This window comes from Manis javanica, chromosome 4 (assembly GCF_040802235.1).
Source record: "Manis javanica isolate MJ-LG chromosome 4, MJ_LKY, whole genome shotgun sequence".
NCBI classification, from domain to species: domain Eukaryota; kingdom Metazoa; phylum Chordata; class Mammalia; order Pholidota; family Manidae; genus Manis; species Manis javanica.
The window spans coordinates 96,640,370-96,712,458 of NC_133159.1; the positions used below are offsets into that span (position 1 = coordinate 96,640,370).

General features: G+C 41.3%; 1 protein-coding gene across 6 annotated transcripts; it reads left to right on the plus strand.

Annotated features, from left to right (window-relative positions):
* The first annotated feature begins 8,130 nt into the window (after nt 1-8,130).
* LOC108401080 (monocarboxylate transporter 1-like) lies at nt 8,131-52,192 on the plus strand. 6 transcript variants are annotated; one of them, XM_073234408.1, is made up of 6 exons: nt 8,167-8,272; nt 42,837-42,917; nt 43,394-43,406; nt 43,972-44,115; nt 46,495-47,364; nt 49,699-52,192. In XM_073234408.1, the coding sequence occupies exons 2-6, from the start codon at nt 42,855-42,857 to the stop codon at nt 49,935-49,937; spliced, it is 1,329 nt and encodes a 442-aa protein (XP_073090509.1). In that variant the 5' UTR covers nt 8,167-8,272; nt 42,837-42,854; the 3' UTR covers nt 49,938-52,192. The 6 variants fall into 6 exon arrangements, with proteins under 6 accessions (XP_036861298.1, XP_036861301.1, XP_073090509.1 ...); XM_037005403.2 differs by lacking the exon at nt 43,394-43,406 and having other exon boundaries at nt 8,131-8,272; nt 42,657-42,917; XM_073234409.1 differs by lacking the exon at nt 43,394-43,406.
* The last annotated feature ends 19,897 nt before the right edge of the window (nt 52,193-72,089 follow it).

Sequence of the window (72,089 nt, forward strand, 5' to 3'; positions counted from 1 at the left end):
ATTCTTAGGAAAAAACATAGGCAAAAATCTCTTGGATATAAACATGAGTGACTTCTTCATGAAATCTCCCCTGGCAAGGGAAACAAAAGCAAAAATGAACAAGTGGGACTATATCAAGCTGAAAAGCTTCTGTACAGCAAAGGACACCATCAATGGAACAAAAAGGCATCCTACAGTATGGGAGAATATATTCATAAATGACAGATCCGATAAAGGGTTGACATCCAATATATATATAAAGAACTCATGCACCTCAACAAACAAAAAGCAAAAAATCCAATTAAAAAATGGGCAGAGGAGCTGAACAGACTCTTCTCCAAAGAAGAAATTCAGATGGCCAACAGACACATGAAAAGATGCTCCACATCACTAATCATTAGGGAAATGCAAATTAAAACCACAATGGGATATCACCTCACACCAGTAAGGATCGCCACCATCCAAAAGACAAACAACAACAAGTGTTGGCAAGGTTGTGGAGAAAGGGGAACCCTCCTACACTGCTGGTGGGAATGTGAATTAGTTCAACCATTGTGGAAAGCAGTATGGAGGTTTCTCAAAATGCTCAAAATAGAAATACCATTTGACCCAGGAATTCCACTTCTAGGAATGTACCCTAAGAATGCAGCAGCCCAGTTTGAAAAAGACATATGCACTCCTATGTTTATCGCAGCACTATTTACAATAGCCAAGAAATGGAAGCAACCTAAGTGTCCATCAGTAGATGAATGGCTAAAGAAGAAGTGGTACATATACACAATGGAATATTATTCAGCCATAAGAAGAAAACAAATCCTACCATTTGCAACAACATGGATGAAGCTAGAGGGTATTATGCTCAGTGAAATAAGCCATGCAGAGATAGACAAGTACCAAATGATTTCACTCATATGTGGAGTATATGAACAAAGAAAAACTGAAGGAACAAAAGAGTAGCAGAATCACAGAACCCCAGAATGGACTAACAGTTACCAAAGGGAAAGGGACTGGGTAGGATTGGTGAGAAGGGAGGGATAAGGGCAGGGAAAAAGAAAGGGGGCATTACAATTAGCATGTATAATGTAGGGGTGGTGCATGGGGAGGGCTGCACAACCCAGAGAAGACAAGAAGTGATTCTACAGCATCTTACTATGCTGATGGACAATGACTGTAATGTGGTTTGTGGGGGGGACTTGGTGAAGGGGGGAGCCTAGTAAACATAATGTTCTTTGTGTAATTGTAGATTAATGATAACAAAATAAAAATAATTAATTAAAAAATTTAAAAAAAGGAATGAAGTACTGATACAAGTCATAAAATGGATGAACCTTGGAAACTTTATGCTAAGTGAAAGAAGCCAGCACAAAAGGCCACATATTGTATGACTCCATTTATATGAAATATTCAGAATAGGCAAATCTATAGAGACAGAAAGCACATGAGTGGATGACAGAGGGAATGAATGAACAGGGGACAGGGGACTGAATATTCTGGTTTCTTTTTAGGGAGATGGAAATGTTCTGCAATTAGACAGTGGTAATGCTTGTACAACATAGTAGTGAATGTGCTAGGAACCACCTAAGTGTCCACTTTAAAATGGTGAATTTTATGTTATAAGGATTATATCTCAATAAAATGAAATGAACTTTCACTATTGGTGAAATAGATTAAAAGCACCTTCCTATTTCTTACCTAACAGCAATGTTGAAAGAATAGTAAAATGATGGAAGGGAAGTGTGGTAGCTGAATCTGTCAGTGAAAACAGAAACTTATTTTTCTTATTTTCCAGATAAAACATTTGAGTGATGTATTCAACATAAGTAATCAATTTGCAATTCTGTATTTACAAAATTCCTCTCACTTTTCTTTAATGGTGTTTCTCACCCTTACACCTAATTTCTGAAGTTAAAACTTGCCTGAAATCTTCATAGGTTTGCAAACAGCTATAAGGTTATCTATGGCAGCTTACTTTGCACTATCTCCAACTGCTGTCAACCTTTAAAACAGAAGTGAGAAGTAATGGACATTTGTAGATAAGGTGCAGAGCAGCCACTAGAGGGCACTGTGTCCCCCCTGAAGTGCAGTAAAGATTTCTGTGCACAAATACTTTTTCTCTTAAAGATTATGCTTCATACGGTGAACCACAGAAGGCTATTTATACACCGGATCAAATCATTCATTAGCTGGGTGGCCTTAGGAGAGCCTTTTAGCCTCTTGGGGTTTCAGATTCCACATCTAAAATGTGCGGATTTGGCTATGGGATTTCCAAGATACAGGCTCTACATTTCCTACCATGTACTGCCTTAAAACCAGAATGGCATCTGAGGAAAGAGTAAGAATTGTACCTGCTTTATTTTACTTCTTTCTCCAGGTCACTTAAACCAGTTCCTCTTCCTACCTTCCCTATTTCTATTTTACCAGCCAACCAACTTAGAGATAGAGACACTTTTGACCTTTTCTTCTTAAGCACCCTTTATTGATAACTTATATAACGCAATATATAAACACTCTCAGAACAGTTACCAAGTTTTATTAATTATTTTACATTTTGATTTTCCACAACAAACAAGGCTTGTGGTATTATCTCCAACGTACCTGGTGATGAAATTGAGGCCTGGCAGAGTTCAGTGAAGTTTCCATAGTAATACTGCTAGTGAGTTACAGGACTTGGCCTTCCGACTCCACAGCCTGTATTCTTCATAACCATATTCCCTGTCAGTGGGAAGACACAGGTTTTGTGGCGACTGGAGTATCCACTTTCATGCTGGCAGGATCAGTTCTCTATATTGCTGTCACAAATTACCACAAACTTAGTTGCTTAAAACAACACATTTATTCTCTTTTAGTTCTGTAGGTCAGAAGTCCAATACAGGCCTTACTAGGCTAAAATCAAGGTATCGGGAGGGCTGTGCTCCCTTCTGGAGGCTCTCCAGGGGCATGTCCCCTTGCCTTTCCCGCCCCCTCCAGGCCATCCGCACTCTTTGGCTGGTGTCCTTTCCTCCTGCAAGGCCACCAGCAGCCTGTCAAATCCTCCTCACACTTTGTCACTCTGACCTCTCTGCCTCCCTCTTCCTCTCTGAAGGACTCTAATTACATTGGGCCCGACAATCTAGGTAATCTCCGTTTTAAGATCAGCTGACTAACTAATTCAATCCCAGCTGCAACCTTAATTCCCCTTTGTCAAGTAATATAACATATTCCCAGTTCCAAGGATTAGGACATGGACATGGTGGGGAGGGGGGAAAGTGCTTATTCCAACTACCACATTGGTTCTCTTTAAGAATATAAAGTTATAATTACAAAATTAGATATGGTCATATGAACACATACAGTAAACTTCATTAAATTCATAGGAAATATTTCTCCATATTCATTTACTTGAGCTAAATTCATATAACATAGAATTAAACATTGTGAAGCATACATTTCAGTGGTGCTGTTGTATACCTGCTATCTATACAGTTCCAAATCATTTTGATTTTCCCAAAAGCAAACTCCACATCCATTAAGCAGGCACTCCCTTTTCCCTTACTCCCCAGCCCCTGGCAACCACTAAACTTTTTGTCTCACTGAATGTACCTATTGTGGATATTTCATAAAATGGATTCATATAATTTGCAACCCTCTGTGTCTGGCTTCTTTCATTTAACATAGTATTTTCAAGGCTCATCCACGTTGTAGCATGTGTCTGCACTCTATTCTTTTATACATCCAAATAATATTCTATTGTAGGCTATACCCATTTGTTCATTCATGTGTTCAGTGATGCATGTTGACCTGTTGCCAACTTTCAGCTATAGTGAATTGTGCTGCTATGAATATTTTTGATTGAATACTGTTTTCAATTTCAGGGGTATACACTGAGAAGTAGAATTGCTAGGTCATCTAGTAATTTATATTTAACTTTTTGACAAGCTGTCAAATGTTTTCCATGTTGGCTATACCACTGTGTAACCCCAGCAATGTACAAGGTTTCAAGAAATTCCTCTACATTCTTGATAATACTTATTTTCATTTAAAAAATATTAGTATAGTCATCCCAGTGGGTGTGAAGTGACATCTTGTGGTTTTGATTGCATTTTCTAATGACTAGTATCATTAGAGTTCAGTATCTTGTCATATGTTTGTTGGCCATTTATGTATCTTCTTTGGAAAATACTTAAGTCCTTTGCTCATTTGTTAACTGGGTTGTCTTTTTGTTGTGGGTTGTAAGCATTTTTTATATCCTAGATATTAAACCCTCATTTACAAATATTTCCTCTCACTCTGAAGGTTGCCCTTCAGTTTCTTGATAATATCCTTTGATGCACAGCAGCTTTCAGTTTTGATGAAATCCATTACCTGCTTTTCCTTTGTTGCTCCTCTTTTGATATCACTCATGTTTTACCCTAAGAGCTCTGTTTAGCTCTTACATTTAGGTTGTTGGTTAATCCTTTTTGAGTTAATTTTTGTATATGGTGTAACATAGAGTACAAATTCATTCTTTTACATATGGATATCTAGTCCCAGCACCATTGTTGAAGAGACTTTTCTTTTCCCACTGAATGATCTTGGCACCCTTTCTGAAAATCAACTGGCCATAGATTAAAGAGTTTATTTCTGGATTCTCAATTCTATTCTATTTGCCCATATATTTATCCTTAAAGCTGTACCACACTGTTTTGATCAGAGTAGCTTTGTGGTAAGTTTTGTAACAAGGAAGTGTGAGTCCTCCATATTTGTTCTTTTTCAATATTGTTTTGACTATTTGGGATTTTGTGCAATTCCATGTGAATGTGAAGATCATCTTTGCCACTTATGCACAAGGGGCTGTTGGAGTTAGTAGGGGTTGCTTTGAATCTGTAGATCATGCTGGATAGTTCTGCCATCTTAACAATAGTAAGTCTTCTAATCCATGGACATGGATGTCTTTCTCTTTATTTAGGTCTTCTTTAAGTTCCTTCAGTAACATTTTATAGTATTCAGTATGTAAGTGTATAATTTTGTGTAGTAAGGAATTTGGCCTCATCTAAAGGAGGTCTGGCTGGTGTCCAAGCTCCTGGGAGGTGACTCCTAACCCTTGCAATTTCCCAAGTGAAAGGATTGTCTTTGTAACTCATAGTGGGTCCCTCAGACCAACCCTGATAGTTTATGCTAATGATGTGTCTCAAGACCAGCGCCTTTATGGTTTATGTTAATGAAATACCTCAGGGTGGGGCTGGCAATGCCAGACCAAACATGTGATTGGAGATTTAGGACTTTGTGTCATAAAACAGTTCAACTTTAGGAAGGAGGGGTGGGCTGGACATTTGATTTAAGGCACTTAAGCAATGATACATGCCAAGTAATGAAGACTCAATAAAATGCTGGCTGGACACCAGCGTTGAGTTACCTTTCATGGCGGATAAAACTCTGAGCATTGTGACACATCACAACTGGGAGGAGATAGCACTATCTAGGACTCCACAGGGAGGAGACAGCCAGAACATAGAGTTTGGACCTCCCAGTCTTCCGGATTGCACGCTATGCTACTCTTCCCTTACCTGACTTCAGTGTGTCTGTTGGGGCCAAGTGAAGGCCCTCCCCACCTCGCCCCCAAAAGATGCGCCACATTGGCAGGCACAGTATTTGGAGCTGAAAATAGTCAAGGCCCAAAAGACTCAGAAGAAACGTTGACCTTCCCCCTAACTGCATTAAGAGGATTTAGATGGAGGACCTGGTCCAGGCCCAGAACTACCACCACAGATAACTCCATCACAGTATATGAACAAGGCAAAGCAGACAAGGAGGAATTCAGCAAAGCCTGTTTGTTAAAATCCCTGTGTCCCATTGTTTCTGTGGGGCCCCACAAACACTTCTTTACCAAGCATTCACTTTTCATATTCTTACAAATTGCTTTCCTTCCCTTTGAAGCTGCAGAGCCCTACCCTTCTCCCTTAGTTAAGGATGCCATATATACATAATTTTGCCTGTCTTTGGAATCTCATGTCTGTGTGGATTCCCCATATACCCATAATTAAATTTGGTTTTCTCCTGTTAATCTGTCTCATACCAATTTGATTCTTAGATCAGCTGGAGGAACCTTGAAAAGTAGAGGAAAATTTTTCCTTCTTAACATATTTCTTCCGTCTTATAAACATGACTGAGTGTAATAGCTTTCAGTGAGTTCTGTGAGTCTGTCTAGCAAGTTATTGAGCCTGAGGGTGGTTGTGGGAACCCCTAGATTTGTGTCCAGATGGGACCCTGAACTTGCACTTGGTTTCCTAAAGTAAGGGCAGTTTTGTGGGCTCTGTTTCTTCAGATTATACAGTTGCCTAAACTGTTTGCCACCTCTGTAGGTCTATGCCTAGGTATTTTATTCTTGTGGCTGCTGTTGTAAATGGACCCATTCTCTTACTTTCCATTTCTATTTATTTGTTTTAAACCAATACTTATTCAGCACTTGGTATATGCTATGCTGTGAGCCAAAGCTTCATAAACACTAAATTTATTTGCATAACAACCTGAAGTAGGTACTTTGCTTTTTGGAAACTTGGCGGTCTGATTCCCAAGTTCGTATTGTGAGCCCATCACACTGCTGCCTTATAAGCCTCCTTTCAGAAGGTTCCTGGGGATCACCTTATTCTGTTCTTTCCACTCCGCTTTAAAGTCACCCCTGAACCAGAGTCTTCCACTGGGTCTCCCTGACCCAGCCAGCTACCATCCACCCCAAATGCTGCTGCCACCCTACCGATCCCAAAGCACCGCTGTGCAGAGTGCTGCTTGCCCACTGAGCTGGAGTCCCTTCCTTCCCTAAATCTATCAAAGGGAAAAAGCAGTTATTGCTCATAAGGAGTACTTCACCATGGATTCTACCCTCTCTACTGACACGTTGAACTGTTACTAAAAACTTTGCTATTAAACAGGCAGAATGGGTGAAGGGGATGCACATGGGATCTTTCATAACCTGATTTCTCAATTCCCACTTCACCCCCAATCTCAGGTTCTTCATCTGCAAAACAGAAATTGAAGTCCTGCCTCACAGGGTTGTAGTGAGAATTAAGTGTGTGTGTGTGTGTGTGTTGGGGGTGGGTGTGGGGTGCAGTAAATGGTGGGACAGGGTCCTGGCATGCAGCAAATGCTCAACAAACGTTAGCACATTTGTCTCCTTGAGGAATTTGTAATTTCTTGGAAGACAGGGTCTTGACTTATAATTTTTGGTATTTCTTAAAAGCCTAGATTATTTAATGATTTCAACAGATACACTTCAGTAGCTGGACTTGCTCAAGAATCTACAACAGCTGTAAATACAAAATCAGGCTCTGGAGTCTGACTTCAGATGTTCGCCCTTGCTAGCTCCGTAGCCTCTGGAAAACTGCTCAACCTCTCTGAGCCTCAGGTCCTTAGTTGTAAAGTTCATAGTACCTACTTCAAAATGTTAATACTATCCACCTCACAGGGTCCTGGGGATTCAAGTGAAGTGCTTAGCATATAATCAATCTGCCCGCCCCACCCCCGGAAAATTTATCTATAATCACGACCTTTCCCAAATGTTCAGGGTCCATAAAAATCTGGCCTCTGCGTTCTCATTTCTTCGTTTCCAACAAACACACCCTCCCCCTTGGGAACAGTCTGGGCACTAGGACCTGCTCTTCCTTCCCGACTTCTGTGTTTAATAATATGTACCATTCATCAAAGAGCCCAGGTAAGTTCCCTAATTTCGCTTATCAACATTAGTTAAGCACCTGTGAGGTCGATTCTGTTACTGGTGCCACTTAGAGAACAGGAAACAGGCCCTGAAGGTTTGAGTGCCTTCCCCGAGGTCACTGAACTCAAGTGGCGGGGCCACAGCGCGCGCTCCTAACCGCCGGCCCCGGGGCCCCTTCCCCTCTGCCCGGGCCCGAGGCGCGCCCGCGTCCGTTCAAACCCTGCCCAGTGCCTCCTCTTCCAGTCGCTTCCCGACTCCTCCGCGCGCCCATCGCCCCGACACCTGAGTCCGGCCCGTGGGGGCGCGTCCGCCGCGCTCAGCGGCTTCTCCGTTTTCTCCGCCAGAGGCCGAGGCGAGGCCGTCGCCGGGGTCCCGCGCGCGGGGCCTGCAGGGAGGCGGGAAACGTGGGGCGCCGGCAGAGGGCGCCCGGAGCTGCGCGCGGGCCGGACCGCACGGAGGGGCGGGGGCGACCGCCTGCCGGGCCGGGCGGGGTATAAAGCCGCGGCGCCCCCCGCGCGGAGCGCTGTCCGCAGAGCAGCCACGGCGTGGGGGCCGCCACGCGCCCAGGGGAGCTGCGCCCGCGCCGCCGCGTCCCGGACACGCAGGGGCCGCGCGCCGCGCATAACGGTTAGTGGGGTAACGGCCGGCGGGGTGCGGGGCGGCTTCCCTGGCGGGTGGGAAGGGGCCCCGGGGGAGCGGAGGCCTTGGTGTCCGCGGGGCGGAGGTGCCCGGTACGGTCACCGCAGAGCCGGGAGCGGCCGGGGACGGCGGCTCGGGCAGGTGTGCTGACCGCCGGCTGCAGCAGAGGCATGAGGTCGCGGTGACCCGAGGAAAATCGCTTCATCTCCATCCGCCGTGCTTTTGATTTGGAAGAAGAATGACCTGGGCTGTAGTCAGAGGATTGATTAACCTCAAGCCCTGGGCCAGACTGTGCAGGGACGAGCGGTGCTTCTGGAGGGAGGGTATTTTGTCTTGAGTTGTGCTGTGCCGTCTGTAACCTTCCAGTCTCTAAAGTCTTATCTGTTCCTCTTCTTAAATTTATCCTGACAAACTGAATGCTCCCCGATCCTTGGTTCTCCGTGACTTTGCTCTGTCTGTTGAAATTCCTTTTGTTCCTCAAATCCTGGTTTTTCGTGTTCCCTATTGTGTTCTCTGTCTTCCCCCCTCCCTCTCTCTTCCTCGCTTTCTTTCTGTATTATGTGAACCTTTACTATAGTTAGGCTGTTGTTGCCTACTTTCTCTCCTAATGTAAGTTTCGTTAAGTTCCCTCTGGCGAGTTTCCTCGTTAAGGTAGTGACTATCTTTGCAGTCCCGGTAACACAGTTAAATGGAACAGTGTAATTTGGGCAACTGTGGGGGTAATTACCCTGACCTGTGGAGTACTGTTTTCTGGTGGATCCATTCACCTCAGTTGCTTTATTTCAGTTAGCCCCAAACTGTGTCTGAAGAAACCCACTCTAAAGTGCAGGCCTTGGTCATACCAATTCCAGTACCCCCTGGATGGTGATGTCTCAGATTTGGGGTGCTGGCTCTGCATATGCACCTGTTTGCCTCCCTCTGTGATTGCACCATGCTGATGTCTCTAGTTTTTTTTGTAGAAGGCAGGAAATGAAGGACAGCAGATTAACAGTTTACTTTTTGTTTTTTTTTGGAAAGTGAAATAGATTGTTGAAATTACAGGAAGTATGAAAGAAGTGATTTTCATCCAAAAATACATTTTAGGATTTATGTTATTAGCATTTAAAAACTCAAGTATAACCTATAATTACGTTTTGAGTAAAAAAATTTCTTTTTTGATACTTCTTTAGTATCCAAAAATTCCCTTTAAAACCACTTTGCAAGGAACCATTTATGTGTGCTTACTGTAAGTAATAATAATGCTAGACAAACAATACTGAATTTATTAGTCTTGTGGATTAACTGGTCCTCTACAAAATCAAAATAACTTTATTCCTTCATTGAAGTAATGGGCTCAGGCGTTAGCGGTTATAATGATATTCAGACCCATTCATGGACTATTAAACAATTGTTTATACAGGAAAGAACAAGGAGACAAATTTAAGGGTCTCAAAACTAGGGACGAAAACTTCCAGAATGATGAATAAAACTTTGAAGTAAAATATTAATTTGTGGTCTTTAGTCATCAAAATTTGATATATTTTCTATGTAATACTATTACAACTACAATGATAATTATGTGAGGAGTTCAACTCATACATTTTTATTTTCAAGAAAAGGAAAAACACCTTGCTCTGCTGAATTCCTCTTTGTGACTGATTTTCTCAAGCTGGCTTCAAAACAACTGGGTGTGAAGTGGATGCCAGTGGAAGTATTGCAGCATTTCTATTCAGTAGGAGTAATGAAGATGACCATGACCCTGCCTCCGTATTTATTCTTTTAAGGAGACAGTACATTTCTGCTTTAAACCCTGGGATAAAATCAGTCCTATATTAATAAATTTAAATAGTATATTTGGGTTTTCATTTGGAAAGTCCACTTTGGATTGCTGCAGAAAACAATTTTTATAGATAACATTCTAGATCATAATCTGAAATTCCCCCAAGCAAAACTTTTATGTATAGTGTATGTAAAGGACCTTGAAGGACAGTGTCTTAACATCCCTTTCTTCACTATTCAGATTCTTATGTCCCTTTTAAAATGTGGAATGTGGGCCTACATTTAGAAATCATGCCAAAGTAAGACATTTAAATGAAAGACAGGTATTTGTTTATATGGCAGAACTGTGTGAAATTCATGTCAGGGGTTTGAATTTTTTTTATCCGTATTTTTTCTTTTGGATGCTCATACTTTATTCACTTTCTTTTTCTATCTGAATCTATTTGACACTTGAAGTTTTAAATAAAATTTTGACACTGTGAAATAAAGTTTTTAATACAAGACTGTGTTACTATTAGGACTGATGAGACAATTCCCAGTGACCAAAATATTGTAACTTACTAAAAACAAAGTGTGAGAAATTGTAACTGGAACTAAGCTCGAAGTTTAATCATATGCAGCGTGTATTATACCAGCTATTCCAAATGAACCTTAATGTATCAAATAGCTCTATAATATCAACAGCTCTATCCTGTATGTAAATTTAAGTGTAGATATTCTGAGATGAATTAACCATGATTTTTGACTCTTCATTCAGGGGAAAATCTTGTAAAATTCATATTCTGGAGCATTTATATTTAATTTAATCTTAGAACTCAGATTGTATCCTTGGAACTGAGATGTTCCAGCTTCTATAATTCAAATGGAAATTTTAGAAAACTTTGATGGAAATATTTTTATTATGCTATTGTTGGGGAGGAGCACACTTCCTCTATCCCCTGGTCTAAGAATCAAATAGACATGAGACAGTAACAGGAAAAAAACCCAAAATTTTGAACATAGAGGAAAGCCATAGACTGGGGTTCCAAAGATAGGGGAGAATGAGGTATGTATGTCATCCTGAACCAAGGAAAAGAGGTTAGAGGTCTGAGACTTAAAAGGAGAAGGGAAGCAACTCACAGGAATATGGAAAAAGTAAATGTTTAACAATCAAATATTCACTGGGCAGCACAGTAACAATGAAGGGGCACAAAGGGGAATTTTAACACTTAGCCACATCCCTCCTGGTCTACCACACCTAGTTTATTAATAGTGCTGTCCAGTGTAATAGTTTTCTTCCTGGAGCATGCATTCTACCTAAATTCTTTTTATGCATTTGGTGGTAGGAAGTCAAAGTTTCTTCACAGTCTTTTGGGCCTCGATTATTCTCAACTCTGAAATAATCTGCATGTTACAATGCACGGCACATCTTGGGGCAACCTGCCCTTGGTCCCTACACTATCTTCACCATGTGTAGGTGAAATGCTCTAGGACCGGTAATCTTCAGTTTCCAACAGTGGCATAGTTTTATGGAATTATTTTGCAAATCCTCAGTTTCTTATATGTCGTGAATTTGAAATGATCTGAGAACAGATTCCTCGGATTTCTTTACCAACCCATCTTGCACAGATCTCTCCTTTACAGCAGAAAGGCTACCTACATCACTCATCCCAGTTGTACTGCTCCAGGATGTAAAAATACTTGTGGACAATCCAAACAAAGGGAAAAATCCAGAACATGTAGCCCATGGAGAGAAATCTTGAAGAAAGTAGGGCCATATTTCACCCCCATAACAAACTTCTGCCTTCTCTGATTGTTTTCTATCAATATGTGAATTTGAAAGTGAGTAAGTTGTAACAAGACTGTATCTACTCACTGCTTTGAATTCAAATGGTATCAGACCTTTTCTGATAATGAGAACTGGTCAGTTAGGTTATATAGTGGTCATTTTCTATAAACTGAATGAGTCAAGTGTCAAGGTTTTGAAAATGATATATTTAAAACACAAATATTTTGCCTGATTTTTTTTTCTGCCTCACACCAAAATGTGAATTTTAAATTGACTGTAATAGTGGTGAAGCAAAATTAGTTTGGTAACTCTATCTAAAAACCCAAGGGAAAGAATATTGTGGAATATGACACTATTTCCCAGAGCAAAAACAGAAATCAAGCTAGGGACCAAGTTCCTGCATCCAAGCCAACCAGTGTCAACAGAGACCTTTACCAAGGATGGATTATGCTTTGGGAGATGAGGGCCTGGTGGCGTTGGGAAACTTTGAAATGACTCTTTTACCAATCATACCTCTTCTGTAAGGTAAATGGGCGATATGTTTTGTATTATCTCAAGGACTTTCATTTATCCTTGATTGCTCTATCAATGAATGGGAATGAGTGGAAAGTTTTATTTCTGATAATTTCGTAGCATAATCTTATCCATCCTGATGAATAGCCAAAATAATTGGGGGAAGTCTATGGAGGAGAGGCATCTATAATTGCTTTCAAACCCGAGAATAGTGCTGGCCTCCTGTTCAAATTTGATTCCATCAATTTCTGGGCTAGAGCAATTACTTGGAAGGTTCTAAATGTTACATGTCTGGCCCATTTGGCCCAAACCACTTTATAGGACTTGAAGCAATCTGATTGTATCTGAGCTTCTACAAATGTGGCTATCCCAGTGGAACTTGCTAGCCCTGCTCTTATCTCAGTCCTGTTTTTCTGACTAAAAAGCCCTGAGGAAATTTGGGGAAAGGCCAGAAGCTCTCAAGGACACTGTGGAAGAATTCTCAGAACCTTCTTGAGGAACAGGAGCAATCTGAAATTTGCACAGGCTCCTACTTTTGTGGTGTATTGCCCTTGTCTGTGTGTGTTTAAATGAAATTACTCAATAAAATACTTTCTTAGATATCTGTGTACATGTGTATGTATTATTGGGGATAACTAGTTCTGTTGGAGAATTTTTCTTTTTCTTCTATCCTATATATATTTTCTTTATTAAAGTATCATTAATACACAATCTTATGTTGGTTTCAAATGTACATCACAGTGGTTCAACAGTCTCTGTGATCAATTATATTAGATTGCAAATTATTTTGCCCTTTTATCCCCCTCCTGCCCCCACCCCCATCCCCACCCCTCTCCTGTGGTACCCATTAGTCACTTCTCAGTGTCTATGAGTCTAATGCTATTTTGTTCCTTCTGTTTTGCTTTGTTTTTATATTCCACTAATAAGTGAAATTGTGTGGTATTTGTCTTACTCCGCCTGGCTTATTACACTGAGCATAATAACTTCTATATTCATCCATGTTGCAAATAGCAAGATTTCTTTCTATAGCTAAATAATATTCCATTGTGTATATGTAGTATATATGTACCACCTATTCTTTATCCATTCATCTATTGATGGACACTTATGTTGCTTCCATATCTTGGCTATTGCAAATGGTGTGGTGATAAACATACAGGTGCATCTATCTTTTCAAATTAGGGATTATATTTTCTTTGGGTAAATTCCTAAGAGTGGAATTACTGGGTCAAATGGTATTTCTATGTTTAGTTTTTTGAGGAACATCCATACTGCTTTCACAGCAGATGCACCAATTTGCATTCCCACCAAGAGTGTAAGAGAGTTCACTTTTCTCCACAACCTTGCTGGCAACTTGTTGTTTGGATAGTGACCATCCTAAGTAGTGTGAGTTGACATCTCATTGTGGTTTTAATTTGCATTTCCCTGTTGTTTAGTGATGTGGAGCATCTTTTCATGTGCCTGTTGGCCATTTATATTTCTTCTTTAAAGAAGTGCTCAGGTCCTCCACCCATTTACTAATGAGCTTATTTGTTTTTGGGGTGGTGAGGCATATGAGATTTTTATATATTTTGGATGTTAACCCCTTATCAGAAGACTCCTTTACGAATATATTCTCCCATACAGTAGGATGCCTTTTTGATCTGCTGATGGTGCCCATTGCTGTACAAAGGCTTTTTAGTTTGATGTAGGCCCACCTGTTCATTTTTTATTTTGTTTCCCTCACCCAAAGAGATGTGTCCAGGAAAAAATTCCTCATGCTTATGTTCAAGAGATTTTTGCCTATGTTTTTTTCTAAGAGTTTTGTGGTTTCATGACTTGCATTCAGTTCTTTAATCCATTTTGAGTTTACTTTTGTGCGTGGAGTTAGACAATAATACAATAATCCAGTTTCATTCTTTGACATGTAGCTATCCAGTTTTGCTAACACCAGTTGTCTAAGAGGCTGTCTTTTCCCCATTGTATATTCATGGCTCCTTTATCATATACTAATTGACCATATATGCGAGGGTTTATATCTAGGCTCTCTATTCTGTTCCATTGATCTATGGCTCTGTTCTTGTGCCAGTACCAAATTGTTTTGATTACTGTAGCTTTGTAGTAGAGCTTCAAGTAAGGGAGCATAATCCCCTCAGCTTTGTTCTTCCTTCTCAGGATTGCTTTGGCTATTTGGGGTCTTCTGTGGTTCCATATGAATTTTAGAAGTAGTTGTTCTAACTCATTGAAGAAAGCTGTTGGTATTTTTTTGATAGGGACTGCATTGAATCTGTATATTGCTTTAGGCAGGATAGCCATTTTGCCTATATTAATTCTTCCTATCCATTAGCATAGGACAGATTTCCATTTATAGGTGTTTTCTTTAATTTCTATCATGAGTGTCTTATAGTTTTTCAGAGTACAGGTCTTTAACCTCCTTTGTTGGTTTCTTGCTAGGTATTTTGTTCTTTCTGATGCAATTGTATATTGAGTTGTTTTCCTGATTTCTCTTTCTGCTAGTTTGTTATTAGTATATAAGAATGCAACATATTTCTGGGTGTTAATTTTATATCCTGCAACTTTGCTGAATTCAGTTATTACTCCTGGTAGTTTTTTGGTGGACTCATATAATATCATGTCATCTGCAAACAATGAGAGCTTAACTTCTTCCTTACGAATTTGGATGCCTTTTATCTCTGAATGTTGTCTGATTGCTGTGGTTAGAACTTCCAGTATTGTGCTGAAGTGGTGAGCATAGGCATCCTTGTATTGTTCCTGATCTTAGAGGAAGAGCTTTCAGCTTTTTGCTGTTAAGTATGATGTTGGCTGTGGGTTTGTCATATATGGCCTTTTTTATGTTGAGGTATATACCCTTTATATGCATTTTGTTGAGAGTTTTTATCGTGCATGGATATTAAATTTTGTTAAATGCTTTTTCAGCATCTATTGAGATAATCATATTATTTTTATTCTTTTTGTTAAGGTGGTATATGATATTGATAGATTTATGAATATTGTACCAACCTTGAATCCCTGGAATAAATTCCACTTGGTCATGATGGATGATCTTTTCATGTATTTTTGTATTTGGTTTTCTAATAATTTGTTGAGGATTTTTGCATCTATGTTCATCAGGGATATTGGTCTATAATTCTCTTTTTTTTTGGTGTCTGGTTTTGGTATTAGAATGATGCTGGCCTCATAGAATGAGTTTGGAAGTATTCCCTCCTCTTTTGGGAATACTTTCTAAAGAATGTATATTAGCTCTTCTTTAACTGTTTGGTAGAATTCAGCTGTGAAGCCATCTGGGTATGGGTTTTGTTCTGGGGTAGTTTTTTAATTACCAGTTTGATTTCATTGCTGGTAATTGGTCTGTTCAGATTTTTTATTTCTTCCTGGGTCAAGCTTGGAAGTTTGTATTTTTCTAGGAACTTTTCCATTTCTCCTAGGTTGTCCAATTTATTGGCATATAATTATACATGGTATTCTCTAATAATTCTTTGTATTTCTGTAGTATCTGTTATGATTATTCCTTCTTCATTTCTGATTCTGTTTATGGGTATAGACTCTTCTTTTCTTGATAAGTCTGGCTAGGGGTTTATATATTTTATTTTCTCAAAGAACCAGCTCCTGGTTTCACTGATTTTTTTCAATTGTTTTATTCTTCTTTTATTTATTTCTTCTCTGATATTTATTATGTCCTTCCTCCTACTCACTTTGGATTCATTTGTTCTTCTTTTTCTAGCTTCTTTAATTGTGATTTTAGACCATTTATTTGGGATTGTTCTTGTTTCTTGAGGTAAGCCTGTATTCCTATGTACCTTCCTCTTAGAATTGTTTTTGCTGCCTCTCACAGATTTTGGGGCTGTTGTGTTTTTGTTTTCATTTGTATCCCTATATTGCTTGGTTACTGTTTTAATTTGTTCACTGACCCATTGACTATTTAGAAGCATGTTGTTATAGGCTCCATGTGTTTGTAAGTTTTTTAATTTTCTTTGTGTAATTTATTTCTAGTTTCATACTATTGTGGTCTGAGAAGGTGCTTGGGGCAATTTCAGTGTTTTTGAATTTATTGAGGTTCTTCTTGTGGCAATGTGAACTATTCTGGAAAATGTTCCATGTATGCTTGAGAAAAATGTGTACCCTGCTGCTTTTGGATAGAGTGTTCTATAGATATCTGTTAAGCCCATCTGATCTAGTGTATTGTTCACTATTTCCTTATGTATTTTCTGTGTGGTTGATCTGTCTGTTGATGTGAGTGATGTGTTTAAGTCTCCTAAAATGAATGTGCTGCATTCTATTTCCTCCTTTAATTCTGCTAGTATTTTCTTTTTTACATATTTAGGTGTTCCTGTGTTGGGTGCATAGATATTTATAATGGTTGTATCTTCTTGTTGGACTAGTCCCTTTATCATTATGTAATGTCCTTCTTTGTCTCTTGTTACTTTCTTTGTTTTGAAATCTATTTTGTCTGATATAAGTACTGGTACTCCTGCTTTTTCTCTATTATTTGCATGGAATATCTTTTTCCATCCCTTCAGTTATAGTCTGTGTATGTCTTTGGGTCTAAAATGAGTCTCTTGTAGACAACATAGAGGTGGGTCTTGTTTCTTTATCCATTCTGCCACCCTATGTCTCTTGATTGGTGCATTCAGTCCATTTATATTTAAGGTGTTTATTGATAGCTCTATACTTATTGCCATTTTATTAATTGTCTTCTGGATGTTTTTTTTATCACTTCTCTCTGTTCCTTTCTTCCTCTCTTATACTCTTCTCTCATTATTCATGGTTTTCTTTAGTGTTGTAATTGAATTTCCCTTTTTTTAAAAATTAATTTATTTTTTGTGTTTGTGTGTATGTATTGTAGGCTTTGGTTTTGTGGTTACCAAAGGTTTAGGGGCAGCTTCTTTACTATAAATTGTAAAATTTTTCTTCTTTACTGTAAAATCTTAAATTGCTGATTACTGTATTTTAAACACAATCTAAAGGTAGTTTTTTTCCTTCTTCCTCCTCCACATTAGATTTCATAATCTGCACTTTTTGTGTATACCTTGACTGATTTTTGTGTATGGGTGATTTTGCTTCTTTTGTTTTAATTTCATACTTCCTTGGTTATTAGTTGGTTTAGTTTACTACCTTTACCATGAGTTCATTTTCACTGGTGAAAGCTATTTAGCCTTAGGGTCATTTCCACCTATGGCAGTCACTTTAACATGTCCTGTAAAGCTGGCTTGGTGGTGATGAATTCCTTCAATTTTTATCTAGAAATTGCTTAATCCCTGCTTCAAATTTAAAGGACAATCTTTCCAAGTAGAGTATTCTTTTCTTGGTTGGAGGTCCTTTTGTTTCAGTACATTAAATGTATCTTGCCATTCCTTTCTGGTTAGAGTTTCTGCTGAGAAGTCTGCTGATAGCCTGATGGTATTTTCTTTATAAGTAACCTTTTTTCTCTTTCTGGCTGCTTTCAACACTCTCTCCTTATCCTTGATATTTTCCCTTTTAATTATTATATGTCTTTGTGTTGTCTAGCTGGGGTTCCTATTGTTAGGGGGTCTTTGAGCTTCCATGACCTGAGTGTCTATTTCCTTCCCCAGATTGGGAACATTTTCAACAATTATTTCCTTAAAGAGACTTTTTATCCCTCTGTCTTTCTCTTCTTCTTCTGGTACCTCTATTATGTGAATTTTTTTATTTGGATTGGTCACATAGCTCTTTTATTCTTTCATTTCTAGAGATCCTATTTTTCTCTCTGTTCCTCAGCTTCTTTGTTTTCCTGTTCTTTAATTTCTATTTCATTTACCATCCCTGTACATGTTTTAATCTACTCTTAAAGCATTCCATTGTATGTTTCACTTCAGGTACTGTGTTCTTCAGTTCTGAGTGGCTCTTTCCAGATTTTCTGTCTCTTTGTTTAAGTCCTCCCTGAGATCTTTAATACTTTTCTGTTAATCTGTAAGCATGTTTATGACTTTTATTTTGAAATCTTTATCAAGAATATTGGGGATCTCTGTTTCATTTAGCCCTCCCTCTGCAGTTCTGTTTTGTAGTTTTGTTTGGATCATATTCCTCTGCCTATTTATTCTGTCAGGGTTTCTGTGTTTCTTCCTTTGTACTAGATGTCTCTGCTATGCTTTCTGGCCTATAGAGTAATAGTTTTATGAAGAAGGTGTGCTATCGTGCCCAGGAGCTAAATATGCTTTACTCTCTAGACCCTGGTTCTGTTTTGATGGGGCCCAGCTGTTTACATGCTATGGACCAGGCCGCCTTTCAGTGTGTCTTCTGTAATGGTCTAAGTCTCAGTAGGCAGTTTACTTCAGCTGCATCTTTGTGATTAGCTCAGGAATCTCTGTTGAGCTTGCTGTTGGTGGCTCACCCTCTGCTTGTCCTGCAGCTATGGCAGGATGCAAGGTTAATGGGTTGGGTAGACTAATGTGTATCTCTGCCCTGGCCAGATGCACCGAACTGGGTTTGTACACCCTCAGAGAGGAAGGAGCTCTTGGGGCTGCCTCCTGCAGACCTCTCCCTAGGTGGCCTGAAACAGAGCCAAGGAAGCTGAGGGGGTCTCCCTCTGCCTGTCAGCAGCAAAGTCTGATGTTGCCACTGGGCTAAGTGGGTTGGCTCTCAGAAGCGCATGCAGAGAGGAGCCTCAGGGCTGCATTGCCAACAAGGGGGATGGAGTGTGTGGAGCTTGCTCTGGAGAATTCTGGATCTGTTGGGCCAAGGAAGGGCTTGGGAGATATGGTCTACCTGCCCTTTCTCCTGAGGAGAGAGTTCTATCCAACACTCGTCCCTCTGGTACCCATCCCACTGCTGGCAAGTCTTTCAAACTGCCACCTCTCTTTTCAGAACTGGTGGAGTGTACCTGAATTCCACACTGGCTGGAATCTTAGCCTCATAGAGCTTTCTGCCTGTCCCTGGTGTCCATCCCCATTAGTCACCAGAACCCAATGTAATGTAGGCTCCAGCTCCCAAAACAGATCTCCAGGGCCAGGTGTGCAGTGCTCCTGGATTCCTACCCGCTCCATACTCCATTCCTCTTTCTCCCGCCTGTAGGCTGGGGTGGGGCAAGGGCCTGAGTACTGCTCGATCTTGGCTTTGCCTCCTTGCCCTTTTCTGTGCCGTCTTTTCTTCTTCCTCAAGTGTAAATGGCCAGTTCTGCAGTCTTCAGGTTTTCAGGTTTAGTTGTATTTAATGTATTTTCTTCTTTTATGTGTTTTTGGGATGAGGTTTCTGCCTTGCCTTCCTATTCTGCCTTCTTTAATACAATATCTGAATTTTTCATATCTTGTAGTTCAATTAATAACCTAAAATAGATAAAGTATTTTTCTGAATATTATGGATGACCATTCTTTCTATAGGAAAGTATTATGTATTTGTGTTTGATTAAAAACAATGTAGTACCAAGTGATATGGACTCAATTGTACAGGGATAGTGAAGAATATGGAATGATCCTTAATGTTTAACTAATGGGTTTACAAAACATAGATCAGATGATTTAATGGAATATTTTAAACACTGTAACACATTTTATGTTAGTTTAAATAGAAAAAGTATATAGGAAGGTGGGCATATTCACTATGACATTAATTTGGTTATAGTAAAACATTATCCATCTTATAAATTAATGTTCATTTGTAGTGATTTTGTTTAGTATTAATATATCTAATGTGTACATATTAAGTAGTATTACAATGAATTCAGCAGCCCAGTAGTCCGTAAGAATTTTTATTCATTTTTTTTTTGAGAGGGCATCTCTCATATTTATTGATCAAATGGTTGTTAACAACAATAAAATTCTGTATAGGGGAGCCAATGCTCAATGCACAATCATTAATCCATCTCAAGCCTAATTCTCGTCAGTCTCCAATCTTCTGAAACATAACGAACAAGTTCTTACATGGTGAACAAATTCTTACATAGTGAATAAGTTCTTACATGGTAAACAGTACAAGGGCATTCATCACAGAAACTTTCAGTTTTGATCACGCATTATGAACTATAAACAATCAGGTCAAATATGAATATTCGTTTGATTTTTATACTCGATGTATATGTGGATCCCACATTTCTCCCTTTATTATTATTATTATTTTTATTTTTAATAAACTGCTGAAGTGGTAGGTAGATGCAAGATAAAGGTAGAAAACATAGTTTAGTGCTGTAAGAGAGCAATTGTAGATGATCAGATGTGTGCCTGTAGACTATGTGCTAATCCGAACTAGACAAGGGCAATACAACATCCATGGATGCAGAAGCTTTCTCTCAACACAGGGGGTGGTGAGGTTCTAAGCCTCACCACTGTTGATCCCCAATTTCTCACCTGATGGCCCCCCTGCAACTGTGCCTGTCTTAGGTTGTTCCTCCCTTGAGGAATCTTACCCGTCTCTGGCTAACCAGTCATCTTCCGGGGCCATACAGGGAGATGTAAAGTTGGTAAGTGAGAGAGAAGCCATAATGTTTGAAAAGGTTAGCTTTTTACTTCTTTGCAGATTTATGCCCTGTGGCTTCTATGCCCAGCATTTGTCTTGAGGTATCTTTACCACTTGGAGGAATTATGATACTTGGTAAATTCGATATGAGGCACGAATTCTATTTAAGGGTTGTAATTAGGAAGGAAGAAGAAAAGCTATAGAGGTAGCAGACGGAAGAAAACATGGGAGGATTGATTATTTCTTTGACATATCTTCTTGTAGAGTAACTTGAGCATGTATAGGTTTTAAACTACTAATTAAATTGCGCACACACATTAACATAATAGGAATACAGTTACATAACCAAAGCAGATCTATAATTACCAGCCATCTCCAGTGAAGCCAAGAAACCCAGTTAGGCACCGTAGGCATTTGTGAAAATTTGTCCATGATATGATGGATATTGTCCAACTGTACTTGAACAGTCTGAGAGAAATCAGACAAATTAAAACAACCCATTCCTGGGAACTGTTCACATCCCATATGTTCTTTTAAGAGTAGAGAGTCTGTTCATTCTCTTTTAAAAAGGGTCTGTACATTAAAGTACACATATTTTGGAACTGAGTTCACTTGGATTTGTATATGGGCACTATCATTTAACAACTTTAGGCACCTCCTTCAGTGAAATGGGGCTGCATTTAATTTTTCAGATATAATTGTCTGCTGTCTGCCAGAACCTATTCTAGATAATAAAAATATATCCTAGATATGGTCCCTGCTCACAAGAGCATACACAATGTAGTGGGAGAGATAGACAAACAATTATTACTAACATAGGTGTTATGATAGAGGTAAGACTAAGGTCCTTTGAGTACACATAGCAGAGAAACCAAGCCTAAATGTGGCAGTTCTGGAAAAATGACCACTGAAAGACAAATAGCAGGTAATCAAGTGATGGGAGTGCTAGGCATAAGGAACAGAAATGTGCCAAAGGCAGAGGATGAGAGAGCCCAACACTACTCCATTGAGGCTGGGGCTTCATCTGTGGTGGAAGTCAGAAAGAGATAAAGTTGAAGAGGTAAGCATGGTGAGATTAGAACAGCTTTTGAATGTTTTATTAAGAAATTATTCTGAGGGTGGTATATCTGGAGCCATGGCAGAGTTTTAAGAAAAGGAGCAAAATGGCCATACCTTACTTTCAGAAGATCACTTGGGCTGCACTGACAGAATTAAATGGGGAGAGAAAAATGGAAGTTAGGGAAACTAATCAGGAGACTGCTGCATTGACCCATGGGAGATGATGATGTGATCTAAGATGTAGTGGCTAAGAGGACAGAGAGGAAGAAAAAATTAGGGCTAATTAACATTGGTCAGCTTGGCTCTGAGGGTAAATGAGAAAGGGTGACTCCTAGGTTCTGGTTTGGCTGGTGATTTGAGCTGGAATTATGTTATTTAGTCATCACTTAGATGATAATAAAGGCACTGGAGTAGACGAGCTCTGAGTCTGCAGATTGTTAATTTATGATGGCAGGTGTGTAGTGCATGCTTAAGCCTGTCCAGCATCCATTCTCCCTTCTAGTTAGAGCATGCCCCTCTTTTATTATTTGTCAAATATTTGTTGAGTATCAGTTAATACATGCCAAAGGGGTAGGGGTACATGAATTTTAAAATGTTTTCAGGTAGTTTATTTTTGGGAGCAGGGAGCCTGACAATAATAAGAGGTAACATAGTCTAGTAGTTAAGAGCATAAACTTGGGAGCCATTCTGATTAGGTTTGAATCCCAGCACTGCTATGCCCTGAGCAAGGTATACTTGACCTTTCTGTTCCTCAGTTTTCCTAACTCTAGATTGGATATAGTAATAGTACCTACTTTATAGGGTTGTTGAGAACCTTAAATTAGTCAGTCAAGCAAAGTGCTTAACCTAATGCCTGCTGCATAGAAAACACTAGATGAGTGCTTGTTTTATTTGGATACTTTTTAGATAGGTGCTATGGAGAAAAATAAAGCAAGGTATGGAGAGGAAAGTAGGAGGTTGATTTAGGATTGGTTTGGAATGGTTTAGAAAATCTTCCCTGATATGGGAACATTTGAACAAAAGACTTAATTGAAGTGATATCTAGCTTAAGAAAATTCCAGGCAGAGATAACAGTAAATTCAGAAACTCTAAAGGCTTCAGAGATAGTTGGGTGAATTAGCTCCAGCCAGTCAAGGCTTACACAGTAACTAGCCCTGATTGAACCAGGTATTTATTCAAAGCTAATTATGTTGCCAGAGTGAACATTCTGGGGATTCTTTTGCTTGGAAAGAAGCTGGAATTATTGTGTTGAGTGTGTAGACCTGGAGTTACTGTCAGTCTTCTTGCCTCAGTGAGCTGAGGGACTGCCTAAAACTGGAACCAACAGAGAAGAAAGAACCACATAAATAGGAAAATATCCCTGAGCATATTGTTTGGTCCTTAGATCAGGCTGTGGCTGAAGCCAGAATTCCTACTTTAGATTTCTCTGTTAAATGAGCCTAAAGCATTTTCTTTTTGTTTAAGTCATATTGAATTATAGTTTTGGTCATTTGCCAACCTAATTAATATGAAGTAGGCAGAAGAAACAGCCACTGAATCAAATTGAAAAAGAGTGAATGAAAGAAAGGAAGAAAATTCAGAGAGAAGTCAAAGAAAGAAGCATTCAAGAATGCATTTTCAGTCCCCTGAGGCTTCCTGTGGCACATGGGAGGAGGGGCTGCTAGGTGAGTGAGTGGTGAATGAACTGGAAGGATGTGCAGGGTGAGGACAGGCAGGCTGCAGGTCATGTGTATGTACGTAAACATACCTTATGAGCTCACCTGGACCCATTATTTGTATATTGGCTTGCACTTCTTCAGTGGTATCTCCTGCTTATTTTGGAATGTAGTTATTCAGATTGATGCTTGATTTCATCAGTCTCAGTTTCATATGTAAATTCTGACCCTTTCTGTAATGTGCACCTTGTAAAAGCGGAAACTGGCTAGTTCACTGCAGTGTCCCCAGTATATAGGATGGTGTCTGGCACACTGGTGTTCATTTAATACATATTTGTCAATTAAATGAATGAAATGAAAATCAAAAAAAAAAAAAAAGAATGCATTTTCAACAATTGGAACAATGAATGATAAAATGGATTAATGTTAAGACAAGGACACAAGAACTTTGTTATACAAGGCTGGTGAAAGTATACAGCACAAAATAGAATAAGAAATAGTATCAATAATGGCAATACTATCTATCATTACCTGCTACAAAATTATGATTTCCTTGGGAGAAGGAACCATATTTTAATTTATATTGCCTTTAATAAATTAAATAAATTTGTCACTCACATGTTTAAACTGCCATGTACTCTATTCTATGCCCTGCATACTGGGGCTAGTAATTGGGAGATTAGCCTGGGGCCAACAGCACAGGAAAGATAACTTTAATCTTCACATTAAACCAAGAATCCTGGAAAATGGTTAAAGTCAGCCAGGTCCACATAGTTTCCTAGCTTCTGGGAGATGCAAATCTTTTTCTGGAAGAAAGTATTTCTCAATTTGTACTCTCAGATTTCTGAAATTAAAATCAACCACCTAAACTCACAAACATTATCAAAAGGATAACATGGAAAAATTGAGAAACATGTCATCATTAGGAGATTTCAATATACTTCTCTATACTTGTTGATAGCTGAAGCAGAAAATAGAAAACTGGTAAAGAAGTAGAAGATTTGAATAAAATAATTAAAAGTTTAACTCAACGGATGAATAGTTCAAACTCAACAGCTAGAAAATGTACATTCTTTTCAAGCATACATGGAATATTTAAAAAATTAATGTGCCAGCCCATAAATGACAGTGCCATAAAATATCAAATAATTGAATTGTTCTAACCATGTCATTTTATCACAGTGTTATTAATTATGAGTCAATAAAACTAAAGATTTCCTTTGGAGATTTAAAAACCTCTGAATAACTGGGTAAAAGAAGGAATAACAATGGAAATTTTTAAGCATTTGGGATAAACAATAGTGAAAATACTATACATTAAACTATATAGTATGGAGTAAATGATAAATAGAAATATGTAGTCTTAAATGCTGTATTAGAAAAGAAGTAGAGCTAAAAATAAGGTGGCTAAGTATCCACCTTATATTTGCAAAACAACAGATTCCAAAACTGTAAGAATAAAAATGATTATAAAAATAGTAGCAGAAATCAGTGAAGAAGGTGGAAGGTACAATAAAAGATCAGCAAAACTGAGAATGTCCTTTGAAGAAAACTGATAAAATAGATAAACTCAGATTAAGGAGAAAATGAAGGCATAAATATCAATAATAAAAAGGACATAACTATAGACTTCTAATAAAGAGATTAACATACAAAAATTGTGTGGTAGTAAATTTGAAAACTTTGACAAGATGGAAAAAGTTACAGAAAAATACCTGCAAAGAGAGACTCAAAATGTAATAGAAGGAATCAACAGTCCTTTAATTGTTAAAGAAATTGAAGTAGATGATTTGAAATTTTACAGGTAAGTTCTACCACATTTTCAAGGAACAGATCATTCCAGTCTTATGTAATCTCTTCCAGAGATGAGGAAAAAAGAACATTTATGAGTTCACTTTATGACCTAATATAATATTGATACTGAAATCAGAAAAGGGCACTATCAGAAGAGAAAATTATATTTCCAAATAATTAATGTGCATAGTTTAAAAAATCCAAACAAAATATTAACACATTTAATTTAGAAATGTATTAAAAAGATAATACATTGTGACCAAGTTAGGCATATCCTAGGAATGCAAGGATGGTTTAATGTGTAAATATCTATAAATGTAACTCACTGCTTTTAGAGATGAAGAAATGCCATTATGTAAAGACATTATTTAAAAAACAAGCAAAATTGAATTCACTTGTCACTGGATTTAAAATAAATTCTTAATGAACTAGGAATAAAACTTCCTAAATCCTATAGTGTATCGACCAAATGAGTAAATTCTGATGGTGAAAGATTATATACATTATCTTTAAGATCACAAACCAAGAATGCCAACTTTTATAGGCTGAATCTTGTCACTAGAAAATTCATATGTTGCAGTCCTAACCCCCCAGTACCTCAGAATGTGACTATATTTGGAGACAGGGCTTTTAAAGAGTTAATTAAGGTAAAATGAAGTTGTATGGGGAGGCCCTAATCCAATATGACTAGTGTCCTTAAAGGGAAAAATACCAAACACTTGCACACATAGAGAGATGACCATGTGAACACACAGCAGCAAGGCAGCCATTTACAGACCTAGGAGTGAGGCTTCAGGAAAAGCCAAGCCTGCTGACATCTTGACCTTAGACTTATGCCCTCCAGAACTGTGAGGAAATAAATTTCTGTTGTTTAAGTCATTTCGTTTATGGTATTTTGTTATGGCAGTCCTAGCAAACACACCAACTGTTACCACTTCTTTCTTATATAGTACTGGAAGTTGAACCCAGCACAATAAGATAGAAATAAAGGTGTAAAAATTAGGAAGGAGGAAACCAAACGATAATGATCCCCAGGGAATATGATGGTCTGTGCAGAAAACCTGCTGGAATATACTAACTAACTATTAAAAGCAATGAGATGTTTGCAGATTTGCCAAATTAAACATCAATATACAAAAATCAGTTGGGGTGGTCCTTTGGAATGGTGAGGTAAGGCCCTCTGAAAAATCTGTTTTATGAGAACAATGAGAACATTAGCAAAAAAATGATTAAAACTGACTTTTAAGAACTCCAAACTAACCAAAGGCTTGCAATAACCCAAAGAGAATGTATTCAAGAAAACAGCTGAATTTAAGAACAGCAAGATTTGTGATGTTTTGATGTAACCTGTTCCCATCCTTCCATTCCGAACTCTGTAGTAGGACTAAAAGCAAATATCCTCATGATCATAGTAGCCATGAAAATGTAGTAGTGGAAGAATGGTTTTGGAAGACCCTAAAAGCCCCATTCTCAGAGAATTGTCATTGTTTAACAGGTCTTGAAGTTCCCAGGGATTATCTTTACTTGACCTGATTGAGAGCTTGCTTGGTGTGTAAACAATCACTTATTTTTCCCAGGACCATTGCTGAAAACAAATTGGGGGCAATTATTTAACATCTCATTTGCTTGATTTGGAGAAACAATTGGGGCAAACAAAAAAGCTAAAAAACACTTAAAAGGAAAGTTTGGAGAGTAAGATGTCCATAGGGAGCTTTAAAAGCTCTAACATACTCTTGAGACTCCAGAAGGCACATGTATAGAATTGTGCCCATGCTCAGGAAAGACCTGAGAAGGCTGGGATTTTCTACTTCTGGCTGAACTTGAAGCTCTGCACAAGCAGGAATTCATTGCTGCAACGGCCTGCCCTACAAGAAATATCAGAGTGTACTTCAGATTGCATTGAAAGTGCACCAGACAATAACTTGAAACCACATGAAAAAACAGAATATCAGTAAAGATAGCTACATAGTTGGCAAAACTGGACAGCTACATGCAAGAGAATGAAACTGGATTATTGTCTTACCTCATACACAAAAGTAAACTCAAAATGGATCAAAGACCTGAATGTAAGTCATAAAACCATAAAATTCTTAGAAGAAAACATAGGCAGAAATATCTTGCATATCAGCAAGAGCAACTTTTTCCTGAATGCATCTCCTTGGGCAAGGGAAACAAAATAAAAAATGAACAAATGGGACTATGTCATGCTAAAAAGCTTCTGTAGAGCAAAGGACACTATCAGCAGAACAAAAAGGCATCCTACAGTATGGGAGAATATATTTGTAAATGACATACCTGACAAGGGGTTAACATCCAAAATATAAAGAACTCACACGTTCTCAACACTCAAAAGGCAAATAACCCTATTAAAAAATGGGCAGAGGATATGAACAGACACTTCTCCAAAGAAGAAATTCAGATAGCCAACAGGCACATGAAAAGATGCTCCACATCACTAATTTCAGGGAAATGCAAATTAAAACCACAGTTAGATATCACCTCACACCAGTTAGGATGGCCAACATAGAAAAGACTAGGAACAACAAATGCTGGTGAGGATGTGGAGAAAGGGGAAAACCCTCCTACACTGCTGGTGGGAATGTAAACTAGTTCAGCCATTGTGGAAAGCAGTATGGAGGTTCCTCAAAACACTAAAAATAGGAATACCATTTGACCCAGAAATTCCACTCCTAGGAATTTACACTAAGAATGCATTAGCCCAGTTTGAAAAAGACATATGCACCCCTATGTTTATTGCAGCACTATTTGCAATTGCCAAGAAATGGGAGCAACCTAAGTGTCCATCAGTACATGAATGGATAAAGAAGATGTGGTACATATACACAATGGAATATTATTCAGCCATAAGAAGAAAACAAATCCTACCATTTGCAACAAACAACATGAATGGAGCTAAAGGGTATTATGCTCAGTGAAATAAGCCAGGTGGAGAAAGACAAGTACCAAATGATTTCACATCTATGGAGCATAAGAAAGCAAAAATGGAAGGAACAAAACAGCAGCAGACTCACAGAACCCAAGAATGGACTAACAATTACCAAAGGGAAAGGAACTGGGGAGGGTGGGTGGGAAGGGAGGGAGAAGGGGAATAAGGGGCATTATGACTAGCACACATAATGTAGGGGGTGCACAGAGAAGGCAATATAACACAGAGAAGACAAGTAGTGACTCTATAGCATCTTACTACACTGATGGACAGTGACTGTAATGTGGTATGTGGTGCGGACTTGATAATGGGGGGAATCTAGTAACCACAATGTTGCTCATGTGATTGTATATTACTGATACCAAAATTTAAAAAAAGCAACAATAAAAAAATAGCTACAAAGACAAATAAAAAAGATAGTATAAATGTATTTTTTATTTGCATAAGTATTTTTTCTTCTACCTGATTTAAAAGACAAATACATAAAGCAATAATTACAAAACTGATTACGGGCTTATAATGTATAGAGATATAATTTGTATGACAATAATAGGATAAACAGGAAGAGGCTATATAGAAGCAAAGTTTTTGTACACTATTACAATTAAATTGGTAACCCATACTAAATATTTTGAAGATGTTAATTGCAATCTCCAGGCAAGCACTAAGAGAATAACAAAAATATAGTAAAAGAAATAAGACAATTAAAGAGGCACTAAAAGTATCTATTTCACACAAAAGAAGGCATTGATAGAGGAATAGAGAAAAACCATGAGACATAGAGAAAACAAAGCAACATAGCTGACTTAAGTCCTACCTTATCAGTAATTACATTAATGTAAATAGATTAAACATTCCAATCAAAAGGCATTGCTGGCAGAATGGATTTTAAAAAATGATCCAAGTATATGCTGTCTACAAGAGAGACATTTCATATTCAAAGATGCAGAGTGGTTTAAAGTAAACAGATGAAAAAAGACATGGCATGCAAACTGTAAACAAAGTAAGTCAGGAGTGGCTATAAAAATACTAGGCAATGTAGACTTCAAGACAAAAATTGTTAGTAGACACAAAGAAGGGCATTTGATGATGATAAATGGGTCAATCCATTGGGAAGGCATGATAATTATAAACATATAGACATATCTCAGAGATATCGTGGATTCAGTTCCAGACTCCTGCTATAACGTGAATAACTCAATAACACAAATCAAATTAGCTTTTTGGCTTCCCAGTGCATATAAAAGTTATGTTTACATGATATCGTAGTCTATTATGTGTATAATATCATTTTGTCTTTTAAAAAAGTACATATCTTAATTAAATATTTCATTGCTAAAAAATACTAACCATCATCTGAGCTTTCAGCAGGTTAGAACCACTGATCACAGGTCACTGTAACAAATACAATAATAATTAAAGAGTTTGAAATGTGTGAGAGTTACCAAAATGTGACAGACACATGAAGTGAGCAAATGCTGTTGAATAAATGGTGCAGATAGACTTGTTCAATGCAGTGTTGACACAGATCTTCAATTTTTTAAAATGCAGTATCTGCTAAGTGCGATGAAATGAAGTATGTCTATATACACCTAACAATAGGGCCCCAAAGTACATGAAGCAAAACTGGTGGAATTAAAGGGAGAAATAGGCAATTTAATAATAATAGTTGGAGATTTCAACAGAACTTCAGGGGAACAGCAAGGCAGAAAACCAACAAGGAAATAAAAGTCTTAAATAATGCTATAAGCCAAGTAAACCTAACAAACATCCATAGAACACATTAACCAACAACAGAATACACATTCTTCTCAAGAATAAATGGAACATTTCCAAGATAGGGCAGATGCTAAGCCATATAGCAATTCTTAAAAAATTTAAAAAGACTGAAGTGTGTTTTCTGACCACAATGAAATGAAATTAGAACTCAACAAAAGAAGAAAACTTGGGAAATTAACAAATATGGGGATATTAAAAACACATTCCTAAATAACCAGAGGTTCAGAGAAGAATCATAAAGGAAATTAGAGAACACATTGAAGTGAATGAAAAAAAAGCCCACAAAGTACCAAAACTTCTGGGACACAGATAAAACAGTGCTTAGAAGGAAATCTATAGTTGTAAACATCTAAATTTGAAAAGAAAATGGATCTCAAATAATTGAAACTTTTACCATAAAAAATTAGGGGGAAGAAAAGAGTAAACTAAATGCAGCACAAATGGAAGGAAATAATAAAGACTAGAACAGAAATATAATAAAGATTAGAACAGAAATAAATGAACTAGTAAGTTCAAAAATAATAGTAACAATGAAACCAAAACTTGGTTCTTTGAAAAGACCAACAAAATTGACAAACTTTTAGCTAGACTAGCGGAGACAAAAAAGAGAAGACTCAAGATTACTAAAATAAGAAATGAAAGAGGATACATTATGTGTAGTGAAAAATTAGCTTCACCCATAGAGAGGTCTGACCTTTACCAGTGGTTACTGGGATATGATATCTAAGTCTCTGAAAAGTCCCGCCTAATAGGGAATATCTTTGCCTGGGGCCTTTAGCCATGTTGTATCATTTCCAACCTCCAGAGGAACTGGAAACTACAGGTATTAGCTCACCCTCTGGGAAGGGATGTAGACTAAAGGTTAGCCTCAAGGGCAATATACAGTCAAGCCCCATTAAAAACTCTGGACACCAAAGGTTCAGGTGCGTGTCCCTGGTTGGTAATACTCTGTATTGTCACACTTGTGTCTGGGAGGAGGGTAATGCTATCGAAGACTCCATGAGGATAGGATGATCAGAAGCTCTGCATTTGGACCTCTCACAGGCTTGCCTTGTATGTCTTTTCCTGTGGCTAGTTTTACCCTGTGTCATTTCCCTGTAATAAATCATGAGTATAATAGCTTTTAGTGAATTTTGTAAGTCCTTCCATTTAAATATTAAACATAAGGGTGGTGGAAACCCTCCTCCAGCCCCTCCAAAATTACAGTTAATGCTAGAAGTGATGGGGGTACTGTTTCCTCTAATGATATAGTTGGTTAAGCTCTTTGTATATCACTACTGACCTTACAGAAGTAAAAAGGATTATAAAGAAATGCTGTGAACAATTATATGTGAACAAGTTTGATAACCTAAATGAAATCTTCAAATTTCAAGCAAGACACAAACTACCAAACTGACACAAGTAAATATAGACAATCTGAATATACCTATTGCAAGTAAAGAGATTGAAGTAGTCATTGAAAAACTACCCAAAAAGAAAACCTACAGCCCAGATGGCTCCACTGATGACTTATATGAAACATTTGAAGAACTAACATCAATCCTTTATAGGCTCTTCCAAAAAATAGAAGAGGGAGAAGGAACACTTCCCAACTTGTTCTTTGAAGCTGGTATCACCCTAATATTAAAACCAGACCAAGACATCACAAGAAAACTACAAACCATTATCCCTTATAACTATACATACAAAAATCCTCAGCAAAATATGAGCAAACTGAATCCAGCAACATATAAAATGGGTTATAAACCATGACAGACTGGAATTCATCTCAGGAATATAGTAATCCATATGTGGTTTGACATACAAAAAAATCAGTCAGTATAGGAAGCCATATTAATAGAAATAAAGATAAAAACAACATGATCAACTTAATAGACACATAACAAAGTATTTGGTACAATCCAACACCTTTTCTTGATAAAAACACTCAACTACAAAAAGAAGGAAACTCCCCAAACCTAATAAAAAGAGCATCTACAAAAAACCACAGCAATTATGTTTATTGCAGCACTATTTACAGCAGCCAAGAAATGGAAGCAACCTAAGTGTCCATCAGTACATGAATGGATAAAGAAGATGTGGTACATATACACTATGGAATATTATTCAGCCATAAGAAGAAAACAAATCCTACCATTTGCAACAACATGGATGAAGCTAGAGGGTATTATGCTCAATGAAATAAGCCAGGCAGAGAAAGACTAGTACTAAATGGTTTCACTCATCTGTGGAGTATAAGAACAAAGCAAAAACTGAAGGAACAAAACAGCAGCAGAATCACAGAACCCCGGAATGGACTAACAGCTACCAAAGGGAAAGGGACTGGGGAGGGTGGGTAGGAAGGGAGGGAGAAGGGAAATAAGGGGCATTATGATTAGCACACATAATGTAGGGGGGTGCATGGGGAAGGCAGTATAGCACAGAGAAGACAAGTAGTGTCTCTATAGCATCTTACTACGCTGATGGACAGTGACTGTAATAGGGTATGTGGTGGAGACTTGATAATGGGGAGAATCTAGTAACTATAGTGTTGCTCTTGTGATTGTATATTAGTGATACCAAAATAAAAATAAATAAATAAAAATAAAATAGATGAGCATAAAAACGCATCATTAAGTTTATATGAAACTAGTGAGAATAAAAATCACCATCTAAGTTCTGGAAAAAAACCCACAGCAAATATCATAATGGTGAAATACTGAAAGTGTCCCCTGTAAGAAATAAAACAAGATAGCCCACTCTCATCACTTCTATTTAACATGTACTAGAGGTTTTTTCCAGAGCAATTAGGCAATGAAAAGAAATAAAGCATCCAGGTTGTAAAGAAAGATGTAAAAGTATCACAGATGACATGATCTTGTAAACTTAAAATCCTAAGGAATCCACACACATAGACATGTAAGTCTATTAGAACTAAAAAATGAGTTCAGTAAGGTGCAGGATACAAGATTAATATACAAAAATCAATTTATGTCTGTACATTAGCAGAGAAAAACCCAAAAGTAAAATTAAGAAAACAATTTGCAATGCCGTCAAAAATAGGAAATACCAGAAGTAAATTTAACCAATGAGGTTCAAGGTATGTACACTGAAAACTACAAAACATTGCTGAAGAAGTTCTAAATAAATGGAAAAATTCTCTGTTCATGGATTATAAGACATTGTTATAATTTATTATTAAGATGAGATTATTCCCCAAGTTGATCTACAGATTTTACACAATTCCTCTCAAAGTCTTAGGTTTGTTTTGTTGTGTTTTTTCTGAAATTGACAACTGATTGTAAAATTTATAGAGAAATGCAAGTACTCATAATCGTTAAAACAATTTTGGAACAGAACAAAGGTGAGGACTTGCGCTTCTTTTCTAGACAGAATAAAGCTACAGTTATTGAGACTGTGTGGTACTCCCGTAAGGCTACACATAGAGATCAGTGGAATTAGAACTGACAACACTAGAAGGAGTGAGATACTGATACATGCTACAGTGTGAATGTGCCTTGAAAACAGTATGCTAAACAGAAGTCAGACATGAAAGTTCAGATATTTTATGATTCCATTTATAAGAAATGTCCAGAAAAGGCAGATCCACAGAAATAGGAAGTAAATAGATGGTTGCCACGGGCTGGGTGAAGGGAAAATGGAGTAACTGCTAATGAGTATAGGGTTTCTCTGGGTGATGAAATTTCTGGAATTAGACAATGGTTGTAGTTGTACAATTCTGTGAATATACTAAAAACCACTGAGTTATACACTTTAAAAGTGAATTTTTTAAATTAATAGACTTACTTTGAGCAGTTTTAGGTTTACAGAAAAATTGAGCAAAAAGTGCAGAGGTTTCTTCTATACCAACCCCACCCCAATTTTCCTTATTAGTAACATAAAAGGATAAGTTCTCTGCCATGTGAATTATACCTCAATAAAGCTGTTACTTAAAGAAATCAATTGTGTTTATGTGCTAGCAACTAACAGAAAATGATTTTTTAAAATTATCTACAAGAATAACAAAGACGACCTTGGGATAAGTGTAACAAAAGTTGTGCAAACCCTGGGAATTTTATAATTTTATAAAGCTTCTATAAAAATTCCATTTAAAAACATGTTTTTTAGCATCTTAAGCAGAACTCTTTTTTTAAATTTTTTGTTAAGGTATGATTGATATACACTCTTATGAAGGTTTCACATGAAAAAACAATGTGGTTACTACATTTACCCATATTATCAAGTCCCCACCCATACCCCAGTGCAGTCACTGTCCATCAGTGCAGCAAGTTGCCAGAGATCCACTATGTCCCTTCTATGTGCTACACTGTTCTCCCTGTGATCCCCCACACCATGTGCACTAAACATAATACCCTCAGTCTCCTTCTCCCTCCCTCCCCAACCGCCCTCCCACACCCCTCCCCTTTGGTAACCACTAGTTCATTCTTGGAGTCTCTGAGTCTGCTACCATTTTGTTCCTTCAGTTTTTTAAGCAGAACTCTTAAGCGCTGATTTGTTAATGACTGTAAGATCACTTTTTTGACATTTTGCTTGATGTACAGCTTGATGAATTTTGACATGTGTATACACTCATGTAATACCCAACTCAAGATACCAAACTTTCTTACTAACTATTCCCCTTTCACCAATTTCACCCATCCACCATTGCCCTTCCTATGGCAACCACCAGTTTGTTCTCTGTGTCTATTAGTCTATTTCTGTTTTGTTTTGTTTTTTTAATTCCATATATAAATGAGATCATATAGTGTTTGTCTTTGTCTGGCTTATTTCACTTAGCATAATACCCTCTAGGTCCATCCATGTTGTTGCAAATAGCAAGATTTCATTCTTCTTTATGGCTAATAGTCCATTGTATATATGTACCACATCTTTTTAAAATCCATTCATCTATTGATGGACGTTTAGGTTGCTTTCATACTTTGGCTATTGTAAATAATGCTGCAATAAACATAAGAGTGCATATATCTTTTTGAATTATGATTTTGTTTTCTTTGGGTAAATTCTAAGAAGTAGAATTGCTGGGTCCTATGGTATTTCTATTTTTAGCTTCTTGAGAAACGTCCATATTGCTTTCCACAGCGGCTGCACCAATTTACAATTCCACCAGTGTATGAGGGTTCCCTTTTCTCCACATCCTCACCAACACTTGTTTCTAGTCTTGTTGATCGATATTGGCTATTGTGTGGTGTGAGGAGAACCTCTTTGTGTTTGATTTGCATTTCCCTGATGATCAGTGATGTTGAACATCTTTTCATGTGTCTGTTGGCCATCTGTATGTCTTCTGTGGAAAAATGTATATTCAAGTCCTCTGCCCATTTTTTAATCAGTTCGTTTGGGGTTTTTTTGGTGGTGTTGTGTGAGTTCTTTATATATTTTGGATATTAGCCTTTATCAGATATATCATGTGCAAATATATTCTTCCATAGAGTAGGTTACCTTTTACTTTTGTTAATGGTTTCCTTTGCTATGCAGAAGCTTTTTAATTTGAAGTAGTCCCACTTGTGTAGAAAAAAAAACCCTTGAATTAAATCTAAGAAGCTCAATGAAAGGCAAAGTTTACTGTGACAACTTTCCAGTTCATTAGAAGAGAACCTTACATTTGGAATGGTCTTTTCTTTTGAAAATTGCCATATGTCTCATGAAGTATAGATATTAGTATATTCTTCCAATATTCTTCCAAACACCTTTTTTTTATTAAGGTATTATCGATATACACTCTTATGAAGGTTTCACATGAAAAAACAATGTGGTTACTACATTGACCCATATTATTGAGTCCCCCCATACCCCATTGCAGTCGCTGTCCATCAGTGTAGTAAGATGTCACAGATTCACTATTTGCCTTCTCTGTGCTACACTGTTTCCCTGTGACCTCACACCATGATCCCAAAACCTTTTCTTAAATTAATTAATTAATTGATTTTATTAAGGTATCATTGGTACACAATCTTATGAAAATTTCACAGGAAAAACCATATGGTTACTACATTCACCCTCATTATTGAGTCATACCCCATACCCCATTGCAGTCACCATCCATCAGTGTGGTAAGATGCCACAGAGTCCCTACTTGTCCTCTCTGTTGCCACACTATCCTCCCATGACCCCTCACACACCATGTGCCCTAACCATGATACCCTTCAATCCCCTTCTTCCTCCCTCCGCAAAAGCCCTCCCTCACCCCTCCCCTTTGGTAACTGCTAGTCCCTTCTTAGAGTCTGCTGCTATTTTCTTCCTTCAGTTTTGCTTCATTGTTATACTCCACAAATGAGGAAAATCATTTGGTATTTGTCTTTCTCTGCCTGGGTTATTTCACTAAGCACAATATACTCTAGCTCCATCCATGTTGTTGCAAATGATAGAATTTGTTTCTTTCTTATGGCTGAACAGTATTCCATTGTGTATATGTACCACATCTTCTTTATCCATTCATGTACTGGTGGACACTTAGGTTGCTTCCATATCTTGGCTATTGTAAATAGTGCTGCAGTAAACATAGGGGTGCATATGTCCTTCTGAATCTGAGAACTTGTTTTCTTTGGGTAAATTCCTAGGAGTGGAATTCCCAGGTCAAATGGTATTTCTATTTTTAGTGTTTTGAGGAATCTCCATATTGCTTTCCACAATGGTTGAACTAGTTTACATTCTCACCAGCAGTGTAGGAGGGTTTTCCCCTTTCTCCACATCCTTGCCAGCATTTGTTGTTTCTAGTTTTTCGATATTGTCCATCTTGACTGGTGTGAGGTGATAAATAGCTCATTGAGATTTTCATTTTCATTTCCTTGATAATTAGTGATGTGGAGCATCTATTTCATGTGTTTGTTGGCCATCTGAATTTCTTCTTTGGAGAATTGTCTGTTCATATCCTATGCCCATTTTTTAATAGGGTTATTTGCCTTTTGGGTGTTGAGACATGAGTTCTTTATATATTGTGGATGTTAAGCCCTTGTCAGATATGTCATTTACAAATATATTCTCCCATACTGTAGGATGCCTTTTTGTTCTGCTTATGATGTCCTTTGCTGTACAGAATCTTTTTAGCTTGATGTAGTCCCATTTGTTCATTTTTGCTTTTGTTTCCCTTGCCCAAGAAGATGCATTCAGGCAAAAGTTGCTCATGTTTATATTCAAGAGATTTTTACCTATGTTTTCTCCAAAGAGTTTTATGGTTTCATGACTTACATCAGGTCTTTGATCCATTTTGAGTTTACTTTTGTGTATGAGGTTAGACAATAATCCAGTTTCATTCCCCTGCATGCAGCTGTCCAGTTTTGCCAACACCAGTTGTTGAAGATACTGTCTTTTCCCCATTGTATGCCTATGACTCCTTTATCATATATTAATTGACCATATATGCTTGGGTTTATACCTGGGCTCTCTAGTATGTTCCATTGATCTATGGGTTTGTTCTTGTGCCAGTACCAAATTGTCTTGATTACTGTGGCTTTGTAGTAGAGCTTGAAGTTGGAGAGCATAATACCCCCTGCTTTATTCTTCCTTCTCAGGATTGCCTTGGCTATTTGGGGTCTTTTGTGGTTCCATATGAATTTTAGGACTATTTGGTCTACTTTGTTGGAGAATGCTGTCGGTATTTTGATAGGGATTGCATTGAATCTGTAGATTGCTTTAGGCAGGATGGCCATTTTGATGATATTAATTCTTCCTATCCATGAGCATGGGATGTGCTTCCATTTATTGGTATCTTCTTTAATTTCTCTCATGAGTGTCATTTAGTTTTCAGGGTATAGGTGTTTCACTTCCTTTGATATGTTTATTCCTAGGTATTTTATTCTTTTTGATGCAATTGTGAATGGAATTGTTTTCCTGATTTTTATTTCTGCTAGTTCATTGTTAGTGTATAGGAAGGCAACAGATTTTTGTGTATTAATTATGTATCCTGCAACTTTGCTGAATTCAGATACTAGATCTAGTAGTTTTGGGGTGGATTCTTTAGAGCTTTTTATGTATAATATTATGTCATCTGCAAACAGTGACAGTTTAATTTCTTCTTTACCAATCTTGATGCCTTTATTTCTTTGTGTTGTCTGATTGCTGTGGCTAGGACCTCCAGAACTATGTTGAACAAAAGCCAAGAGAGTGAGCATCCTTGTCTTGTTCCTGATCTTAAAGGAAAAGCTTGCAGCTTCTCACTGTTAAGTATGATGTTGGCTGTGGTTTTGTCATATGTGGCCTTTATTTTATTGTGGTACTTGCCCTCTATACCCATTCTCAAACTTCTGTTGACAGTTTTTTATCATGAATGGATGTTGAATTTTGTCAAATGCTTTTTCAGCATCTATAGAGATGATCCTGTGGTTTTTGTCCTTTTTGTTGATGTAGTGGATGATGTTGATGCATTTTCAAATATTGTTATAACCTTGCATCCCTGGTATAAGTCCTACTTGATCATGATGGATGATCTTTTTGATGTATTTCTGAATTTGGTTTGCTAAGATTTTGTTGAGTATTTTTCCATGTGTGTTCATCAGGGATATTGGTATGTAATTTTCTTTTTTTTGTGGTGTTTTTGCCTGGTTTTGATATTAGAGTGATGCTCATAAAATGCATTGGGGAGTATTCCCTCCTCTTCTATTTTTTGGAAAACTTTAAGGAGGATGGGTATTAGGTCTTGACTAAATGTTTGATAAAATTCAGTGGTGAAGCCATCTGGTCCAGGGATTTTGTTCTTAGGTCATTTTTTTATTACAGAGTCAATTTCATTGCTGATAATTGGTCTGTTCAGATATTTTATTTCTTCCTGGGTCAGCCTTGGAAGGTTGTATTTTTCTAGAAAGTTGTCCATTTCTTCTAGGTTATCCAATTTGTTAGCATATAATTTTTCATAGTATTTTCTAATAATTCTTTCTATTTTTCTGGTGTCCATAGTGATTTTTCCTTTCTCATTTCTGATTCTGTTTATGTGTGCATACTCTCTTTTTTTCTTGGTAAGTCTTGCTAGGGGGTTATCTATGTTATTTATTTTCTCAAAGAACCAGCTCCTGCTTTCATTGATTCTTCTATTGTTTTATTCTTCTCAATTATATTTATTTCTTCTATGATCTTTTTTATTTCCCTCCTTCTACTGACTTTGGGCCTCATTTGTTCTTCTTTTTCTAATTTCATTAATTTTGAGTTTAGATGGTTCATGTGGGGTTGTTCTTCTTTCCTGAGTTAGGCATGTATTGCAATATACTTCCCTCTTCGTACAGCCTTCACTGTGTCCAATAGATTTTGCGGTGTTGAGTAATTGTTGTTATTTGTCTCCATATATTGCTTGATCTCTGTTTTTGTTTGGTCACTGATCCATTGATTATTTAGGAGCATGTTCTGAAGCCTCCCTGTGTTTGTGGGCTTTTTCGTTTTCTTTGCATAATTTATTTCCAGTTTCATACCTTTGTGATTTGAGAAACTGGTTGGTACAATTTCAATCTTTTTGGATTTACTGAGCCTAGTAAATTGTAGCCTAGCATATGATCTATTTTTGAAAATGTTCCATGTGCACTTGAAAATAATGTGTATGTACCCTGTTGCTTTTGGGTGGAGTGTTCTATAGATGTCTGTTAGGTCCATCTGTTCTAATGTGTTGTTCAATGCCTCTGTCTCCTTACTTATTTTTTGTCTGATTTATCTCTCCTTTGGGGTGAGTGGTGTGTTGAAGTCTCCTAAAATTAATGCATTGCATTCTGTTTCCCCCTTTAATTCTGTTAGTATTTGTTTCACATATGCAGGTGCTCCTATGTTGGGCACATAAATATTTATACTGTTTATATCATCTTGTTGAATTGACCCCTTTATCATTATGTAATGTCCCTCTTTGTCTCTAGTTACCTTCTTTGTTTTGAAGTCTATTTTGATTGATACAAGTACTGCAACACCTGCTTTTTTCTCCCTATTAGTTGCATGATATATCTTTTTCCATTCCTTCACTTTAAGTCTGTGTATATCTTTGGGTTTGAAATGAGTCTCTTGTAGGCAGCATATAGATGGGACTTGTTTTTTATCCATTCAGTTATTCTATGTCTTTTGATTGGTGCTTTCATACCATTTACATTTAGGGTGATTATCGATAGGTATGTCCTTATTGCCATTGCAGGCTTTAAATTCGTGGTTACCAAAGGTTCAAGGGTAATTCCCTTGCTATCTAACAGTCTAACTTAACTCACTTATTATGCTATTACAAACACAATCTAAAGTTTATTTACTTTCCCTCCTTTTTCTTCCTCCTCCATTATTTATATATTAAGTATCAAATTCTGTACTCTTTGTCTATCCGTTTACTGACTTTTGGGGTAATTGCTTTGATTTTGCATCTGCTTAAAAATTAATTGTTCTACTCAGTTTTCTGTGGTTGCATTTCCTCTGGTGATAGCTATTTAGCCTTAGGAACACTTCCATCTTTATCAGTCCCTCCAAAATGCACTGTAGAGACAGCTTGTGGGAGGTAAATTCTCTCAGCTTTTGTTTATCTGGAAATTGTTTGATACCTCTTTCAAATTTAAATGATAATCTTGCTGGATACAGTATTCTTGGTTCGAGGCTCTTCTGTTTCATTACATTGAATATATCATGCCATTCTCTTCTGGCCTGTAAGGTTTCTGTTGAGATGTCTGATGATAGCCTGATGGGGTTTCCTTTGTATGTGATCTTTTTTCTCTCTCTGGTTGCTTTTAAAAGTCTGTCATTGTCATTGATCTTTGCCATTTTAATTATTATATGTCTTGCTGTTGTCCTCCTTGGGTCCCTTGTGTTGGGAAATCTGTACACCTCCATGGCCTGAGAGACTGTCTCCTTCCCCAGATTAGGAAAATTTTCAGCAATTACCTCCCAAAAATCACTTCCTATCCCTTTTTCTCTCTCTTCTTTTTCTGGTACCCCTATAATGTGAATATTGTTCCATTAGGATTGGTCACACAGTTCTCTCAATATTCTTTCATTCCCAGAGACCCTTTTTTCTCTTTGTGCCTCAGCCTCTTTGCAGTCCCTTTCTCTAATTTCTATTCCATTTACTGTCTCTTCTACTATATCTAATCTGCTTTTAAATCCCTCCATTGTATTTTTCATTTCAAATACTGAATTTTTTAATGATCACATCTCCATCCTCAATTTGTCCCTGAGTTCTTGAATATTTTTCTCTACCTCCATGGGCATGTTTATGATTTTTATTTTGAAGTCTATTTCAGGAAGATTGATGAGATTCAGTTTCACCTGGTCCTCTTTCTGGTGTTTGTGGGAATTTGGTTTGAACCAAGTTCCTTTGATGTTTCATATTTGTATGTGGTGCCATCTAGTGTCCAGAAGCTCTACTCTCTGGAGCTTCTCAGCCCCTGGAGTGACGTTGGGGGTTGTAGGGGAGAGGTGCTGGTGCCCGGGGGGAGGAAAGAGCTGTTTCCTGTTTCCCAGCTACTGTGCCTGTCTCCACTGTCTGAACTAGTTGGTCGAGCACACAGGTGTAACCCTCTGTGCTTTGGGTTAGTACCTGCTGTAGGCGGGGCCCCCCCTCTGGCTGCCCTGATACCAGGGCAGGGACTGCCAGTTTGGGAGCAGGTGCCAGCAGGCTGGGAGGAAGGTGCAGCAGGCTGCATATCACAGTGGGGGTCTCAGAGCTGCATTGCCAGCCAGGGGGATGGAGTGCCTGAAGCTCCAGAAAGTTCCCAACCTGCTAGACAGGGTGGACCTGGAGAATTTTATCTACCTATCCTTTCTCCTGAGCAGTAAGCTCTGTTCAATCCTTGCCCCTTTAGCAACCCTCTTGCTGTTCGGAAGTCTCTCAGACTGCTTGCTGTTCTTTTGTCCTAGAGCAGCTGGATGTGGATCCCTGTTTTCCACAAGCGGCTGGAATCTCAGTCTCCCCAAATATTCCACCTGTCTTAGTTTTCCAACCCCACAAACCTCCAGAGCCCTATGCAATGTATGTTCATGCTCTCAGAGCAGATCTGCAGTGCTGGGTGTTCTGTATTCCTAGGTTTCCACCCCCTCCCCACTCCATTTCTCTTCCTCTTGCCGGGGAACTGGGGTTGGGGAAGAGCTTGGGTCCCTCCAGATCACAGCTTTTATACGTTGCCCTGTTCTGTGAGGTCTTCTCTTTTCTCCAGGGGTACGCAGTCTGGCGAAGCCTTCTTTCCTGTCACTCTTCTAAGATTAGTTGTATTAACTATATTTTCTTTTTATATGTGGTTTTCGAGGAGGTCTCTGTCTCACCTCTCATGCTTCCATCTTTAATTCCAGCCTTGTATTCTCTTCCCAACACTTTTAATCAGCCTATAAATTCTGGAGAACATAGAAAGTAAGTATTAGAAAATACATTTTTGGGGAAGTAGAAAAATTATAAAGGAAATATTAAATTGTGAATCTTTTATAGTGTACATATGAGTTTTGCATGCAGATAAGCTAAATGAATTATTTGGGTTATCATAGGTAATATGGAAAATTACTGATATCAATTATTAAAATATGTACATTTATAATTATGAAGAAATGGTAGTACAGTTATTGAAAAGGAGTTTTGTTCAAGTGATGGTGAATTTTTAATTTTAAGCCTATGGGAAAAACTGTGATTCAGACATTTTCTACTATGTTCATAGAGAACAAATAATATCAAAAAGTGTTTCAGTTATTTAAAACATGAATGTAATTAATGGAGTGCTTTGTTATTGACCTACTTGATATGTACTATTTTAATTTCATAACCTTTAGATTTTTGTATTTGAACTGCATTTGGGAATTCATCTTTACTTACAATGTCACCGTCAAGTGAAGGTCCGGTTGAACACACACCCCCAGATGGAGGCTGGGGGTGGGCGGTACTCGTTGGAGCTTTCATTTCCGTTGGCTTCTCTTGTGCTTTTGGCAAATCTATTTCTGTATTTTACAAAGATATTGAAGTAATATTTAATGCCAGCACCAGCGAAGTGTCATGGCTGTCGTCCATCATGTTTGCTGTCATGTACGCTGGAGGTAAGCATCCACGAAGACCTGTTCTTTTAGCTTTCAATAGGGAGATGAAAGCTCTGCATTAAGTACTTTGTTCTTGAGGTCTTTATAATGAGATCTTTGAAATGGTACGTCTTGAAGCTATGTAATTAGAATCATATCTTCTATTCCCTTTAACAATAAAGGCTACATAGTAACTGTGTTTTTGTTAGATCAGTTCGAATATTATAAAACAGATGTCATTCTAAAGGATAACTTCATTAAACGTAGTTTGTGTTGGTTGCTGGTATATAGAGAGCCAATTATATTTTTATGTTAATCATATATCCTGTAGCCTTGCTAAATTCTGTTATTTTCAATCGTTGATGGTAGATTTTTTTCAAAATTTTTAGACAGACAAACATATCTTCTGCAAATACTGATAGTTTGGTTTCTTCCTCTCCCTACATCTTTTTTTCCCCTGTTTTACTTGCTGGCTTGGACCTCCAATAATGCTGAAGAAAAGTGGTGATGGTAGGCATTCAATTTGTTTTGTAGTTCTGTTTCAGTTTTGTTGTTGTTCTCTTTGAGAAACAAATTACATTTCAGGTAGTTTGTAAATATGTTCCAAAGTCAGAAGTTTGATCAGACTTGCTCACACATCTGATTCATGTGTGTTTGCTCCAGATGACCATCTAAAAAATTAAAAACAGAGCACACTAGTTACATATACATTTATAATACCCCAGATACATGAAGAATCCTATATACACTTATAATCAGAGTATTTGTAGCCTATTCTACCTTAAAAGAGATTAAGATTTTCATACTTTAGTTAAAATCTATCCAATGAATTCTAGGTGTACCTAGAAAAATATAGAAGATGTACAATCAATGCTGTGTCTTTCTCATTACATAAACCTGTGACCCTGAAATGAAGACAGTGGTATTCTGTATTGCTGTCTTCTATTTTATATATTTATTTAGTGGGATGGGGTATTTATCTCTTGACATCCTTTCATGTCAGTTAAGACCTGGCACAGATGTGGATGTGAGGAGTGGGCTTCTCCTCTACATTAAGTTGCTTGTTCTCTCCTAGGTCTTATCAGCAGTATCCTGGTAAATAAATATGGCAGTCGTCCAGTCATGATTGTTGGCGGCTGCCTGTCGGGCTGTGGCATGATTGCAGCCTCCTTCTGTAACAGTGTGCAGGAACTTTACTTGTGTGTTGGATTCATTGGAGGTGAGTTGTACTGATGGGTTTTCAACCATTAGTTTTTTTGTGGACTGTTCCTAGCATTCACCTGCCAATGTTTTTGAGAAATGAAAGTTCTTTGTTAGAAGAATTACCAGATCACTATTTTTAAGAGCTGTTAAAATTTATGTTAATTTAATAGTACCAAAAAGGCATATGTCTTTAAAGAAAGTTCTGGCACTTTGGGATGATTATTTTTATTGAATGAATAAATTAAAAGAGAGTTTTCTTATTTATTTATTTTGTCCTAAGGAAATGGGTTAAGGGGATATGACAAGTTCTTGAAAGGGTGGTCATCAGCTATTCCCACTCATTACCTCTTCCACCCAAAAAGAAATTGGCTCAAATTAAAGTAAGAGAGAATGTCAGCTTCAAAGCAGGAATTTTCTGATTGAGAAGCCAAATACATTTTCAAGGAATTGAGAGCACACATAACACCTCCCTGCCCTTTCTACTGACACTATTGAGTATAAAGAATGTAGATCACCAATAGCTCTCCAGGTCAGAGAAAATCACTTTTAATATTTTGATTATATCTAGTCATACATTTTTCTACACATACATAGTTTTTTTGAACAAAAAGGGATGAGATTATGTATAATGTTTGTAGCCAGTTTTTTCACTTAAAAGCACATCATATGCATCTAAGTTCCCCATCTAAGTAAATATACTTTAACAATTATTACTTTTCCATTGGATAGATATACTGTAGCTTATTTCACCCTTCTCTGATTGAAGGGCATGTATGTGGTTTATAGTTTTCACCATTAATAAGCAGTGTTTATATGATACTGTGTCTATACATCTTTGTGAAAATGGTAATTTCCTTAGGATAAATTTGTAAATGTGGAATTACTGGGATAAAGAGTTTTGGTATGAGTGGTCAAATACTTCCTTTAGAAAGGTTATAATAATTTACAGCCCCACCTGCCGGATCTGAGATAATGCCAATAACAGGTATTTTTGGACCTATGTTTTCACCAAGTTAGTTAAATTTTTAAAAATTTAAATATTTTAATCTATCCAGAATATTTGAATAACAAAAAGCGATAAAGCTTTGTTTGTTCACATATGATGATTTAGCCTATTCATTATTCCATTTGCTAATTCATTCAACAAGTATGCACTGACTCCTTATTATATGCCAGGCACTGTTCTAAGCTCTGTGAGGATAGTCAATATGACAGGCAAGATGCCTTCCCATTAGTGGAGGGAGGAGAAAATCAACAGACTAGTAAGTAAGTGAGTAAGTAAGAAAAGTATCAGGTAGTAATAAGTGCTTTTTAAAGACTTAAACAGAGAATTTTGGTAGAGAAGGTTTAAATGGCCTCTAAAGGGGAGGCCTCTCAGAGGTGATGACTTTGAGTTGAGATCTGAGGGATAACCAGGAGCCAGTTCTGTTAAAATCTAGAGGTGCAGTTGTACTTAGCACATGTGAGGACAGACTGAGATGAGGACAGGGAGGTAGGTAAGGACCAAAGCACAGAGCTTTCTAACCCAGAGAGAAAATCTGTGGGTGGGCAGTGGTTAGAGAGATTGAATGGGGGAGCATTCTAATCTGGTTAACCTAGTAGGGAAGCAAGAATGGGAGACCACCTAGGAGGTAATTAGGATAATTGTCTCAGCCCCATTGATTGAAAAATCCATTTGTCCCTTGTTAAGTGTATCTTTTGATTTCTGAAATTTCTGTCCACTTTCATTGATCAGTTTTTCTATTTTTGAATAAATGCCACACTGTTCTAATTACTGTAGCTATACAATATATTTATTTATCTGTGTTGGTCTCACCCAGTGCTTATTCTTTTCAAACAGTTTTAGTGCATTTGTTCTCTGGGTGTGTTCTAAAGTCTTACCTCATCTGAAAAAAAAATTCACTGATATTTTCATAGAAATTGCATTATATTAATGGCTGTATGAAGGTAGTATTAATATTGACAGTGCTGTGTTTTACTGTTCAAAAGTATTTCCTCTTCCCCTTCCCTTCCCTCTCTTTCCCCTCCTCTGCCCCTCCACTCATCTTGCTTTCTGAATTTATAAGTATTATCCTTTCCTTTTGTTTTCCATTCCCTATTCCTCAAAAGTTAAAATTATGAAATTAAACAAATGATCCTACGTTTATTAATCTTTTTGTAACTTAAACAAAAAGAAATACTTCAATGTTATGTTATAAATTTAGCATTTGCTGCACTAAGAGACTTTGTATTTATTTGATAATAGTCCACTCAATGATCAACTAGTTATAATAGCCTCTCTCATAATGATGATTTTGACCTCTTCCCATTCAGTTTCTTTGCCTAGTTAATTAATTACAAATATATTTCTGACACTTATTAGACTATGGGATTCCTTTTCTCCCCTCGTCCCTAGGTCTTGGACTTGCCTTCAACTTGAATCCTGCTCTGACCATGATTGGCAAGTATTTCTACAAGAAGCGACCATTGGCAATTGGACTGGCCATGGCAGGCAGCCCTGTGTTTCTGTCTACCCTGGCCCCCCTCAATCAGGCTCTCTATGGTATCTTTGGCTGGAGAGGAAGCTTCCAAATCCTTGGGGGCATCCTACTAAACTGCTGTGCAGCTGGAGCCCTAATGCGACCATTAGGGCCCAAGCCGATCAAAGCAGGAAAGAAAGATAGGTCTAAAGAATCCCATCAGGAAGCTGGAAAATCTAATGCAAAAAAAGGGGCAGGTGATGCAAATACAGAATGTAATGGCATAAACCCCAAACAAGAGAAACAATCAACTTTTCAAGAAGTTAACAAATTTCTGGACTTATCCCTGTTCACCCACAGAGGCTTTGTACTGTACATCTTTGGGAATGCGGTAATGGCTTTTGGGCTGGCTACACCTTTAATCTTTCTTAGTAGTTATGCCAAAAGTCAGCATCACTCCAGTGAGAAGGCTGCCTTCCTTCTTTCCATTCTGGCTTTTGTTGACATGGTAGCCAGACCTTCTATGGGACTTGTAGCCAACACAAAGTGGGTAAGACCTCGAGTGCAGTATTTTTTTGCTGCTTCTATTATAGCAAATGGAGTGTGTCATCTGCTAGCACCTTTGTCCTCCAGCTATGTTGGGTTCTGTGTCTATGCGGGATGCCTTGGATTTGCATTTGGGTGGTTTAGCTCTGTATTGTTTGAAACACTGATGGACCTCGTTGGACCCCAGAGGTTCTCCAGCGCTGTGGGACTGGTGACCATTGTGGAATGCTGTCCTATCCTTCTGGGGCCACCGCTCTTAGGTATAGTATGTCACCCTATCTGCCTGGTTCTGTTAACATAAAACAGACACAGAAGTTTGGGAAGGTGGTAGAAAGCAGGGATTAGTGAGCTGCTTGGGGGCAGAGAGCAAATGTTTCTCATTTTTGTGCCCTCAGTGCTGGCGCAATGCTTGGCACATCATAATCGCTCATATACTTACAGAGTCAAGTAAAATTGCACCATCATGCTGAAAAGAGAATCAAAAACTGTTACAAACTTATTAAAATATTTTTTTCTGATCATAAAACTAACATGTTTATTGTAGAGAAATGTATAACACACAGTCCACCTTTAAAATATGGTTGGTGATTTCATTTTAATTGTGGAATTCATCTCAGTGGTAATATTTAAAATAGTAAAAACAGCTACCAGGTGAGGGCCCACAGTGTTCCAGAGTCTGTCTCAATCATTTTATATATCCTGTCATATCTCACAAGCTTATGAGGGAGGATTGTTATTTTCCCCACTTTATAAGTGAAGACAGAAACTTCTAGAGGAAAATAACTTGCCCAGTATCACACAGCTAGTAACCATAAAGCTTGATGATTATTTTCTAAGAATACCAAATTGTTTATATTTTAAGATTATTAACAGAAAATGCGTTAGTAATTTGGACTTCCTCTGGATATGCTGCATGCTTCTGAGGTTATGCACTGTAAAGGAAGGAAGGAGAAGATCCACTACTGAGTTTTCCAAACTGCCCCACCCTTTTTCCCTACACTCAGCAGGCTTCCAAATCTCAGTTTTCGCCTCCTAAATCTCATTCTAAACTGCCCATTTTCTCCATCACACCACCACCCTTATTCACAGCTCCTATTTCCCAAATGGGCTGCTCCAGTAGCCTCCTAATGGTCAACTGATTATCCACTCTAGCCATTCTTCAGTCCTTTAGAACTCTCCAGTTGCTTCCACTCTTTTGGTAAAGATCAAATTCCCTAGCATGGCTAGGCTAGCATGGGCTACAAGGCCCACGTGGCCTGGTACACCCGTCTCCCAGCCCCATGGCCTGTCTCTCGCCTTTCACTCTCTGTTCCAGCAGCCCTGTTCCTTCATCCCCTCACCTCACACCCTATGCTTCCTACCCACCACCTGTGCTTGCTCTTGCTGTCCCCCACCTGGACCTTTTCCCATCCCCTTTCTCCTAGATAACACCTTTCCTCCTGAAAGTCTCAGCTTAGTTTACGCTTTAGGAGACGCCTTCCTGACCCTTCTTGCTGGTGCGAATTCTGTTCTCTGCGTCCATCCCTCCTTGGAGCCCTTATCATGGTCCGTGTAGCTATTTGATTAACATTTCTCCTCCGCTGAGCTGTGGATGTTCTGTCCTTTGCTCACCCTTATCCTCAGGGCCTGGCAGACCCAGTGTCTGGCTCGTGTGTAGAGGCTCAACAAATACTGCTGAGCAAGTGTTGCCCTGAGTTAGAAAGGCAGATGGAGTCATGTTTGAATTGGTTGTATTAAGTTATTCACAGGTGTAGGGTTTTCAGTGTTTATTCCTTGAGATACTATTTTGATGAGATGCTAATACATTTTACTCTAACAAGGATTTCATGGCCAAAAGAAATGCTAAGTTAAGTAAGTTTCTTTTACCAGACCTTGTAAAGCCTTTATAGACAATAATACGGCATGCCATTTCCCATATTTATTTGACTTTGTAAACATGAGGGGGGTATCCAGTACCACACTGGTTAGGGTGCAGGCTTTGGAGTCAGACTTCCAAGGTTTAAAGCCCAGCTATCTCACTTACTAGCTTTGTGACCTTGGGCATGTTACTTAAGGTTTCTGTACTTCAGAATTTTTATGTTATACAGTGGGAATGCTGGTAAAATCTGCCCATTGTGAGGATTAAGCCCTCAGAATGGTGAAAGGCAGTGGTGGTAATGTTTTAGCATAGTTCAAGTGCTCACAGGAAGGCTCTTTGGGAAATGCTCATGTCAGAGAAAGAGCATTGGCCAGAGACACTGGAATGGGTCTGTGCCTTGAGCAGAACTCCTAAACCTCATCAAACAACACATTTTCCGTCGTGTACCAAGAAAACGGATTCTAGATGATCTCCAGGCCTCTCCCATTTCAAATTTGCCAAGATTTAGAATTATTTTCACATTGCTCAGAGTAACATGCAAAGCCATCCAGAATCAGGTGTGAATCATACACAAAAGATCAGATCATTTTTAGCAGCTCCTTTTCAGACGTCTTTGTCCTGTGGGGGCTCTGTGAGGACTGGGTTGATGGCTTTAGATGGGATCCTTAAATTGTATTTGGGAAAGGGTAACCTTGTTTACTTCTACCCACGGAACTTCTTTGTTTGGCACGTTTAGGTCGTCTCAATGATGTATATGGAGACTACAAATACACGTACTGGGCCTGTGGCATAATTCTTATTGTTGCGGGTATCTATCTCTCCATCAGCATGGGCATCTATTATCGACTTGTTGCAAAAGAACAGGAAGCAGAGAAGCAGCAGAAAAAGGAAAGTAAAGATGGTATGAAAGCAGCAGAATCTGCAGAGAGGAAAGGCCCAGAAGGAGGCCCCAAGGAGGAGAAGCATCTAGTCTGAAATCGTGGATAAACAGAGGAGCTCTGAACCAAGGAGACCTGAAAAATTCTCCAGAACCATGTTTTCCTAGTGGTACTTACCACAGATAGTGGGCATTTGTGTGGAAGTCATACCAGGTGTTTGTTGATGGAATTTTTATTACATTACTGTAATCATGATAATTATGTCACATCATTTTGGGGTCAGGAGACGTACAAAGATGACAGAAGGAAATTTCTGCTATTTGAAGTCATTTTATTAAAGTATACTTTACTTGCAGTAGAAAAATGAATAAAGTTTCATGAGCATCTGACAAGGTGTTTAGTCAGATAACTCCAGGAATGAACATTTCAAGCAGAAAATAATTCCCTCCTGCCCTTTGCAGTTACTCCCCTTCCCTTCCCTACAGCTCCTGGGAGCCACTGTTCTGATTTCTGTCCCCTATAGTTTTGTCTTTTCCAGAATGGAATAAATGCAATCACATAGTATGTAGCTGGCGAAATAAGAAATATATATTTGGTCTTCATCTCAGGTTCCTGGTACACATTTTTGAAACCCTTGAATTCTCTGAAGTGACGAGTGTCTTTAGCCTGCTGATCAGATGATGGGTGGCTGGCACCCCCAAGGTGACTTCAGGATGGGACTGGTCTCCAGAAAGACCAAGGCATGATCTGGGGCTAGAACTTCCAGCCCTACCTCCTGACCTCAGGGCAGAGTGGAGGAGCTACAACATCCAATGATTTAATAAATCATCGCATGTAGTGAAAGCTCCATAAACAAAACCCTAAATGGCCAGGTCCAGAGAGCTTCCTGGTTGAGGAATACATTGAGGCATGCCAGGAGGGTACTGTGCTCAGAGAGAGCATGGAAGCTTCTTGTCACTCCCCACCGTATCTTGCCCTATGCACCCCAAGAATCTCTTTCCTTTGGCTGTTGTGAGTTGTACCTTTTATAATAAATCAGGAAATGTAAACAAAGTGTTTCCCTGAGTTTTGTGATCCATTCTAACAAATGATTGAACCCGAGGTCAGAAATACAGGTGGCAATGTGGGACTTGTGACTGGAATCTGGAATGTCTTATGGGACTGAGCCATCACCCCGTGGAATCTGCCACGCTGGGCACTTAGTGTCAGAATTTAATTGAACTGTAGGACACCCAGTTGGTGTCTAGAGAGTTGAAGAAGTCGTTATTGGTGTGGTAAAGATGTGTTCTCAGAAGCAGTGCAAGTAATAGTTCAGAAGAGCTTTCTGTGTATGGGCCCCTTCACAGACCATAATGCCTTAGGATTCATCCATGTTGTTGCATTTATACGAAGTTCATTGCTTTTTATGGCTGAGTAGAATTTCTTTTTGTGGATGTATCATAATCTGTATATCCATCACGAGTTGATGGACATTTAGGTCGTTTCCATATTGAGGCTATTATGAATAAAGCTGCTACAAACGTTCACACAGAGGTCTATGTATGTAGAAATACACTTTCATTTCCCCTCAGTAAATGCCTGTTACTGGGATTGTGAGGCCCCATGGCAGGTGTACGCTTCACGTTGTGAGAAACTATCAAACTACTTTCTAAGTGGCTATACCATTTTGTAATCCAGCTAGCAATGTGTGAGAATTCTGGCTATTATGTCTCATTGTTAGCACTTGGCATTGTTAGTCTTTTTAACTTTCCCATTCTAGTAGGTTGGAGTGTGCAATTTTTGTTGACATGTCCCTGATGCCAAATGATGTTGGCCATTTTTTCATGGGCTTGGTCTTCTTTATATCTTTAGTGAAGCTTTATCTTTTAATCCTGACATTTAACAGAGTTTTAAAAGTAATTTGACTGCTTTTCAATTTTTGTCTTTCAAACTTTTTGGGTGACTATTCCTGGGATATCTAACAGTGATGTGAATAATGTATTTGAGAATCCTAAATCGTGTGGCAGTCTATTTAAATAGATGGTTATGAGGTCCAATAGCATGGAAGGTTCCTTGTTATAGGCATGATACAATGTGAACTGAAAACAAAACACAAACTAGTTAGATCAGTACAGGATATAACATACTCTCACAGAAAAAAGGGGAAGGAAATACAAACAAAATTCCAAGCATACTTGTGTTGGGTGGTGACTTTTTCCTGCATTTGTTTTCCTTAATATGAATATGATTGTTACCTTTTCACTAATAACAGAGGAAAAATGAATAGGTTCGAAATAGAAGAGTTCTGACAAGAGGAACTTGTCTTGTAAGAAAATAAAGCTAATGATCATTATAAGCAGGTGTCTGTTTATTTATGCTTAAAGAGATGCTTTCTGTGAGAGGGAGGTGAGTGTGACATGGAACTCGAGCACCGAGCACACACAGCCACAGGTCATGACTTTGCTGGTGGAGGACAGCAGCTGGGGCCTGTGGAGAGTCCGTGGGCCGCCCGCTGCCAGAGCCTCCTTCCTGGGGACAGCGTTCCTGTGGTCCTGATCATCACTCAGAGTCAGGTGAATACTTAACTCTGAAAGCCAGAGCATTCAGCTCTTACCCACGTCAGTGTTGTGGTTGTTCTGGAACACTCTTTTACTGAGATCAGCATCCAGAGAGTACAATGATGTCACAAGTAGCCAGGGTGATACTGGCCAAAGGAGGAAGTCAGCCTTTCCACACATTCATTCACAGATGTTATTGACACCTGCCCTGCGCCAGTTGTAAGCACTCTTCTAGGCACTGAGGGCTCATTAAGGAGCAAACACAGTTGTCTGTGTTCCACAGTTCTTACTCTTTAGTTGGGGGAGTCAGTGAACCTGTAAGATATAAGAAAAAGAGCAGTTTTCAGAACAAACCAATGGACATGAGATCAGCCATCATTCATTCATTCATCTAAACAGTACTTTTTGGAGCATCTTCCATGTGCTTGATTCTATTTTCTGGATGGAAGGGATGTAAAAGGGGGCAAAACCCAGTTCCTGGCACCCAGAACTTCTAGTCTTGTACGGAAGGCTGTGTAATGAGTTCTGTGCTGGGCAGCACATAAAAAGGCAGTGAACTGCATCTTGGGAAAGTCTAAACCGTCTAAGTTACATTCCTGAGCAAGTTAGTTAACTTCTCTGTGTCTCGTATAATACGTACAATATAACTTGGGAAGATTAAGGGTAGAAATGCACAGCATATTGTTTTAAAGTCGTTTTAATAATGAAATTGGAATCTGCTTGCACCTGGAAGTACAGGGTGGGAAGTGTCAGTTTCATCATTAACCAGAACAACAATGAAAATGAACTGCTGGAAATATGTACATAGTTCTTCACGGTGTACAAGCCCTTTTATGTACAATTTATCATGCAATGCATGCGGAACCCCACGGATGGTTATTTAAACACAATGACCCCTTTAAATGCACTGTAGTATCCTGGACTGGGTCCTGGAACCAAAAAACAACATTAATGGGAAAGCTGGTGTGTAGTTTAATTAGTAGGATTGTCCAAGGTTAACTTCTCAGTTTTGACAGATGTACCATGATTATGAAAGAGATTAACATCAGAGGAAGCTGGGCAAAGAATACCAAGGAAGACTCTGCATTAACTTTTCTGTAAATCTAAAATTCCAAAGGAAAAAGTAAAAAAAAGCCCTCAAACCTACAACACTGACCCCTTAGCTGGGCCTTCATCTAGCAGGTCTTGTACTGTCCCCAAAGCACAAAGCAAAGCAGACAGCTCATAGCGGCTGGAGCTGAAGGTGCTGCTCGATGGCGTCTCTGGGAAAACATTCAAGAGCAGGAGGAGCTGAATCCTGGGTAACTCTGAAGGGTGAATAACAGCCAAACCACTTGCCTGGTTCTGCACCAAAAAGTCTAAGATGATTTCCTGGTTCCCAGCTAATTCACAACCTGCTTTACAATCTTTCTCCTTGGCCTGGAAATTGCTCATGTGAGTTCTTCATTTGCGGATTTTCTCTCCTAATATATGCTTTGCCATTTTGAAAACTAAGAGAACTTGCATTTGCTGAGCTCACACCAGCTGGTCCCAAGAGGAAGTTACCAGCAGCCTCTGAGAAGCCAGCAGGGGACAGGCTGGTATGTCCATGTGCAGTTAAGAGCCATCCGCCCTGGGGTGTCTCCCGCCTTGCTGTGTTTTACTCTCTACGCCTTCTCACCCCCACTTGTTTTTGTTTTCTTTTCTTAGAAAAAAGAAAGCAAAGAAAAGGGTCTGAGTGCTTTTCTGACCACGATTCTGAATGCACCTTTACATTTGAGGCTATGGAGACATTTAGTGATGACTGTTGCCCCGGGTGAATTCTAAGCATTATTCACTTTCTCAGATGCTGAGGATAAGCGTAAGCCAAGGAGGGCCTGGGCTGTAGGGCGTCGTTTTCTGAGCCAGAAACTTTACAATGCTAGTAGAAGGCACTCTCCCTGCATATTCCTCCTCACGCACCCACATGACAGGTTGCTCTGCCTCAGCGGCTCCCTGTTGGCCCCTCCCCGCCTCTTTCCCTGTGGCAGCCTTGGCTCAGGCCCTCTCACCGCCTGTCAGCATTCATGACATGGCCTGCTAAGGCCCCCTGCCTGGGGCTCGCTCTTCACTCCACCCCAGCCTCTGCATGGCCACTGTCCACGCATAACCGCCAGATGGTTAGAACGTGGTTGCCATAGAAATATATGATCAGCACAACTCGCCCCTCTTCCTCATCCTTCCCCAACCTCAAAATCCATCAGGCTGCTGGAGCCTCTAGTTTGGGCACCCTCAGCACTGAGAGGACTCCCACATCTGCACTGGCCCACCTGGCCCTCGGGAACCTGGAGCCGGGGGAACTGGCACTTCCACAGCTTGAGCCTCTTGCTTATAGAGTCACCGTAAGTGGTTAATGGCTTAGCGCTTTCATTTACGACTGGTGCTTGAACTGGCTATGCCAACACCTGCCAATTCAGCTCTCTCTGCCCTAGTTCAGCTGAGCTCCTGATGGCATTATATCTTTTACTGGCCAAGAGATCATCTGTATCTCCCTGCAAGGCAAAAATGAACAAGTTAACACACAACAGCCCGGAGCCTGGGCCCCAACAAAAGTAAATCGATAGACAGCAAAGGTTTATTCTCTTAGATTCTAGAACCTAGAGAATTGAATAATCTGTGGGTGTGTCCACTGGACTAGGTCCTATTCAGTAGGACTTTGAAAGTACATGTAATCATCCTTTGCCTCGTCTCTGTTTCAGACAATTCTGTGTGGTACTGCCCAAATGAGGTGCTATTGCAACACTGTCCTTTAAGTGCTGGCTCATCCTGCTGTCATGGCACAGGGCAGCCGCCAAACTCATAGCTGCTCCGTCTTCCACTGTATCTCCAAGTCCTGGGCCAAGTGCACTTGCAGCTCCGTGCCCAAGAGCACCAGATTCCCCCTCCCCCAGGCCACCTGGTCCGTCATGGCTGGTGGTAAGGGATGGCCCTGGTTTGTTGTTGTGGGGGTGGCTCTCCTTGTTCTCCCCACTGCACCTCATTTCTCTTCCCAACTGTCCTTGAGGTCGACAGCAATTCCAGGTCCACACCAGATGAAGGGGCCACAAACTTCCATAAAACACTTCACCAGTTCCAACAATCACATAAGGTCTAATTCCTTTAACAGAATGCTTGTTTCTTAGAGATGCCATTCTCTACACAACCCTGACTGGTACACTCCCCAACTCTTCCTAATGACCCTCTTGGGGTGCTTTTGTCTCCTCATGGCTACAGCGCATGGCTAGAGAATGGACCTTGATGTTAGCTTCCAGCTCAGACCCTCCCAGCTCTGAGTCCCCAGGGAAGTTACCTAACTTCTCTCAGCCTCAGATTCCGCATCTGTGAATGGGAGTAATAACAGAACTCCCTAGGAAGGTGGCTATGAGCATTCCATAAGGCAGTGTCCGTGAAATCCTAACACAGTCCTTGCCGTAGTGTAAACACTCCAAAATATTCACTGTTACTATTACCTCTATCAAAAATAATACTTATCAAATTGTCTTGCTTTTCTGAACCACCATCAACACACACACCAGACTGTGGACTTGCTGAGACAATGAGCAAAGAGACATCCTTTCCCTCCTTCCCTCCCTCCCTTCCCTCTGTCCCTCCGTCCCTCTTTCCTTCCCTGCCTCCCTTCCTTCCTTCCTCCTTTCCAGCCTCCCTCCCTCTCTTCCTTTTCCTTTTCTATTTTCTTGGTTGACAATTTATTACAAAGGATATTAAAGGATGCAAAATCAATAGCCAGATGAAGAGATACATAGGGCGAGATCCCATACATGGGAGCTTCTGCCCTCACTGGGCTCGGGGCCCCAGCATGGAATAGCATGTGAATGCATTCTGGTGCCACATGGAAGCTCCAAGAGACAACCCTTTGGACTGGAGCGCTGGAGAAGCTTCCTGGAAGGGGCGACATTTCAGCTGGGTCCTGTATTGCTCTGTTGCAGTGGGGAGATAGAAGAACAGCATTTCTCCTGGAAGGAATAAATCAGAGGTAGGGATGTAGAGACCCCCAGTAGAACCAAGTAACCTTTGAAATTGTACAAGTTATCTTAGCTGAGAAAGCATTGTTAACAGACTGTGCATCAGACCCTGGGCAAGGCCAGGAGGGTAGAGGGCTGAATAAGAAGCTTTCTGAACATTGGGGGCAATTGAAGGAAATCAGCACTTACAATACTGTAATGAGGACCCTAAAAGTCCAGAAGCCAAACTTCAGGCACTCAACTCAAAAGTGAATGAAGGGCAGTGTTTCCCAGGCCCAGGTCTGATGAGGGCAGAAAACAGAGGACACCCCTGTGCACTTATGGGCAGCCTTGGAGAAACAAATGAAGAAGCCTCTGTGTTCTACTCCCACTGCCCGACTCCCCTCCCCCCAACTCCTTCCCTCCCTTCTGGGTGAATGTGAGTCAGTATTGAATGAGGACTGGGTGTCCATATTCCGAGCCCAGCTCTCCAGGTCCCGATTATAGAAGAGGCAACGAGGGGCTGGGGCTGCACATCTAAGGTTACTGAGAAGAAAATGGTTATTACCTGCCTAACGAAATGTGTCGAACAGGAGACTAGTCAGAAGGCAACACGGGACAATGTGTTCCACCCTGGGATTAGGCTCCCTGAGGCAGACACTGAGTATCTGGAGATTCTATCTCTGGTATGCAGTCAACGGTGTCCTATCCCATTTGGGTGGTAGCACCCAAATATGCGCTGAACGTGTGAAAGAATGAGTGAATGAATCAAGACTCGAGACGGGTCTCTCTAGGGAGAGGGGACTGGCCCCCAAGCTGCCTTGCTCGGCGTCCTCAGACAGAGTCAGCCAAAGACCTGTGCCATTTAAACATCTGAAACATCAGCCAACTCCTTGGGTTTACTCTTCCCCCATCCCACAGCACTTGCCACATCTCCCCCACTCATAGTTCTATCAGCCAAAAAGGAGAGAGAAGGCTCAGCATGTGGGAAAGACATTCCAGGCCAGATGGCTGATACTGTCCTGTACGCACTCGTTACTAGGAGACCTTGTGTATAGCCTCAGGTGACTGAGTGATCAGATGTCCGTCATGTTCCCAGGCTCTGCTCAACCCTGAACACTGATGAGACCAAACCACTGTAAGCTTAACAAGGGGACACCACCCAACCTGGGCTCCTCCCCACAGACTGATGACACCTCCACGTCACCATCCACCTCTTTTTGACGGCACACTGATCAGCGAAATATTCCTTCAGATGCTGCTGATCTGCTCCAACCTTGGGAGGTGACAGACATGGTCCCCAGAGAGCTTGCTCTCCCAATAGCCTCAACTGCCTCTCACATCCCAGCTGGGTCAGCCCCAGCCTCTGGGACAGTCCCCAGGAACCTGAGCTGCTTGTGTTTCTCAGGAAGGGACAGACACCTTGGGAACCTACCCAGGACCTTCCGTGGGAATCAGTGCAGCCACTGGCTGGAATCCTGCCGAGCCAACTCCCACCCCTGGCACACCTCAACACATCCTCACCGAGGCAAGATGGGGTAGTGGGCTCTGGGTCAGAAAGACCTGGGCTCAGAACTGGGCTCTCCCACTCACTGGCTATGTAGTTCTGGGAAGGTCACTGTGCCTCCATTTCCATGTCTATAAAAGAAGGATAGTAATGGTTATTAGCCAGAGTTAAGAACCACTCAATTTAATTTGAGCAGAAAGGGGTTTCATACAGGGGGTTAGGTGCTTTGGGATGGTTGGGGTGACTGCATGGGGGAGGGGAGGAGGTAAGACTGAGTCTCTCAAGGACCTGCTCCCTCGACCTGGGCAGTAAGGGAGGTGGGCATCCGGAGGTTGCCACTGATATTCCCAAGTGCTGGCATACACTGGAGTGGCTGTGATCCAGGGAACAGGGAGACGAGGCCCCCACTGCTGCCACTAGGGGTGAGGCCATACCCTCTACACAGCTGCAGGAAAAGATGCACCTCTGCAGGGGCCTAGTGGCCTGAAGGGAGCTGCCACAGCAGCAGGAAGGCAGCCGCTGGCACTGTTCTACACGCCAAACCACATGCGAGGGTCCAAGCATGGGACCGCAGTATGTGTCTGCCACGCTCCAGGAGCCAGGCTGGGAGGTGCAGCTTTAACTTTCTGCCTCTGAAGGACGGGAAATAGGGGAACGGGTCTGGGTGCTACTCTGCCTCACGAGGATTAGCCGCGTTGCTGCGTGGAGAGCACTCAGCTCTGGGCACCCGGCGCGTGGGGAATGAAAGTGGGCTCTGCAGAGCACCACAAAGGTCATGACTACATGCTGGCCACGTGCCAGCACCGGACCAGTTAGAGGAGACACAACAGACATGACAGTCCCCGGCCCTGAAGGGATGAGGACACTTCAGGGCAGCACAAAGTACAATATAAAGCAAAGTGGTCAATGTAACACGACAGCCCAGGGGCTCAGGTTGCTGGCACTTCAGCCGGTTGTGGTGAGGAGTGAGGAAAACACACCTGCTGGAGTGAGGACGACTTGTAACTCTGGTTCCTCAGCCTGGGTGATGCCCACCCACAGGCTCCTTGCCCCTGGGCATAATTCATAGACTGCCCCTCCCTGTCACACCTACGGGAGAACGTTTTTGCTGGACTCTAGACACTTTACAGCTGGGGCGAAGATGAGGACAGAAGGGAGAAGGGAAGAGCTGCTGACAGTTTCTCTGCACCATGGAGCTCTCTTTCCCCTGAGCAGGAAAGGTCAGCCTGACATGAGGAAGGGACCTCACTGACCTTCTCAAGGCCTCCCCACACCAGAGAACTGGAGAAAAGGGACAGGCTACGGGCGGACAGTAGGCCTGGTCCCAGCTTCCTCCCTTCCACCACCGGGCTGGAGGTGTCTTTGTGAGGCGCCCTCGTGTGGGCCAGAGCGGCCCTGCAGCCCCGCCACCGGGCCGACCCCTGCTTCTGCGCCTGGGCCTGCGCTCTTTGTGGCTGAGCCTAGACCTGCGCTCACTGCTGCTCCAGCCGGCCTCCCTCCAAGGTATAGGCTTTACCACTGTTTTCTCACTTGTATTTTAAAAATCGATAGTCTACACATATCAAAGAGTATGTATTAGTTATCTAATCTTGTGTAATCAATTACTCCTAAAATGTAGATGCTTAAAATAGTAAGCATTTATTATTTTATAGTTTCCAAGGGTCAGGAATCGAGCAACTGCTTAGCTGGATGGCTCTACTCAGGGCCTCTCAGGTAGTCGTTTTCAAGAGTTGGCTTGGATCCACGAGCCTCCACAGGAATGAATTTAAGCTGCCAGGTAGCATTTGGCTGGCCTCTCCTAAGAGAGGCTTGCTTAGAGGGGTACACTATGCACCCCAGGGAAAGCCATTTATGTCCTCCCTGTTGTAAGGTTTCATGTTGTAGGGATTTCACGAGAGTCTTAACAGAAAATCCGTGGTACAGCAGATGCTCACTGTAGAGTCTTTCCTTTCTTACCCCTGCCCCCTCCCCCACTGCAGCTTCTTGTTTTGGAACCAGAAGTAAATGAAAGAAAAAAATTCCCAAGCAAATCATAGTGCTCTGAACTCCATTGTCATTAAAAGAGCATTAATTAATTGCTTACCCACAGAAAGGAAAAATTAATTACCTATCATGAAATTTAAAAAAGAAAAAAGGAAACATGAGTTTAAATTTTAATTAGGGCCCTTATATGATGGGAATGGGAATGAGCTAGTTTCTCTCCAGCCTAACTGTTGGCAACTAATGTGACGGCCTCTAATCTCTGGGCAGCCTCCTGCTCCCATTACCTCCTCCAGACCTCCAGCCGGACCTCGTGTCCGAAGAGGCAGAGCAGAGGGACTTGGAGGGGCAGACCATTCCCTCCAGGACTCTGGCCATTGCTCCTCAGGGAGCTGCTCACAAGCAGGGCTTCAGAAACACAAGACAAGGTCCACTGCCCCAAATCCACCTGTCTTGCCTGGTTCACTGCTACCTAAAATGTTACCACTGGAATAGTGGTAGATGCTGTGATGTGCTGTGGCCCAGACCCTCCTCCAGGAATGCAAGATACACTCCCCAGCCCCTGGGACAGCACACAGCTTCAGTTACCAGCCCCCTTTCAGGTGCCTACACCACACTGCCTCTCCAGGCCAGCCTGCACCCTGTGGCAGACCAACGTGAGGTATGAAGGCCCAGCACTCACGTCAGTTTGGGTTGGCTCTGAAGATCATTTCCACTCCTGTGCTCTGGGCAGTGTTGGCTGGGTAGTTGTTCAGATTACGGTGCAGCTCACCTTCCCCATCCAGCCAGTCTTGCTGCTGATCCCTCTCTTCCACAAGTGATAATCCCACAAGAACCCCTAACAGATGTCCTACATGCTTATCTCCATCTCAGAGTTTAGCTGGGCCCTGGAGGAGACCTTGTTTGTTGGGCATCTCAACTTGGGACAGAGATTTCAATTAAGCAGTGTTAAAAATGTACATTTTATAGATTCATCAAATTAAGGGAACCCCTTGAAGTTTCTAGCCCAGCCTCCCTCCCGGTGGAGCAGTATGTTTAGAGTGTGCCCCAGCTGATGGTGCTCTACTGAACATACTGTCTATGATAAGGGCTCGTCATCTCAGAGGGGCTCTTTTGTTTTCTGGAGAGCTCAGGTGGCTAGAAGGCTCTTATACTGGTCAACTGCTGCCAGGCAGAACCACAGAGCAAAGGTCTATGTGGGTGCCAGTCCTGTGCCCAAGAAATACCTGGATGAGGCCTCTTTGACCAAGCTTGCTCTAGAGCACTGTTGTTGCTCTGGCCCAAGGGCAGCTATATGGGACATTCCTGCGGTTGCCCTGGCCTGACCAGCCCGCTCACTGGGCACCCAGCCACATGACTGTGTGCATGCAGAGGGTCCACACACAGTTTCTGGACCCCTGCCCCAGGCCTTTACTAATGGCACTATTACAACCATTGGAGACATGTCGCGTGCCCTGTCCTCGCCGGCAAGAACAGCATGCAACAACAGCAGGATTCTTCTGCAGAAAGCTTTATTCTTCAGCTCTTTGTGAAACAAATGAGTTGGGCAGGACCCAGAGGGGAAGGAGAGGCTTGCTTATATAGTTCTCATGCTCTGACCTGGTTGGTGCGGCTCCATATGCCTTATTAGCATAACCATTTGGTGGGTCTCATTGGTCCTTATGCCAAGGCGCAATTAGCATGTAGTTTAGTGGTGTGGGATGATTTGTCATTAGGAAGTTCGGGGCCTTCCGGCTGCCCTGCATTGGGCGCTATTTTCTGAGCGCGGCTGCCAACATCTCCCCCTTTTTTGTCTAACAGAAGCTCAAGGTGGAACTTGCCAGCAGAGGCGGAGACAGAGGCCTGACCTCCATCATACTTCCTGATGCCCCCTTTTTGGAGAGGGGTTCTGGGCATCTACCCCTATGCAGTCAGGCATGCCTCTCAGAGGGGTCCAAGACCTCTTGCAGTGCTTTGCCTCGCATCCTCTGGCTGGCGTTGGGACCGCTTGGTACAAAGGGTTTGGACCCTTTTTCTCAACCCTCTTGCACCATGAGCTTCTTAAAGAAAGCTGTGATTAAGCATTGAGGTACTCGGGCCTGGTGCAGTGCCACATGGGCTCAGGGTGCAAGAGCTACCTCAAGCTAAAGCCGAGCTTCCTTCTTAAGCATGTTGAGCCACACTTGGGGAGAGGCGCCAACGTCTATCGCCATTAGGGCTTGAGCAAGGATCACCTTGTCCTGCTTATGTTGGTTGTGGAGTCTGCATAACAACCAGAGTAAGAGCATGAGACCTCCAAGCAGGAACACGCCCATCCCAGCCATGCCCGCCCACTCCTTGACGTGGGAGAGAGCTCTGAGGAACCAGGAAGAGAGTCCTTCCGCTACGGAGATATCTAGACGGGTGGAGTTGATGTGGATAATTTCTCGCCGCAGCTCTTCTAGTGTCCCATCGAAGTCTTGGGACCAGTTTCCTGAAAGATACTGGGACAGGTCTCGTGACAGATTAGCTGCCCGTGTAAAATTTTTATATTGAATGCTAGTGATGCAGAGGGCACGATATTTCCGCTCACATCCCAATTGGGCCATTTGCCAGAGCACCTCTATTTGTTCCTCCACGAGATCTATGCGTTGATTGAGGATCATTATTCCTCCTTTCAGTTTCCCATCAAGTGTGGACTGTTGGTCCAGGGCAGAAGCTACTGAGGCTGCAAGGTTATTGAGCTCTGTAGCCGATTTGATGGAGGTGTCTAAAGCTATACCAGCGGCGGTGGCTGCGACCGCGGTCGCGGAGATCAGGAGCACTATGGCGGCTGTAACGCCGAAATCGCGCCTTTCTCGAAACAGAGTCATGGTGTTAGGGGCGTCTACGGGAACAGGGACCCAACGGGGGATGCGGACTACCAAAGCATTGGTAAAGTTACGCGCATCCCAACACTGAGACAGAAAGCAGGTTTCATTGGAGCAGGAGTCAAAGCTACTGTTGGATAAGATAAACAGAAATGGGGGGTATACGCATACTGGAGAAGGTGGAAAAAGGGAATTAGGTGACTCTGGACCTGATTTTGCTGAACACGTGTAGTTCTCGTTGTTATGGGTCATGATCATATTCCAGTGTGCGCGCATGTGGTTATTCTCGCACCAAAAGGTGATATTTTTTACACCGATTCCCCCACCCTGGAGGGCGGAAAAGGGGGAGAGGTCGGTACACGAGCCATTGACTCCACACAGCATCCATTTATGGAAGGGGTTCATGCTCAGCTGCTGACGAAACTCGCCTTCGAGCACCTTTACTGGCCACCAAGCCTCATTGGCTGGCCGTCCCTCCATATCTGGGGAGATGGTAAACTCCTGCCTCTCAGTTGCCCACGTTACTACAGTTGACTGACAGTCAGTCCAGGGCCACAGCTCTCCCTCATAGTCGCCCACACAATGGGAGGCATATTTGGGTTGACGAGGCCTGTCGGTGGAATTGTTCCTGGGAGAGTGTACAAATGTGCCATTGATCCAGAGAACCATCTGGTGGATAGTCATGTTCTTATAGGGCGGGCTCCCTTCCTTATTAGGCCCTTCAAATTTAGCTGACATAACGGGGAGGCTACTGGCCTCTAGAATTATGTCACTGAACCATCCGTATTTCCTCCGTTTCAGGGAGATACAGCCAGCTAGATTCTGAGTGGTGAAGCATAATGACCCATTAGTTACGAAGGATCGGTTTTCTCCCAGGGGAGCTACTAGGGTGTCTTTAACTAAGTAGGGCAAGTTCATACTAGCATTGGTAGTGAAAAAGCGCGGAAAAACGGCTGCATTGAAACGGACAGGCATAGGCTTAGGAAAGGCAGACAGGATTCCCCATCTCAATACTCCCTGAGTCGGGGTCTCCAGTGTCAGGAGCAGGGTCAGGAGGTATAGCGAAGTCATCTCCTTTGTTTAGGACTTTCCTCGTTAGGCGCTCCGGGATCCAGAAGGGATTTTCTTCACCCTGGGGGAAAACACACACAGCTCCCCTGGATCTGATTATGATTGGATCCGGGCCCTTCCATTGGTTAGATAACATGTCCTTCCATTTTACTAGTTCTTGTGGGTCTTTTGGCCACTGATTATGGCGATCCGCTGCTGTATGGCCTTGAGCATCTAGATTCAAAAAATTTATAGTGAAAAGTGCTAGGGCTATGGCAGTTTTTGGTGTGGGGGGTATATCTTCAATTCCCCCTTTTTGTTTAAGTAAATAGGATTTGAGCGTGCGGTTCGCGCGTTCCACAATCCCTTGACCCTGTGGGTTGTAGGGAAGGCCAGTGATATGTTTTATCCCCATGTGATGACAAAATTGAGCAAATTTTGTAGAGGTATAGGCTGGGCCATTGTCTGTTTTCAGAATCTGTGGTAACTCCCATGCGCTCCAAGCCTCAAGGCAGTGCTGGATGACATGGGAAGCTTTCTCTCCTGACAATGGGGAGGCAAAGATGACTCCTGAACAAGTATCCACGGATACATGTACATATTTCAGTTTCCCAAAAGACGAAATATGCGTCACATCCATTTGCCAAACTTGTAAAGGCCTAATACCTCTGGGGTTGATCCCAACATGAGGTGTGGGAAGGAAGCTGCAGCAATGTTGGCAGCTAAGGACAATGTTCCTAGCTTCGGCCCTGGTTATGCTAAACCGCTTGCACAGTGTTTCGGCAGTGACATGAAATTGTGTATGGAATTTTGAAGCTGTGGTGATAGGGTCTAGCAGGGGAAAAGCTATATTTCTGGTTGCGAGGTCTGCCAGGTGGTTGCCTTGGGTCATAGGCCCGGGAAGGCCTGAATGTGCTCTGATATGAGTTATATACAAAGGAGATTGCCTATGAAGTAGTGCTGATTGTATCTGTTTGAACAAAGTGGCTACTGGGCTGGACGCTTTGATTAGCCCGGCCACTTCTAGAGATTTGACTGCATTAACTACATAACAGGAGTCAGACACAATATTTAAAGGTTCAGGAAAGATTTGTAGGACTTCTAAGACTATGCGACATTCCACTATTTGTGGAGTGTCAGGCGTGTAGCCTTTTGTCACAACTTTGCCATCATGGACATAGGCACCTGTGCCTGTCTTAGACCCGTCCGTGTAAACTGTTTTTCCATGAGGCAGCAGGGTTAGGCTAGTGACCCGAGGAAATACTAGGAGATGATTTTTGGCGAAGTTGATGAGGGGATGTTTAGGGAAATGATTATCAAAGGTTCCTGAGAAACTGTAAGCAAGTATGGCCCAATCATCGTTCATAGCACATAATACTTGTATCTGTTCTACACTGTAAGGGGTTATAATTTTAGCTGGAGCCTCTCCGAAATGTGTCATGGAGGTTTTTACTCTTCTCAAAGCAAGTTTGGCCACGGCTGCCGGATAGTACTCTATTGTTCTAGCCTGAGAGGCTTGGGGATGGATCCAGATCAGTGGGCCGTGCTGCCATAAAACTGCTGTTGGCAGCTCCGGGGTGGGAAGCACACACAACTCAAAGGGTTCATTCGATTGCACTCTATTTAATTGTGCTGTCATCAAAGCCTGTTCTACTTTGCGAATGGCTTGTAATGCCTCAGGTGTGAGGGAGCGCGGTGACGTTAGTTGTGGGTCTCCTTCTAGTGTTTTAAATAGTGGAGTCAATTCAGTGGTGGGTATCTTTAAGTATGGGCGCAACCAATTAATATCCCCTAGGAGTTTTTGGAAGTCATTCAAATTTCGCAATTGATTATGTCTTATCTCAAGCTTTTGGGGGCAAATTACATCTGTGTAAATGGTTGCTCTTAGGAATTTGCTAACACTAGATTTTTGGACCTTCTCGCTTGCTATATTCAGTCTCCAATTTTCTAGGGATCTAGTGAGATCTATATATGCTTCTTCTATTTCCGCTGGTTGTGGGGAGGAAAGAAGCATGTCATCCATGTAATGGATGATCTTTAGCGTGGGATAGGTCTTACGAATTGGGTCTAGCGCTCGCTGAACGTACAGTTGACATATGGTGGGGCTATTTGCCATTCCTTGAGGGAGGACCTTCCACTGAAATCTGGCATCGGGTTGTTCATGGTTAATAGCTGGCAAAGTAAAAGCAAATCTTTCCCTGTCCTTGGAGCTTAGAGGTATAGAAAAGAAACAATCTTTAATATCTATTATGAGCACTTTCCATTCTTTGGGTAAGGCAGAGAGGAGTGGCAGTCCCCGTTGTACGGGTCCAAGCATTCTCATTTGAGCATTTACTGCTCTCAGATCATGAAGCAACCTCCATGATCCTGACTTTTTCCTGATTACAAATATGGGTGTGTTCCATGGGGACACAGAGGGTTCTAGGTGTCCCACTTGGAGCTGCTCTTGCACTAAGCAATGAGCTGCTTCTAATTTTTCAGAGGATAGGGGCCACTGAGGAACCCATACGGCCTCCTCTGTGAGCCAAGGTATGGGCATGGCATCTTCAATGGCCCCTATGAAAAACCCAGGCCGTGATGGTCATTCTTTACTTTGGGCAGGATGGGCTCTATGCGTCCCTGTTGGTGTTTCCCCAGCCCCTTGCCAGGGATGTATCCCATGTCCATCATCATGCCTTGGGCGGGGGTGGAGTATTCATTAATGAGTTTGAGGCCTAAGTCTCTCATGACATCCCTCCCCCATAAATTGACCGGTAGAGGGAGTACATAAGGGGTGACTGTACCCTCTTGTCCTTCAGGGGCTCGCCATTTCAATGGTTTGGCACTAATTGAAGGGCTTGACTCATATCCTAAACCTTGTAATGAATGTGAGGATTGGGTCACAGGCCACTTGGAGGGCCACCAGGTTGCAGAGATAATACTTTTATCTGCTCCAGTGTCTAGGATTCCCTCAAAGCTCTTTCCCTCTATTTGAAGAGTTAATTTTGGTCTGTCTGCTAAATCTAATACTATGAAGGCTGAATCCCAGTCAGAGGAGCCGAAGCCCCTTTCTCCCCTCTCCGTGTTGGTAGCAGGATAATTGGCGTGGAGACTAGGTAAAACTAAGAGCTGGGCTATGCGGTCTCCCGGAGATATAGGGTAGATTCCTCTAGGGGCCGAACACATGATTTTTACCTGTCCTTCATAATCTTGATCTATGACTCCGGGATGAACTACCAGGCCTTTCAATGCAGCAGAAGAGCGCCCTAGGAGTAACCCAATGGTATTTGGTGGTAGGGGGCCTTTAAAGTCTGAAGGGATAGGCTGAACTCCCATCTGTGGAGTCAACACTATTCTGGTGGTGGCACGGATGTCCAATCCTGTGGAACCTGAAGTGGCTCTCCTTGGGGGGCCTGGTTGTTCCCGAATGACACTTGCGTGCTGGTTGCCCCATATATTTGCGGGCCCTGGTGACAGGGGCCCCTCTGGGCGTTTTTTGGCAGTTCTAAGGGTTTCCCTTCTATATCTTTAATAGACCGGCACTCATTGGCCCAATGCCTGCCTTTCTTACACTTAGGGCACAACCCAGGGGTCTTTTGGGTTGTTTGTTCTGAAGCTGGGCTCCTACACTCTCTCTTTATATGTCCTAATTTCCCGCATTGAAAGCATTTGATACTTCTGTTAGTGATCCTGGCTTGTTTGTGGCTCTGTAATATGGCCGCGGCTAGGCCCGCATTGGTGAGTGGCCCTCCTATTTCTCTACAGGCTTTCAACCAGGCATGTATCCCTTTTTGTTTCCAGGGTGTTATCGCCTGTCTGCATTCCTTGGTACATTGTTCAAATACTAATTGCTCCACTAGGGGCATTGCTTGTTCCTGATCTCCAAATATTCTGCCTGCGGCCTCCATCATACGAGCGACAAAGTCAGAAAATGGCTCGCTCAGCCCCTGAATAATTTTTGTCAAATTGCCTGATACTTCTCCTTTGTTGGTGAGGGCTTTCCATGCCTTGGCGGCGCACGTGTTTATTTGTGCGTATACCTGTAAGGGGAAGGCGGTCTGGTTGGCTACTCACTGTCCTTGGCCCGTCAGCATATCATATGACCACGCAGGCTGTCCTTCGGCCGCGTTTGCGCGTGCCTGGGTCATGCTGATATCATGCCACAATGCCTTCCATTCTATGTATTGCCCCATACTAGAAAGGCATGCCTTAGTTACATATTGCCAGTCTGTGGGTGTCATGGCTGTCTCTGTTAATCTCTCAACTTGTGCTATGGTATAGTTGGCACTGACCCCATACGCTTGGACGGATTCCGCTAAGTCTTTAACTTGTTTATGGCTCAGGGGCTGGTGAGAGCATACACCGTTATCCTCAAATACAGGAAACATTTGTCTAATTGCCTGAAGAGTATCTGGGTGGCAAAAGGAGAGTGCGCCACTCACGTAAGGTGGCGGGGCAAAGGGCGTCGGGGGACACCCTGCTTTCATTTTTTCCTTGGTCCGCTTTTCAACTTTGCTGGTTCCCTTACTTCTACACTTTGCGGTTTTATTTTCTTCCCCTTCCTCTGCGGACGTTAATTCCTCCTCAGATTCCCTATTGGAGAGTTGGAGGTCCCTCAACTCTTTCCAGGGGTATTTACTATTTTCTCCGAGGCGATCGTCACTCGCTTCTCGGGGCTCTTTCGCTTTTGCCCTAGGCGGGCTTTCTCCCTCACTCTGAGGTTTCTTTACCTTCATTTTTGTGGCCTTTTTTCGGCCACGCACGCTCTCTGTTTCCCGTTCCGTTTCTGACATGCTCTCTTGGATATCTGTCAATGCTCTCTGACCTTCTTTTATTACCTTTTCACATCTCTCATCTTGCAGACAAGCTCTAATCAGTTTCCAGAGGGGCCTGGTGCCTCCCCTCAGGCTACCCTCCTCCTCCTCTCTATCAAGATCTTTCCCCAGTTTGTCCCAGCTCGGGATTGAGAGGGACCCTGAACAAATGAACCAGGGGGCCACACGGTCTATCTCCTTCACAAAAGATCCTAAGACTTTGCTGGAGACCTTCAAGTTTCGCTCTTTGAGAGCTGTCTGCAGCGCCGTGACTAATGACGGTGCATTCCCCATGGTGCCTCCTTATTTACAGAGAACCATCAACCATCATCCTAAAAAGCAGGGGCCTCTCGGAACTTACCCCTCCGGGCTTTCTTCTGACCTGCAGTTCTGAATCCTCTCCAGATGTCTGAAGGGTCCTCCCTGTGCCGGTGATGTTCTGGTTCCCGGGTTTCGGCACCACTTGTCGCGTGCCCTGTCCTCGCCGGCAAGAACAGCATGCAACAACAGCAGGATTCTTCTGCAGAAAGCTTTATTCTTCAGCTCTTTGTGAAACAAATGAGTTGGGCAGGACCCAGAGGGGAAGGAGAGGCTTGCTTATATAGTTCTCATGCTCTGACCTGGTTGGTGCGGCTCCATATGCCTTATTAGCATAACCATTTGGTGGGTCTCATTGGTCCTTATGCCAAGGCGCAATTAGCATGTAGTTTAGTGGTGTGGGATGATTTGTCATTAGGAAGTTCGGGGCCTTCCGGCTGCCCTGCATTGGGCGCTATTTTCTGAGCGCGGCTGCCAACAGAGACATTGCCCACCCCTTCCTCCAGGGCTCAGAGCAATGCTCATTCATTCAACAGACATTTACTGAGTCCCTACTACATGCAGTATGTGTGCCAGCTGCAGGAGATACAACTGTGAGCACTGAGGACACTTTCCTGCCCTGCCCAGAGGTAAGAGAAAGAAATGCAAATTCACACACTTGTGAAGCGTCCCCAGAGCATCCCCTACCCCCAGGATAGGATGCAGGTGTGGGGGACATGGTTGCCAGGCCCCCTGCTCTGCTCTGAGAGGCCAGGGAAAGATCAGAACAGCAGCCCCTGCACTGAGTTTGGAGGAAGTTTAGGAGTTCACCAGGCAGAGGAGATAGGTGAAAGGGCTCCTGAAAGATTGGGAAGCAGAAGGAGCCCTCCTTGAGGTCTGTTGTGTGCCGCTCACTCGGGTGAAATGGGAGTGAACAGAAGACACAGACAACACAACACAGATGGACAATAGCTGCAGCAGCCCCGATGTAGCGCAGCTCCTTTATTTTTATACTGCCTCTCTCAGACCTCAGCCAAGTGCTATACTCATCTTTCCCTTCTCAGGGGGGACAGGCCAGAACACCTTGTTGATTTTCTTAGAATCTGCCCAGTAAGCAGGGGCGGTGTTTTTACATGTCCCCAAGGTCTCCCTGTTTTCAGTGTGCGGCGTCTTGGCTCGTTTTTGAGGACAAGATATGTTTTTGTGGGCAGATAACTTCCAAGGACTGCACCCATTGCTCTCAAGCTGGTGCTTCCCCATTCTGTGTTCAGACATGGGGGAAGACAAAGGCCATCCCCTACAAAGTCCTTGGGCTAAAGGTTCCATTTCCTTCATACCTGGGCAGAAGGTCTGGATGGTGGGTGAGAAACAGCCAGCTGTCTATAGGATTGAGCCCTGAGCGAGAAGTCCAGTCCTGGGATCCACACCAAGCTATACCCTAATCTGCATGCCTTGGCCTTCTTAGGGGTCAAATGGAGCTTCAGAGTCAAATTCTGCAGCCTGAAAGGAACACCCCTCTTTTGTGAGCACATGGAGGCCCCAGGGAGCCTCTCACATGAGACCAGAGGGCAGAGCTGACAACAGATACCAGTCCTCCTCTTCTGGCCTCTCAGCAGGATCTGACTCTGGGATCCTGAGGTTTCACTGACTTCATTGAGGGGGCAGGAAAACTGAGAGTTAACTAATGATAGTAGTAGCCATGGGGCAGCAGGGTGGGTGGGCCTCGCTGTGGTGTGGGCCTTGTTTTCTTCTGGGGTGGGCCCACTGAGAGTGAGAGTGCTGCCGTGCAGCTGCATCTGGGGAGATACCCCCATGCACTAGGCCAAACCTCAGCCCAGACGAGGGAGGGCTCTTGACTCTGATCAGGAAAGAATTTTTCATCAGGTTGAACAAGTGCCAGCAAGAAAGGAATTCATTAAAGTAAGAGTGGAAGCAAATGTCAGCAGCGGGGCGGGCAGTAGCAAGCAAGTAAGAGCAAAGGGAGAAAAGGAAAGTGCATTGTACTCCTGCTCAGCATAGGGCAAATCCCTTGCCAACTCCTAAAGACAGGGTCACCTGGTGTCCAGTGTCCACTTGGTCTGCATGGCTCGGGAATCATATCCCTACCATCCCAGGATTTGGGGAGCCACAGAATACTGGATGAAGTGAGTTTTTGTTCTGAGAACTTCCACTTTCTTGTCTGAAATAAAACAGGGAGAGAAAAAGGATTGTGTTAAGAATAGGAGCTGAATGAAATAGCAAAGTGACAAAGACACTTTCGATCAGAGATGGAGGTGAGTGAGTTCTGTATCATGAAAGAATTCAGGAATGATGCAATAGGCTTATGCAGCAAGAAAGTTTATTTGTTAAGACAGTCCACACTCAGATGAGAGTACAGTGACCTCAGAGAGGAGGCACACGTAAGGGCTTCAGGTATGGGGTTTATAGGGCCTTTTGGTGGGTGTTGGCCTAAGGGGTGATGTATACACGTGATTAATAATTTATTTGAAGTTTTGTCTTAATAATAGGGTTATTTAGGTGACTATGTTGATGTGGATCTCTGCATTCTTTACCCACAAAAGTTCATTTACACTCCGGAGGTCTCTATCTCTCTCTTGCCCTGGTTACAAAGTTACTTAATTGATTTAGGGGCTGGAAGAAGTGGAAGAACAGCATACAGATTAAGTTAAAGAATAAACTGGGCCTTTTTGGAATGCTAAGTAGATTTTGCAATGGCATGACCCTTGTTCCATTTCCCTGCTCCACCTCAAGAGGGTCTGGGTCCAAGACCAACAGCTGTGACCAAGGCCTGTGAGCTGGGGCAAGTCCTTTAATCTCTCTGAATCTCAGAGAGAAGGAAGGTGCATTTCCAGATGAAAAACTCTTCCAATTCCATTGTGGAGGAAACGAGAAGGGTGAAGATTTAAACTGTATCAGGGGAGATTCAAGCCAGATCCCTGGAAGAACACCCAGGCTGAGGGTGGTGTGAATGGAGGGCACAGAAGTGCCTACCAGCCTCACAGTGTCCTCTCCAGCTCTCAGGACAGGAAGTGTGGGGAGGGCTCAGTGATGCGTTTAGGGAGAGAGAATGGGTTGAGCCACAGGCAGCAAACAGACTCAGAGGGGCCAGGAAGAGTTGGGAGAGCCCCAGAAGAGCAAAATAAGTGCTGGCTGTAGGGAGGAGTGAGGGGGAGGAGTGGAGGAGGTGCCAGACCAAGGCTCTCTGCAGGCTGGGCCCACAGGCAAGGCAGGAAGTGCAGTGGAGAGGAGGGTGGGGCTCTAGGCTTGTCCACCTGCAAGTAAATGAGATGCAAAGAGG

Bases quoted from the DNA above. Each gene is read 5' to 3' on its own strand.
- LOC108401080 (XM_037005403.2), top strand. From the start codon at position 42,701: ATGTCACCGTCAAGTGAAGGTCCGGTTGAACACACACCCCCAGATGGA. The intron at 42,918-43,971 runs GTAAGCATCCAC...GTTCTCTCCTAG, and splicing joins TGCTGTCATGTACGCTGGAG to GTCTTATCAGCAGTATCCTG. The intron at 44,116-46,494 runs GTGAGTTGTACT...CCTCGTCCCTAG, and splicing joins GTGTGTTGGATTCATTGGAG to GTCTTGGACTTGCCTTCAAC.